Raw genomic sequence first — 70,385 nt, 5'->3', positions numbered from 1 at the left:
TCCACAAATCTTGCAAACATGGAGGCTATGAAAAAGGAGATCACTAGGCTCACACTTCTGTTGAACACCAAGTGTGAGAACAAACCACAAGGTAAAGAAGTTCAGCAAAATAGGCCAAACTACAAGGATGGAAGAAATCCCAAAGTCAAGGATGGACTTGGCCACACAAAAGGAGGAAAGACCAATGGAAGAGACCTGGTGAATGGCATTGAGTGTGTTAAATTCACGAGCAAAGGCAAGGTTGGTGTAGAGCAGCCTGCACAGAAGGGGGTACAAAAGCAGTCCCGAGCCCACTGGCCAGCCAAGGGCGGCAGTGAGGCCCTGAAGGGCGGCAGTGCCGCCCTCCCCAGACAAGGGAAGGCTACCAACCTCAAACTTGAGCCTGTGAAAGCACAAAAGAAGGTATGCCAGCCTCAGGGGGAGTCCCAGCAACCCAGAAAGCAGAACAGGGGGACTCCAAAGAAAAGTTTCTATCAACCAAAGGCAAAGATACAAAGCCCAATTGTGAATACTTCCTTTGTGTTGAAAAATAACAGCAAAGGAGAAGTGATTGCCAAATATGTTGGCAAGGGCAGAAATGTGTATCTTAACACTTCCATTTGGGTTCCTAAAATTTTTGTGACTAACATGCAAGGCCCCAAGAAAGATTGGGGACCTAAACCAAGGAACTAAACTTGTTTTGCAGGCATACTCCTCCGGTGGGTCAAGTTGGGTGCTTGACAGCGGCTGTACAAATCATATGACCGGAGAGAAGAGTATGTTCTCAACGTATTCCCCAACTACAAATTCAAAAGAATCTATCATATTTGGTGATAACTCCAAGGGGGAAGTTGTCGGTCTTGGTAAGGTTGCTATCACAACAAATTCTTCCATTTAAAATGTCTTGCATGTGGATCCGTTGGGATACAACTTGTTATCAGTTTCACAATTGTGTGAGGCTGGTTACAATTGTCTCTTTACGGAGAAAGGTGTGGAAGTCTTTAAGAGGGAGGATTCCTCTATTGTCTTTACGGGTCGCTTGAAGGGCAAGCTTTACCTAGTTGATTTCAACAAAGGTAAGGCCAAGCTTGAGACTTGTTTAATGGCAAAATCTAGCATGGGCTGGTTATGGCATCGCCGTTTAGCACATGTTGGCATGAGGAACTTGGCCAAACTCCAAAAGGACAACCACATCATTGGACTAACAAATGTTGAATTTGAGAAAGACAGGATATGTGGTGCTTGCCAAGCCGGGAAACAAGTAGGTGTACCACACCCACCAAAGAGTATCATGACGACCACTCAACCATTGGAGTTGATACATATGGACCTCTTTGGACCGGTCGCCTACCTAAGCATCGGGGGTAACAAATATGGATTAGTTATTGTTGATGATTATTCTCGCTTCACTTGGGTATTCTTTGTCTTTGAGAAATCTCACGTACAAGAGAAAGTAAAGATCTTTGTGAGAAGAGCACAAAGAGAGTTTGGGCTGCCCATCAAGAAAATAAGAAGTGATAATGGCAGCGAGTTCAAAAACACCCAAGTTGAAGAATTTCTTGATGATGAAGGCATCAAGCATGAGTTTTCAACTCCATACACCCCGCAGCAAAATGGCGTGGTAGAGAGGAAGAATAGAACACTCATTGATATGGCAAGAACAATGCTTGATGAGTATAAGACTTCGGACCTATTTTGGTGCGAAGCAATCAACACCGCTTGCCATGCAATCAACCGCCTCTATCTACACAAGAAACTCAAGAAGACTTCATATGAGCTGCTAACCGGTAACAAACCAAAGGTGTCATACTTTAGAGTGTTTGGGTGCAAGTGTTTCATACTCAATAAAAGGCCCAAAACCTCTAAGTTTGCACCTAAAGTTGATGAAGGCATTCTTCTTGGTTATGGATCAAATGAGCATGCCTACCGCATCTACAACAAAACCTCTGGTAGAGTTGAAGTTGCGGTAGATGTCTCATTTGATGAGTCTAACGGCTCTCAAGTAGAGCATATTGATGAAAGTGTTGCAGGAAAGGAGGATCCACCATGTGAGGCAATCAAGCAATTGGCTCTTGGTGACATAAGGCCACAAGAAGAAAAAGCCACTGCTCAGGAGGATCCCCAAGATGCTGCTGACAAGTCTTCCGCTGATGCACTCGATGCAAATGTGTCAGCCACACCTGCTGCTCAGCAACAGGGCGGCAGTGAGGCTGTCCAGGGCGGCAGTGCCGCCCCTCCCTCAGCAGCAGCAACTTCCTCAACACCTCAAGGGCTGGATCTTGCACCAGTCTTTGAGCTTGAAGCTGATGAAGAGTTAGATGAAGAACAATACGGTGTTGAGCATCCAAGACTATGCCAAACAATTCAAAGAGATCATCCTGCCGACAACATCCTTGGAAGTCTTCGAAAGGGAGTGTTGACACGTTCACATTTAGCAAGTTTCTGTCAACATTTCTCTTTTGTGTCTTCCATTGAACCAGATAAGGTAGAGAAGGCGTTGGCGGATGAGGACTGGGTCTTGGCCATGCAAGAAGAGCTCAACAACTTCGAGAGAAACCAAGTGTGGACTCTCGTTGAAAGGCCAAATACCAATGTGATTGGCACCAAATGGGTCTTTCGCAACAAGCAAGATGAGAATGGCGTGGTGACAAGGAACAAGGCAAGACTGGTGGCTCAAGGTTACACTCAAGTAGAGGGCTTGGACTTCGAGGAGACCTTTGCACCGGTGGCAAGGCTTGAAGCAATTCGAATGCTTTTAGCCTTTGCTGCCCATCACGACTTCAAGTTGTTCCAAATGGATGTCAAGAGTGCATTCCTCAACGGCCCTATACAAGAGTTGGTGTATGTTGAGCAGCCACCAGGTTTTGAAGATCCCAAGTTTCCAAACCATGTCTATAAACTCCAAAAGGCGCTCTATGGGCTTAAGCAAGCACCAAGAGCATGGTATGAATGCCTTAAGGATTTCTTGCTCAAGAAAGGCTTTGAAATAGGCAAAGCTGATTCTACTCTCTTCACTCGTAAAATTGGTAATGATATATTTGTGTGCCAAATATATGTCGATGACATAATATTTGGTAGTACTAATCAAGTGTTTTGCGAGGAATTTAGTAGGATCATGACAAAGAGATTTGAGATGTCCATGATGGGTGAGCTGAAATACTTCCTCGGGTTTCAAATCAAGCAATTGAAGGAAGGGACTTTCATAAGTCAAACCAAGTACACCCTTGATATGCTGAAGTAGTTTGACATGGAGAAAGCGAAGCCTATCAATACTCCCATGCCAACTAATGGACATCTTGATCTTGATGATAAAGGGAAGGCCGTGGACATCAAGGTATACCGCTCCATGATCGGCTCTTTACTTTATCTGTGTGCATCTAGGCCCGATATTATGCTTAGTGTGTGCATGTGTGCTAGATTTCAAGCTAATCCGAAAGAGTGTCACTTAGTGGCTGTTAAGAGAATCTTGAGATATTTAGTACACACTCCTAACCTTGGCTTGTGGTATCGTAAGGGCTCCAAGTTCAATCTACTTGGCTATTCAGATTCTGATTATGCCGGTTGCAAAGTAGATAGAAAAAGCACTTCGGGGACATGTCAATTCCTTGGACGGTCCTTAGTGTCTTGGAGTTCTAAAAAGCAAAATTGTGTAGCCCTTTCCACAGCTGAGGCCGAGTATATTGCAGCCGGTGCATGCTGTGCTCAATTACTTTGGATGAGGCAAACCCTTCGTGATTTCGGATGTCAATTCACCAAAATCCCACTTTTGTGTGACAATGAAAGTGCCATAAAACTTGCAAACAACCCTGTAAGTCACTCAAGAACCAAGCACATAGACGTCCGACATCATTTCTTCAGAGACCACGAAGCCAAAGGAGATATCGAAATTCGCCATGTGAGCACCGAAAAGCAACTAGCCGATATCTTCACTAAGCCTCTAGACGAGACAAGGTTTTGTGCTTTGCGTAGTGAACTGAATATCTTGGATTCTCATAACGTGGTTTGAACTCCAGCACACACCTTGTTTGAAAAACTAGTATGCATAGGAGAAAATACTTGAAAAGATTTAATTATGTCTTTCAAAAACTCTTAAAATTTGTCTCAAATATCATGACTATAGTTTGATTGTTTCCTTGTATCTAGTCATGGTGTTTGCGTTGTATGTGTTCATATCTAATGCAATAGAGAAAAGTTATTTTCTCTTAAATCCCTTTGCTGTCAAGGAGGGCGGCAGTGCCGCCCTAAGCGGTTCAGGCTAAATTGCCTTGGACTGGATCTCTCGGGCCCGCTTCTCTTTTCTTTCTCTGGTCGTGCCCGTGACCTTTCCTTCTCTTCCTCATTGCGCCGCAATCCCCCTCTCGGTCTCTCTCTCTCCCTCACGCAAGGTTCCAAGGAACCTCTTCCCTTCGGCCACCTCTCTGCCGTGAGTAAGAAGGAGAAAGGAGGAGGCCTCCTTGGTCATCTCCAGTGGTGCATTGGGGTGTGCTGCTCCCTCTCCAAGGAGGGACATTCTTCTCTCATCCCCTCAATCCAAGGAAGCAAAGCAAGGTGAAACCCTAACCGATCCCGATCTATGCAATGTCTACATTTTGGGCAAAAGTTTCAGTTTCTAGGGGATGGATGATGAACTAGGAAGAGGTTTAGTGGATGGATTTGAATGGATTTGATTTCTCTCGACGTATTGAAAGATGCCCTCCGGCAGTGCCGGAGCTTAAGGTCGGCAGTGCCGGCCTTGGCAACTGCTTCTCTGCAGTTTCAATGCATTGAAGGGAAAGTAAATCGATTAAAGTTCATAGATTAAATCTATCCTAGTTCGTTTGTTCATCCTCTTTAAGCTCATGCTCATTTAGACTTAGTCTGCTTATGAACTATCTTAGAGATTGTATGATGGACAGTGGTGCATATGTGTGTAAGTTGAATAAGAGATGAAGTGTAGAGTAGGGACTGCAGAAACTCTGTAGGGCGGCAGTGCCGCCCTCAGAGGGCGGCAGTGCCGCCCTCACCTGACCAGCTTGGTTAGGGGGAGTTTCCACAGTCCATATTCTACACATCTCACTTGATCAATTGACTCTACATATGTTCCACTATATGCCAGATGTACAGTTCCTGATTTGGCTCAATTTTGGCATAGATGGACCGAGGAAAGAGGAAAATAACCACCAAGCAACAAGTTCGCAGAGGCAGGGGCAGAGGCAGTAGCTCTGGAGTATTCTTTGGAGATGATAGAGCAGCAAGGCAGCAGTATATTCAGCAAGAAGAAATGTTGCAGCAGGCTGGTTTCACGATCTCTCCCATAGGCTGTCCTAGCACTCCCTTGCACATTATAGAATTTGATGACAGCTATATGAGGGACAGCACTGATGAGTTTGAACTCAAGGCACCAAATGACACAGTGGATCATCCCTTAATCAATTATGCAGCAAGCTGGAAAGCTGTGGAGGAAGCTAGAGAGATGGATCCCTATGCTCACAGCAAGATAAGTGGTGTTGATTATCGTTTCTGGAATGTTTTTCATTCAAATTTCTATGCCACTGCTATTCTACCAGCTAGAAAGGGAAAGATTTGTGAGATGCATTTCATTGATTTTGATGCTATGCAAGCAAAAGAGGAGCCCGACTTTGATGCTGCAATTAAAGTATGTGATAAGTTTGAGCTGTCCACTCTCATGTCCTTTAAATATGACTGGAATAGAGAGATACTTGCTCAATTTCATGCTACCTACTTCTGGAACAGAGACAATGATGAGGTTCATTGGATGACAGATGGTACACATTATAGGATTGATTTCATTACCTTCTGCAGGATATTGGGTTTTGGAAATGACCATAGAACCTACTCTCGAATTCACAATGAGAGAAGGTTTGAGCCACATGAGGTGAGTTTTATGTGGGAGGATCCAACCCAAGTGAACAACAGGAGGACTGGGTTGAAGAGTTTCTATTATGTGATGAACAACCTTATCAAAATGACACTCAACCCAAAAGACAATGCCACTGATCTCAATGGCCATATTACTAATGTGCTGTCCAGATTTCCAGAAGGGGATAAATTTAATATTCCAAGGTTCATATGGGTAGAGCTGGCATATGCTATGGATGATGAGAGGAGGTCACTTCCTTATGCTCCTTATCTGATGTTTATGATTGAGAGAGTGACTGGAGTTAGATATCCTAAGGATTGTAGCCACACGGTGTATAACATCAAGAAAACCAAAGGTGGTAAAACAGCCCCACCTCCTGCAGTAGAGAGCTCATACCATAGTGAGGGAGGCCACAGTGTGCCACAGAGGAGAGATGGAAGGAAGAAGAAGCGCTTTCAGAAGTTGGCAGAATGGGTGAAGGCTATTTTTGGCACTTGCTCTTACATGGCACAAAATCAGTATAATGACAGGATGGAGAGCAGGCATGCAATAAATGCAGCTAGAGAGGTTCAGGGTCTACCTCCTCTTCCACCCGTGGCTCCACCTCCTCAGTTTCCAGATCTTCCTCACCTGTCTGACACGGAGTCTGGTGAAGATCATGGCAGCTATGATGAGCACCAGGGATATGATGATGATCCAGATCTTCAGGAGACACTAGGCAGTGTCTATCGGCAGTTCAGGGATGATGCTAGACAGCGTCGGGCTAGCACTTCAGCGGCTGCTCCTCGACGTTCCACGCGTGCCTCTCGCTTCACAGCTACTACTCATAGGGCTGGTCGTGCTGTGGTTTCCAGTGACGATGATGACGATGATGAGTGAGTTGTTCTCTCTTCTTTCTCTCTTCTTTTCTCTTTTTGGTACTTGATGCCAAAGGGGGAGAAAATTAGAGAAATTAGAGGGGTCAATTCTTTTCGACTGGACTTCGTTACTGCAGCTGCAAATCTTCATGTTCAGATCCGATGAGAGTGTTAGTTGTTAGTTTGTGAGCATGAGTGCTTCTTCAAAAACTATTTTTAAGTTGTAATAATGCTACTTACTTGTCTCTATTTGCTTCGGATGTGAACATGTACTTGTGAACTGCTTGTCAGTCTTAATTATTAGTTTAAATTCTGTTGGTTAACCTGCTTGTGTGGTGTAATGCTTTTCTGAAATTTCTGTCAGCTTGCTGGTGTAGCAAGGGCGGCAGTGGCGCCCTACCAGGGCGGCAGTGAGGCCCTCTACTACAGCAACATGCTGTCCTGCTTGTATAAACTGTCATATGCATACACAGTTATTTTGTGACACAGTTTGTTGCACCCTACAGAGGTCATGGACATAGGGGGAGGTCCTCCATCACTTGCTAAATGTATGAAGCTTGAATTTTATGTCAAGTTTGAGTATTCAAAACTCCAATCATACATTTAGGGGGAGCTCCTATGCCCATGACCATTTAAATCTCAGTTATGATTATTATCTTTTGTAAGCTCTAATTTGGTTGTCATCAATCACCAAAAAGGGGGAGATTGTAAGTGCAATCAAGCCTATTGTGGGTTTTGGCGTTGATGACCACCGAATTAGGTAACTAATGAGTTTTGCTGAGATGACAAGCAGGGAATATAACAAAGAGGTTGTTGAATACCATGGAGGATCCCCCATTTCTAAAGGATGGCTTTCGTAGCTCCAAAGGAGGTTTAATTCATTTTCGGTTTGAATTTGAGTATAGGAAAAGCCGTACTATAAAGAGGGACTCCAAGGTTGTGGATCAAATTGTGAACCAAAGGCTCAAAAGCTCATCAACATCCTCAGACCCAAGCCTAGCCAGCATATCTTTCTCTCTACACTTTGGTGTTTTCAGGCTGGTTCAGGCAAGGGCGGCACTGCCGCCCTCTAAGGGCGGCACTGCCGCCCTACCCTGTGACAGTTAGAGAGCTGGGTATAAATACCCTTCCAGACCGTCTCAAACGGTAACCTGCTCTTCTTCCTCGCTCCCAACCGTTGCAAACAGACCAGAGCACACCTCTCTCTCCCTCCATTGTTGCTCCTCAAGCCCCCAAGCCAATCCTTGATTCTAGCCATCAAAACTTGAGGGAAAAGGCAACAAACTTCGATTGGAGAGCAGATCCATTGATTCCCAGCGTCAAAAGGAGCTTTTGGTTCACGTTTGGCCGGCAGCCTTGAGTTTGTTACTCTTGGAGCTTGCTCCTAGCCGGCTAGGCGTCGCCCTAGAGCTTGCCAACTTGTGTGGCAGCCAAGGGAAGGTTTGTAAGGTTACCCTTGCAGCTAATACATTCTTTACTCTTTGCAAGGGGTAAAATCCTTGCTTTGAGAACGAGGAGAAGGTAAGCCTGTGTGGCTAAGCCGGTCCTAGTGTGGGCACCTCAACAACGTGGAGTAGGCCAAGCCTTGTTGTGGCAACAGCTGAACCACGGTAAAAATCGTGTGTCTTGTGTGCTTTCACTTGTGTATGAGTTTGTGTTAGGATTTGAGGCCGATCTACTTGGTGGGGAGGCTCCAGCACATTCTAGCCACGTACCTGTGCTCTAACATCTTGAAGGAAGCTTGGAAATTTAGTCGATCTAAATTTCCCTGGGTAAACTTTGAATCAATTCAATTAAGCTTCTGTCTGTTTTTCTGTTGAGGCCGTCAGTGCCGCCCTGAGAGGGCCTCACTGCCGCCCTTGCCTGTGTGACTGATAAACTTTGCTGAAAAAGTTTGAACAGGCCTATTCACCCCCCCCCCTCTAGGCCACTTCCTGTACATCCAGAGATTCTACAATAAGTACATCCAAGATACTAGCTAGTATATCTTTATGTTGATGAAACCACCATAAATACCTTATCGTCAATAGGTAGGTTATAACTACTATTAAAAGAATAATTGCCATAAATATGGGCACCCATGTCATCTGGAGATTTATTCGAGTAGCCAGATCCCACCATAAGGGCACTCACAATGCTATAAACCATAGATGGTTTCTATGTCTATTAATTTATGTAGACACTACACATAGAAACTATTTTTTAATGGATAGTTTCTATAGAACAATTTTTTCCTAATCACATGTTCCTCATCTACCTATCGTATCTCTTCATGTCTTGATTCTCATGTAGATCCACATGGTTTCTTGCTATGAAATTACCATTATATTCCCTCCTCATTATCTTCTATTAATTGCGGTATCACATCTTTTTTTTCCTTAGTTGGTATCCTAATTAATCAACATGGATCTATCTTTGAGTTGGTGGCAGTTTGCGACGAGACAATCCAATCGGGGACTAGCGAAGGAGAATGTGGGCCGTGTTGCGTGCAAACTCAGTGGACCAGGTGTTAAAATTTTTTATCTGACAATTAGTGTCCAATCTCTGTATGTAGACGAATCTTTTGAGTCTAATTAGTCCATGATTAGATAATAATTACCAAATACAAACAAAAATACTACATTAGTCAAAACAAAAAATTCAGGAACTAAACAAGGCCTTAGTCTTAGGCAGCAAGTAGCTTTGCTCTGCTTCGATGATATCTGAACGACATTGACCTCAAACTTTTGTGACGTGTTAACAGCACAAGCTGTTCTCAGTTTCTCAGTCCTAATTCTGAGTGTGTATCAGCTATCAGAGACTTTACTTGGTTGGAAAAGTTAAACTTGAGCCGTCCACTTTGAGTTCTGTCACAAAGGCTAAATTTATTTTGAGTCATATATATGCACGGGGTCAAGTAAAAGCATACACAATCGGCAAACCAGAAAGCACTGCTGCTGGATCAGCTGTAATAAGAAGTAGTAGAGAGTACTAGTTTTTCTGCGTAAATAGCGGTGGTGGCATGCAGTAGTTGCTTTGTGGCGCAGCATTTCACGATGCCGGCTCCGGGTGTTGATGGCCGAGGACGCTGCAATGCTTCTTCGGCTTCTCCTCCACAGCAGCTGTGGTGGGTGCTCGTGCTCCTCCCGGTCCCGCCGGCAGCTTCGTCGTGGCGAACAGCAGCAGGTGCGCCGCTCCCAGGAGCCAGAGCATGAGCCCAGCGAGCGCGCACCCGGCGTGGACAGCAGACGGCGGCTTGCCGGTGCCGGTGCCCATGCCGACGGCGGAGGACAGGACCACCGACGCGCCGAGCAGCATGAGTGGCAGGTGATGGTTGGGTGCCCGTCGTGAACCTGCAGCCATGGATCCTGCTGGGATGATGGTTATTATTATTATTATTATTAGTGGAGGGCGTGCTCGTGCTCGTGCTCGTGCTCGTGCTTGTTGATGGTCAAAGTGCATGAGAGTACTAGGACTGATTTTGCCACCTGTTATATATATAGCCAGATGAGTAGGTGGCAACAGACGGCGGATGGATGGAGATGTCATCAAAAGTAAAGAAGAAGAAGAAGAAGAAAAAAAGATGGGGTGGGGGATGGATGGATATGATGGAAGGAATTGATGTGTTTCGTTAACCAACGGTCGGGGAATGAATGTAACCGAATAAGGATCAGATTTGGGACCGATCGAGCGTACCACAACCACCGGAATAATCGTCTTCCTGGCCGCTCCATTGTCTTGGGAACCTGCATGATCCTTCCAAGTAAAGTCTAAAGTACTCCCCATTCATACTTTATTACCATGAGCGTTGATGAGCCGACTATAGGATTGGCGTGATTACCTAAATTTGAAGTATAATAGTGGGAAAATTTGCATTTCATGCTGAATGAGCTGCCACTAAATTTTATTATGAGGCAATCCTCAGTGCAGGTTTTATGGATCAGTTTTCAACACATTCATATTTTGAAAACAATGCAGAAGAGTTTTATCACCATAAAACACTCTCCACTCCCATAAAACTCTTATCATCTCTCTCTTTATTAATACAATGTCATATTAGTATATTTAGTGACTCTAATATTCTTTATTATGTTCTCTCTCCTGCACGGCTGCACCTTCTCTACACGATTCTGTTAACCCGGCTTTGCTGTACTTGACCTACGGCAAGAAGACTCAGGCAGGTTGGTGGATCGAGACTGGAGGAGTGGCCATGCATCCTGGCAGGGACGAAGTTAGCGGTAGGGCCCCCCGTACCGCTGCTGATTCATGGAGCTTCTAATGTTTTTCTTCTAAATTTAGACACAAATTTATAACGTAGAGTGGGTTGAGACCTTTATTTTTAGATATATTTTGTGAATTAATATAAGACTACTTCAAGTTAATATATTTTTTTTATTGTGAAAGGTTATAGTAAAGTTAAGTCGATGTAGCAATTTTTTTCAGCCCCTCCTTCGTCCCTCATCCTGGTCCACCTACGTACGTATCCCAAAAGCAGGGAAGCCAGGTGCCGGGGCTTCCAAAGGTAAAGGTATAAAGAGCCGAATCGAATTTTCGGCGGCGACGACACGCATGAAGTGGCGACGGGAGGTCGGGAGGAGCTTGTGAGGTATCCATGCAACGTGACCAGGAATTTTGGTCTGGTTTAGTTTATAAAAAGTTTTAAGATTTTCCGTCACATCGATCTTTTGAGTCTAGTTAGTTTATGACTGTATAATATTTGTTAAATACAAACGAAAGTGGTACAGCAGTAAAAGTCAAAAAAATGCGGGAACTAAATAAGGCCTATATTGTCATGGCTCATGGTTTAGCTTGCAGTGTCAGTGTCAGGGTGTGGTTCGTTTCTTCACTGGTCAAGCAAGTAGCTAGCAGTACCGTCTCCTCTCTCCTCGACCACTCGTCCATCCCTTTGCACTTTGCAGAGAGTCAAAAGTAGGCCGGCCGTGATGCAAAGTGAAGACTGAAGTGGTTTTTACTGCGAAGCCGCCCAAAAGAACGCATTGCCGGCCATTTCTTTTCAAGGAAACACATTGCCAGTTCGCCGTTCAGCTGTGGCTGTGAGCCTGTGAAGGCAGTCCATTTCCATGCTCATGGTGTTTCAGTCCACCATCATCATTGTCTCCAGGCACAAGGAAAGGACCTGCCTATACAAGTGCTAGATAGCAACTCTAAAATCTTCTTAGGCCAGTCTCAGTAATAGTTTTACCATATATTCTCTCCATATAGGATTTAAAAATCGTTTTGTACAAATAGTAGGGTCCTATACAAGTGCTATTCCACTATTTAGCATCCTGACGAATATAATTATTTATAGACCCAAATAATACTATACAAGACCTAAATAAAAACAACTAAGAACAATACACCACACAAGACGTCCTACTCCGGAGAGGGTATTTTTGTTACTAATAATATTATTTAGGTCTATAAATAATTCTATTCAGGTCGGTGAGTAGTAAAACTTGGTTGCAATAGTTATCAGTGTATTTTTTATTACTAATAGTATTTGATCCATGAGTAGTAAAAATTGGTTGTCTACGTCCGATCTCTAGGCAGGGTATTTTTTTATTACTAAAAGTATCATTTAGATCTATAAATAATTCTGTCCAGACCATGAGTAGTAAAATTGGCAAAAAAAATCACTGTCGTCGAGTCCCCAGGTCAAAGTTTTTTCTAATTAATTTTTATTTGTTTTGAATAATGACTCCTGGCGCGGACCAAGTGCAGTAAAGGGATTTTATAAATGTGTTTCACTTTAGTATCGTAATAATTGAGGAAATACTCAAGTGATAATTTTGATTGATTTTTGCAAACAGAATTAGTGCTTTAAAATGTTGGAATAAAGACGTAAGTAATTAGTTAGATTCGTATAGACATGAACATGATGAGTATTTGAATCCATTTCAACTAGCTTCGACCATAAAAAAATTATTAAAAATTGCATCCATATTCATCAATCTATTACTAGCTAGCTCTTCGTTCTCCTCGCTGAGGGAGTTGCTGGGATCATTCTTGGACAAAATTGTTTGACAAATCATTAAAACTAAACAAAATTAATCTATTGGGAACCATCATACATGGAGCCTGTCGTATACCCAATTTAATTCCTATGGAACTACACGGATAAGAAAAGAATGAAAAAAAAAATCGAAGAAGCTCTCTTCCACAGCTTGTGGTCCGTGCGTCGCCTACGTCCCTCCTCTCGCCTACGTCCCTCCTCGCACACATGCCGGTCGCTGCACAGCCCATGTGATGTGTCGCCGCTACCTGACCTTTGTGACATTGTCACAGCATTGGGATTGAGGAAACCGTAGCCGCTGATCATGGAAGCAACCGTCGGTCGGGGAGGAGGCGCCACTACCGCCGGTGGGGGTGGAGAGGATCGAGCCGCCGTCGTCAGTGAAATCAGGATGGTGAGGGGGCCACCGACTCCATGGCTGGTGGTTGAGGTTTGCAGCTGAGATTGAACATAAAATTTAGATGTTGTTGAACCCTTATTCTCACAACACAATGGCAGAGAAACATTAATTTTCAAAATCATACTTACTCTCATATTTCAGTTATCCTAACCTATCTAGTTATTGAAACCAAACCATAGCTCGTTCGAGACCGCGGATACGGCTATCCAGCTGTAGAGGTTGCATACTTTCGCAACAAGTACGATACCATAAATTATACCATCGTGCAATCACAGATCCATCAAAGTCATTATCCTTTACAGCTAAGTAATGGCGCTCACCATAGGAACACTAAGGCCACATCTCATGATACAACAATAATTTATAGAGCTCTTTACATTTCATATATTTCCTCAATTTCAACATACATCTCTTAGTATCTCATTGCACATCTGCCTCCAGGTGATTGCCACACTAACTAGAGGGATTTAGACTAAGTCTTTCCCATACAAGATGAGTGGTTGTATGATAAATAAGTTAGACAAGATGAATCATCAACTCAGTCCTTAATAGTGGTGGAGCCAAGGGGGGCTGGCAGGGGCCATGGCCCCCCTAACATGTGTCAACAAAATTTTTTACTAGTATAAATTAATGATTTTTATTTATATTAAGAGAGAAATATAACAATATTATCATATATACTTATTAATATCATCTAGACAATAAAATCATGCACCCTCTATTCTAAATTATAAGTCATTCCAAAAAATTTGGAGAGTCAAAGTATCCCAAATTTGACAAAATTTATATGATAAGATAATAATATTTATGATACCAACTAAGTACCATTAGGTTCTTCATTAATTATATTTTTTAGTAGTATATCTATTTGCGACATAAATCTTTATAATTCTTTATATAATTTTGGTCAAACTTGAGATACTTTGATTCTCCAAGATAGTTAGAATGATTTATAATTTGGGATGGAGGAGGTACAAATAATTAGATAATACAATGAAGCACCTTAGAAAAATTAAGACGCAGATGTTAAGGTTTACGAAATTATCTCAACATTAATTAATAAGGGTTTATCGTCTAGCACCAAAATAATAACATATTTGATCCTAAGATACATATAGTGTGAGCACCTATATCAAGTCGATGAATTAAGCTAGATGATCACTATTTGTGCTCAGTTTTGATAAGTTGAATTTTTTGTTGACCCCCTATGCATAATTCCTGGCTCTGCCACTGGTCCTTAATCGAGACAAGACGGATACCCCAAAAGTACAAGCCACAATACTAAGGCATCTCCAAAAAGGATCTCATCCACTCCATCTCCATACTAATCACATCTATAGCTTATTCATTAACCCTTTCGTAATATCTATAATTTATTTTTACCACTCACATAGTTTTACTTTTAAAATTATTGTATTTTAGTATCCGCGATGAGTAACAAGTCCTAAGCTTTCTAAACAATAATATTTTTACCATAGCATAATATTTGTTCCTAGGTTTGAAAAAGACAATTATCAGTTAATATTAATCCAATGATGGTTATCTGAACAGGTTTTAACTAAGCAGCAAAACATACTTCATACATATATCATACATGCAATATTTAAAATGGATTCTATAGGTCGTGTTTAAAAATAGGATCAACATGTATAAATGGGAATAGGTTGGACTTACCTTCGTTCGCGTCCTCGGCAAGCTCATGCTGGCAGTCCAGATCCTTGGTGTCGAACTCGCGGTACTCGTCTCCAACGTTCTCGTTCTCTGGCTCGTTCACTCCGTCGGCTAAAATATGCGACGACTGGCACAGACAATAAGCATAGATAAATATCACATAAATTCAAATAAGCTCTAAAAATCATAAAATTTTTATGGGAGATAGACCATGATTTTAGATAAATTTAGGAAAAGCAATCGTTAGAATCGGAGTTAGTATATGACATCTATAAAATGGTCAGAATTTAATCACATGAAAAAGGTTCATATGTGTTTAAGGGATAGATGTTCACATGAGAGGTTGGCACGTAGTTCATAGTGCAAGTTGTGGAGATATTGCTTACGGCCCATACATGCTTTGGAAGAGAGAAGCTAGCAAGAATCACAAGAACTCTTCTTGTTTCATGCATGCTATACGCCGTGGGTAAGCTTGTAGAGCTCTTGGAAGTGACTCAGCACAGGCAAATGCAAGGAGAGGTACAGAAAAAAGACCATGGAGAGATAGAGGAGAGTAAGGGGATGCTCATGAGCTGCTCACCTCGTCCTGCGATGACAGTCGAGCTTAGCTTGTGCGTACGACCGTATATGGTATACGCGAGGCGAGAGCAAGTGAGCGAGTGAGTGAGATCAGCATGTCGCTCTGGATGCTGAAAGAGAGCATCCAGGTGTGCCTTTTATAGGCTAGAGAAGCGAGGTTGTGCTACCGGTGCTCAGCTTCTTGCCATTAATGGTGTTGCTATAGTGCCATGGCTACACATGATGATGGGACGCTAAACGGTGAATTCTCGGCACGAAAATAGACGGTGACTAATTTGTATGCATAGTTCATGCAAATAGACGGTGGCGTGTAGTGGTATTTGGCTAGCTTGTCTTGCATGCATGTATATATGCATGAGCTATATCCATGTGTGTGGGTGTAGGTGCACTGCTATATTTGCTTGTATGCTTGCTGCTGCTACTAGTACGTGTGTGCGTCTTGTAAGCTGGTGGTACTTGTTGTTATTTGTGCGCGAAAAATATAAATGTTGCCTAGTGTGTGTTGCGTCCTGTTATCTTTTTATACATCAAAAGAGCGGCAAGGAAAAGGTGGAAGGTGGGGGCCGCTGTCGTGGCAGCATGCGAGCCGGCACAATAAGTGAGGGCGGTGAAAGCCCAAGTCTAGTTTTGGTAATTAATGACACTAAGTTGCTAGTGCCTTGTGTTTAAGTAATTTGAGTTAGGCATAGCAACACATGTGATAAAGGTGCAAGGTGGCATGGAAAGGTAGCCACATGATTACAAAGAGATGAAGCATGAAGTGGAGATCATGGTGATAGACAAGGAGTAAAGTGATCAAGGCAAAGGTATAAACATAGGGTTTTGCTTTTGCCGGTCTAAGTTAAGTAGAGAAGTGTTTGGCCGGATTTAGGATAGATAGCCGACTATTAAGAGCGGAAATCACAGTCATCAAGTGCTACTAGGTTCACATCTTGAGCATATGCATTAGGATCTAGTAAAGTTCTAACATAACTCGTTTAATGAAAATGTTTGTGAAATTCTAACACACATGCACAATGATGGTGGTCACTTGGTGGTGTTAGCATAATTGCAAAGGAGGTGGAGTTCCTAGGGTAGAGAGGGGTTAACACACATGCATCCGGCGCTTTTGAGAAAATGAAACATATATTTTCTATTGCGCTGATGGAAAATTTGGAGAAGTCGTGGGAGTGGAATGCTGTCCTCAGAGACATCAGACGCAGCATCACACGCTGCAACGGACACGCTCTCTGAGTCCGGTGAGTGGCACCTACTGGGGTGTAAACACCGGACCCGCGCACAGTAACGTGAGCAAGTCTGGTGCTTTGCGTCCGGTGGTTCACTGTAGAAGCGCTCGCGGCATCGGATGCAGGAGAGCGTCTGGTGGCCCGCGTCCGGTGATCACGCTCACAAAACATCCTCTCTGCGTACGGGTCTGGTGTGCACCGGACGCGTTCGGTGGATACTTAACTGTGTCTGCTGGTTTAAAAGTGACCGTTAGAGATCGATGCGCGAGTTTCAATTTGAGGACACGTGGTTGTCTTTAGAGCACCGGACGCAGGGTTCGAGCGTCTGGTGGCTCCCTGCAGCGCATCCGGTGGCCCCAACTTTTGCCTAGTGTAAGAGCCAACGACTCTATTTATTGAAGGGCTTATAAATAGAAGGTGGCCAGCCTTTGGGGGTTTACTCTTGCACTTTGGCATACTGGAGATATACTTTGAGCTAGAGAACACTCCCTCCACTCATCTCCTTGCTTGATTGCTAATCCTAGTGAGATTGAGTGAGATTCAAGTGCATTGCTTAGTAAGTTGCATCTAGTGGCATTTGATCCTTGAGTTTGCTGCGGATTTCTTGTTACTCTTGGGTGTTTCCCGACACTCTAGATGGCGTGGAGCAACGGAGGTGTTGAGCTCGTGATTGGAGATTGTTTCGAGCCTCACCAAATGATTTGTGAGGGGTTCTTGAGCCTTCTCCGCGGGAGATCACAATTGGCTACTCTAGTGGATTGCTCGTGGCTTGGAGGATCCTCATCTTGTGAGTGGATGTGCGGCACCCGTTGAGGGTTTGGCTTTGGATTGCCAATTAGCTCGTGATCCATCAAGTGGGTGTATCGCCACAACGAGGACTAGCTTGCCAGGAAGCAAGTGAACCTCGGTAAAAAAAATCTTGTGTCATCTCTTGCCGAGGATTCTCTATTGTGATTGTGATTGTGAATGATTGGTTGGATATATCTCTTCTCTACAACGTTTGGTATAACAATCACTCTCCACTTCTTTACTTACTTATTTACCTTGCTAGTTGTTTAGCTTGTATAGCCTTCTCTTGTTGTTGTGGTTTAGTGTTTAGCCTTGTACCAAATTGTTTATGTGGTTTGCATAGCTTAATTAAGCTAGTGCTAGAATTGCATCGCCATTTGTTTTACTAACCAACTTGTCTAGTTGAGTTTGCAGAAAATTTAAATAGGCTATTCACCCATCTCTAGCCATTTGGACCTTTCAGACGGTCCGAGCGCAGGTGTGCTACTGCGGCAATGGTGCTGGGGTCGGCACACGCGCTGTTGCCAGGTATCGGACAAAGCGAGCGAGCGAGAGAGAAAGATATAAGGAGCGGGCATGTGATGTTGATGCCATATAGTTGTGGATATATATTCAAAGATAGATAACTGGAATGACTACCAGATTTCCTATTACACTCGGCAAAAGCTTTGCCGAATGCCACACTCGGCAAAGGGCACTCAGCAAAAATGTTGTCGGCAAAGTCGTCTTTGCCCAGTCCTAGCATTTTTTGCACAAATTTTGCAGTTACACGGCCGATGGGATTCGAACTCGTAACTTCTCTTTTGCGCATCTTTTTTTCTAACCACTGCACCACACCATCACTTATGTTTATATTGCATTTCGGTTCCTCGTATATTATAATAAACTATATATAAATTGATTGCTTGAGGCTCTAAACAATTTCAGATCAAAAAGTAGTCAACTACAAAGTTTCAAAAATTTTAGAGATCTACAATTTTTATTAGGGAGTTTCTCCATCCGAGATCGTTTATAGAATTTGAATTTCAAATTTAAGAAATTAAAATGTAATTTTTGCATGACAAGATGATTTCAAATCAAAAAGTTGTCAACTACAAAGTTTCATAGCTTTTCTAGATCCACAAAGTTTATTTAGAGAGTTTTTCCATCCCAGGTCATTTGAAAAAAAATCAAAATTTCAATTTTTTAAATAAAGACGCAGTTTTGTATGACAAGATGAACTCAAATGAAAAAGTTGATAACTATAAAGTTTTATAGCAGCGCTTTTTGATATTTACAAAGTTTATTTAGGGAGTTTTTACGTTGTTTGAAAAAAAATCAAATTTTCAAATAAATACGTAGATTTGCATGAGAAGATGAACTCAAATGAAAAAGTTGCCAACTACAAAATTTCATAACTTCTCAAGATATCAAAGTTTATTTTAGTTGTTTGGTCATTTATTTATCCGACATGGTGATTCTAATATTTTTCACAAAACTTATATATTTCTCTTGTAGTTTCATAAACTATAAGAGAGATATGTAAAATTTATAAACAAATTTATTTTTACTTTATCAAATGAAGAAATGAGTAAAATAAAGATCGTAGATCTTGAGAAGTTATACAACTTTGTAGTTGAAAGCCTTTTGATTTAAATTAATTTAGGGCTTCAAAATTTGATTTTTGAATTTTTTGGATGTTACAGTAAATAACCAACTTCGTCTTTTACTAGTCTTGCTATTGCAGATTTGTGGTTTACTCACTTCATCATGATGTTTAATTCGATGTGTTCTTGCGATTTTGGTTGTGTTGTGGAGGATGCATGTGTCGCGCACCCAGCAAGTGCAATAGGTTGAGGATACATATGACCTATCGGCATAGTCTGTTGGGGAGGCAGCAACAGCTGTCCTGTTCAGGTAAAGTTGCCCAGCAGGGCATGGGCCCGTATGGCTCATCGTGTCATCGGACCATGTCTCTCCAAGCCATCCAAGCCATCGTGTCTGCTTGATGGCCTAGATACGGTATGTGGGTCAATTTTTGGGTTGGACCAGCCCGAAGAATACGAGGTCCAAAAATTCATCGGGCCAACTCAGAGCTCACTATATTAAAAACACCAGATTTAATACATAATTCAACAAAGCATAAGTAAATCACAGATCTTGATATTTCACAATTCACATAACACAATATACTTCATATATAGATCATATTTCACATGTTAAAAATCACAAGTTTCACAAGTCACAGAACTTGATACTTTAAGTTTCACAAGTTTTCTAATACCGGGTCGACACCGAGCCAGCACGAGCTTGGTTGGGATCCGAGTTGTGTCATGCTTTGGGCTGTGTCTTTGACCCGCGGGCAGCATGCTCAACTTTATGTTCAGGAGGTCAATGTTCTTTGTGTCGATCGGGAGCAACGACTTTATTCATTATTATGTGCAATGTGTCAAGCGTCCAGATGCATTACCTCCCATAGGAGTTCAATCTCTAGGCTCCAGTGCCACACCTGGGTGGCCTCAAATTGGTAGCTATACAAAGGTCTTCGTCGCTGAAGCTTTGGGCTCTATACCCTAAGGTCCCAAAGGCTCTAACACACTGAGATGGTGGTACCTCAGAGGAGGCACCCAAAGAAGAATGAAGGCTTATGTGGGTCAACATTCCCCATCTTGGGGCAGTGGCTTCAAGATACTACGGACAACCGAGGCTTCAAACAAGAACAAAGCCGGAAGCACGAGCTAGCCCATGTCCAAGCCCATGGAGTCCAAGTCGAAAGGTGGTTTGTTGTGTGCACAAACTCGAATGTAGTCCTATATGGATGGTGCCTTTAGATCCAATAATACACTATAGCAAGTAACGGGTAATCTTGATACCCGAAAAGTATGCTTTGGTCTCCGTATAAAAGGGGAGCACTGAGAAAATTACATCTTGAGTTACTATGGTTACATGTTCGAGGAGGTACCACCTCTAGAATCTACCTTTGCAACATTAGCGCCCACCATGCATGCTTGCTCGAAATAAAAACCTATCGTATCACCCAAAAGAAGGAAATCGGCACAGAGAACCACCTTTGTAGCCACTAGAGTGCGTAGCAATACCACTAGCACATACGCTTCACACCCCGCTAAAGGACATGAAGTGCTTGATGAACACCATGATGTCGATCTCGATGTTGAAGCTCCTACCAATGAAAATGCTAATAATGTTGGTAGGGCACCAAAAACCTCTCACGCAAACACAATAACTTTGACAGCTTAAAGATGAACTCCAAAATGGTCCACTAAGAAATAAACTAGCTAGTGGAAGAAGTGGTCGCCAGTGAGCGTGTAGCCCTTGTTAATTCTCTAGGATCAACTAGCAATAGATCTAGGCAGGGATAACCATACTTTGCTGGTAAATAAGGGTATTGAGGGAGAGGGAGAGAGAGAGAGATAGGGAGGTGCATATACCATTGTTGGAGGGAAGGGTTGGTGCAGAGGTGTTGGATCCGGAGGCGAGCCATCACTTCGGTGGTGGATCTGTGCTAGGCAGCGACGGTCGGGGAAGAGGTGAAGGTGACGCGGACGTCAAGGCGTTGCAGTGCAGTGACGACGCTGGAGACTTCCCATTACTGGTTGCGCACCCACTGTAGATCAGATTAGGGTTTGTCGGTGGGGAAATGGTGGCTCAGATCAACCTCGTGAGGAGAGCCATCGGCCCCCACCTCTTTATATAGTGCAGTGTGATAGGGGCCCTCCAGCCATAGATGGGTTGGACGCCCCCGATCAGTGTGCGAGTCAAGGCCTGATTAGGCCTTTGGGCCTAATCGGTGAGAGATCAATCTAACATTCTCCTCCTTGATTTCAACTTTTACTTTAACCTTTAAACTTTGACTTAAACACTTTTCTTTTACTCGTTCCATCACAGACGAGTGTATAGAGCTTGTTTCATCATCACGGTCTTTCGCTGATAGACTTGACAACTATAATACATGTCTCTAATATGAAACAGTAACTTTAACTTTGGTCCATTTACAGTCTAGGAATCAGAGGCTTTCCCTTAAACCCATGCTGGCTACATGTCCTCTGAACATATTAGGTGGTAAGCCTTTCGTAAGCGGATCGGCGAGCATCTTTTCAGTCCTTATATGCTCAAGACTTTGATCCCGGACTTTATCCTTCACAACATAGTACTTTATGTCAATGTGTTTGGCAGCACTACTTGACCTATTATTTGAGCATAATGTACTGCTAGATTATTAGTATCGCAGTATAACTTTAGTGGCTTATCTATGCTGTCGACCACCTTTAAACCGGGTAGAAACTTCTTTAACCAGTTCACCAAATCGCCAAAACAACAACAATTAATTGTAGCCCTAGCGGAGCTAGAGAGCCTAAGAAAGCAAAAACCAGCTAGACACTTACACAATAACTTCACATCATCAACCAAACATCCAATAACCTAACCTGACCGACGTGCAGCTCCAACCTCAGCCCAACACCACTCAACCCATAAACCCTAGCATCACCCTAACCTTTGGCATGATACTCAATTTGTTGAATGGCCCAAGGCCAATTGACCATAAGTTACCTTTGTCTCAAGGCCTCCAAAATACAACGAAAAATAGAGTCACGCCAATTCATGATGAGCTTCAAAGCACAGCTAAGCATCTGGAGACGTCAACTTTAGATTTTTTCGGTTCCAACGGATGGGCTCTCGCAAAGACATGTTGGTTTTGTTTAGAAAAATAACTTTTTGTCCCAGTAGCCTTGTGTGTGGCTGTACATGTTTACAACAAACTTTATCCCTTTGCTAGACGTTGTAATAATTGGTCTGATTCTATCCTTGGATAGATGAAGCCGGATTTTATATCCTTTATCTAAAAAAAGCAATACATTTAGCCAAAGGCAATGAGTCAGTTCTTGCAAAGTCTTTTGGCATATTAGACGAAAGCAATGCCCTTGCTTGGTACTCAATATGTTGAAGCCAAAGATAGTCTACTCTTGGGACTTGGGAGAACATGTCTGAAAGAAACCCCCCCACCCCACCCCACCCCACCCCACACACACTTTGTGACAGAGTAGCTGTCTCTCTCTCTCTCTCTCTCTCTCTAAGTCCATTTCATCTTCCACCTGATACGAAAGGTATAGTGCCAATGCTTCTAGACAATTTGTTGGCAATGCTTCCAGCTGACGATTGAATGGACATGGCATGTGAATGTGAGTCGAATCCTTTCTGTGGATTGCAAATCTGGAAATGGTGTGCTTCTGTCGAGATATTGCATGACTTGCTGCATATTTGGCCTTACGTTTGTGTACGGATGGGAGCACAACAAACCGAGCTTCAGCACTAGGGAGTAGGGACACCTCATCAACATCATCATACTGACACCTGCATCGCCTCCCGACTGAGGCCTTGTTTGGATATTGTCGAATTCACTTCAATCCACATGTGTTGGAGTGGATTTGGGTGGAATTTAGTTCAAGTTCCACTCTAATCCACCCAACACATGTGGATTGATGCGAATCCGATTACATCCAAACAAAGCCTGAAGAGGGTTAGGTTCCTGAAAAGTGAAAACGCCGCCGCCGCCGTCGTCGTGGTAGTACCCCGTAGGGGAGGCCTGCACCGAGTGCAGGTCGTTGATGTCGATGCCGACGTGGTTGGCGTTGATATCTTGGAAGTCGGTGTTATGGGTGGTGTCGAGCTCGACGGCGAAGAGGTGGTTGCTCGCGTTGCCGTTGTTCTGGACGTTGAGGAGGGCCAGTACCCAGCGGGGAGCGCGGCGGCGAAGAAGCTCGTTGCCGTTGCCGCTGCCGCCCGGAGACGTTGCTGAAGAACTGCTGCGGCGTGGGGTAGAAGGCGTGGCCCTAGTGGTTGGTCTTGCTGCTGGTGAGCACCAGGAGCCCGTCGGGCGTCACAGTGGCGTTGCCATCGGTGGTGAGGTTGGTGCAGCCGATGCCCAAGTAGGCGGAACCGGGTTTCGTCGACGCCGGCCACGCACAAGGTGACTGCGATGTCATTAAGGCTCATTAGGAAGAGCAGGCGAAGGAGAAGGAAGACGATGATATGCTTCATGTTCATGGGGTGTGTTTAATCTGTGGCAGGGCAGAGCTTTCTGACATGTTTCTGTTGTGTCAAAAGAAATATCTTGTCACTCAGAACACATGATCAGTCCAGTCAAAATGTCAAAGCAAAGGCCACGCGCTCCACCGGAAAGACCGTCCTAAAATATAGTCTTACTCTCTAAACCATCGTTTAGAGAACTATTTTTGTAAAAATTGTTTTTTATATTTTTTACTCTCCATAGCTTTTCTATCTCCCGTGAGTACTTTAGAGAGTTATTTTTATCTTCTATTTTTAGCTAGCGAAAAATCCGAGATAGAATATAACTATATTTACATAACTATTTAGACAAGCTATTGAAAAGTAACTTTTTATCAAAATCTTTATCATTTAGGAATTGTCGTGTATCCGCGCTGCCGACGATGGCGCGTGGAAGTTGGAACACCTGCTCTTCCAATCCAAATTAATGTACGTCGAGTTTAAAAAAAACCAAAAAAAATGGTACGTCTCAGATCTTTTAGAATTTCATCAAACATATGAATAAAAGTAGTATTATTTTTTATGTGTGGCAAGCATCATTACCTAAATTGTGGAAACACATTTCGAGATAAAACTATTGATGTTATTTTTTATATAACTAGTCAAATTTAAAAGAGTTTGCGAGTACTGCTTTATCACAGCATATTGAACGATGCAGACTTTCAACAGTGTGATTGGCCTACATACTGTACAATTTCTAGATATGGGCCCTAAGCCCTCCCCTCCTGTTTCGGCCTTCCCATCATCTTCCTGCGTAGATTTTTCGTGATGGGAAACGACACACTTCTCATGGCGGATGTGCCAACGGTAGGCTAGTCTCAATCTCAATACATAGTTTCATGACACAGTTACCAAGACTATAAACTAGGTAACCGAGCCACAAGAGTTTTATGGGGATGAAACTCTTCTCTCATCTGATGAAACTCCTTCATACTCCTTCATTTAATGACCCTACGAAGTCAGCAATTTTGCTTACGTGACACCCTATTTAATGTGCATGACACTCCCATAAAACATGTATTGAGACTGGCCAACCAGAACACCCGTCTTCCAAATCATTTCTGTCATGGTGGATGTGCCAATGGTAGGCTTCTTCTTGTCCCTTAATAACTCTCTGCCAAGTGATAGGACTGCACATTTGGATGCTAGGGGTGGGGAAACAGGGAAGATGGCCCCCAACCCAACGGGAATGAATGCCCCAGACTGGGTTGAATATCCGCCGTCCCTGTTTGGGAAACGAAGGGGGTCAAATCCCAAGGAAGTCAGGGAAATTCAGAAATAATAAATAGTACAGACAGAAACACATTGCAATATCAGTAAAAGGAAATCCAAGAATATGTCTGGTAGCACATTATTTGGTCACATTTTAAAACAAAAACATCTCAATGGCTCAAACGCAAACAAATCAAACACCAATGCCGCTGCTAACCGGTCATCGACTTTGCATACATAACTTCAGACCCAACACTCGTACCTGGCATGAAAACAGATGTCCCTATGTTGTGATCAGGTGGAGAAGACCGACTCCACACACCACCATTGTGACAAACTCCAGATAAACCATTGCAAAACTGAGATATAACACAAGTTACTCGAAGCAAACTGAAAAATGCTGCCCATTATTCCAGTCGTAACAAGTTGTCAGGTTCATCGAAAATTCCTAGTTCTGTAGCCAAGTTAGCCACTATCATGCAAAATAATAATATGTATAGACAGATGGCATTGGCATTCTACAGTTTGATTAGTTCATGAGCAAATGTTCCAGAAAAATTACACATGAACCAGCTATCATTTCACGAAATAGTAATGTTTCAGAATGGATTATCAGGTCCAGGAAAATTACACACGGACCGACCCTATAACACTATGCGTCTCAAACACTTAGTTTCAGCCCTTTAAAACAAATCAAGTAAAGAAATAAACCACATCTAATATCAGGGTCATGCATGTTGTTCCTAGTGCTAAATTGAAAAACAAGACAGTGAAGATCTAAATATAGATAGTCAGGAAAAAAAGAAAGATCTAAATATAGATATAAGGGCTCCAACACATTTCTTCCCTCTCAGAAACCTAGACAGGGACAATATGACGCTCATCGATCATATAATTATCAATTATCATAGTGCATAAGGTTTTGGGCATAGTTGAAGTCAAATCTAGCAGGGCTCCAACACATTTCTTCCCTCTCAGAAACCTAGACAGGGACAATATGACGCTCATCGATCATATAATTATCAATTATCATAGTGCATAAGGTTTTGGGCATAGTTGAAGTCAAATCTAGCAATTAAGTTCATAGTTTTCAAATGCATATGCTTCACCCTGAAAATGATTTTTTTGGGATTAGCATTATGCAATATTATAATGAAACCCTTCAAAATGAGAGAAAGTGCACAGTACCTGACCAGCTTCAATGCCTGTTTGAAATTTCCTTGCATAAACAACAGTAGTTGTAATATAGAAGCATAGTAGTTAGAAGGTAGCCTAACTTTTGATGCTCAAAAATACAGGAAACTATTTTGACATACCTTCATCAAGATTGCTAACTTTACCTAACTACTGACTGATAGACAAACTGACTACCTGAAGAATAGCTGAAAGAAGTGACAAGCTGACTTGGTCCTAACTAGGCTAACTACTGACTGACTGACTAAACACGCAATATTACACTAACAATATGGATTGACATTGTGCTCAATAACAATATGTGCAAGTAGATGCTCTATGCCCCTTCGATGGGTAGTGAGAAATATTGCCTCCAGATATAAACAGGGATTATGTTACTTGCATCAACATTATGTCTTACCACAAGGCCAAAAAGGGATAAGTCTAGTATCATACCACTATTTGTTATTTCCCAACAAAGGTGCAGCAGAAACATGAACTGTGGCACCAAGAAAAAGCCATATGTTCAAATATTTATGGACAAGCATGCCTCATTTTATAATAACAAAAGATGCTGGCAAAATGGGGACATCAAATACTAGCATGGATTTACAATAAACCGATCCATAATCTTCAATATCTATACAAAGTTCAGTTCCATAAACTAGGAGAATGATTCATTGATTCCTATGAGGTACATTAGACATGATCTAATTTGAGTCTCAACCTACAAAGTCAACCTCCACTCAAGAGATTTCCTGTGTACACACTGACTGAATCAAGAAGTCCCATATAAACTCTTGCAAAATTATCTGTTCCTGGGTCTTGAATGAACAGTTGCCCCCTTGTTCCTACATAAACGACCAATCTCCCATCATCTAGCAGCAACAATGGTTTGAAGGACTCATCTACTAGTACCGGCCGTGAGATTGTTGGCCCAGTCAGGATGTGGTACTCTTTCACCCAGTGCCCACTCTCAGAGTCCACTAGAAACCAAAGGTCCAAGGTAAAAGGCTGGTGACGGCGATCTGCAAGAACCAGAGAGCCTTTTAGCTCAGCCAAAGTAAGGTGATGCCTCATGTAACTTGAGGCAGATCCAACCTTGCTACTTATGGGGCCTCGGAGATCTCTCCTCCACTCCTCTCTCCCAAGGTCAAACGACACAATATAGTCCGCACGAATCCCATAACGGGCACCATCATATGCTCTGCTCGTCAAGAAATACACCACCCCATCAACTACAACACCACTGCACTCATCAACAAAGAGGCCAGGGCTCTGCTGCCCTCTCCACCGTGCATGTGCGTCGCCACCGTTGATGGTAAACACCTCAAAGAGCTGGTGACCGCCTTTGGCAAAGCCAAGCCTGTTGAACATCCTAAGCACCTTGTAGTCTCCCGTGGAGGAGACCCGCCCAAGAGCAAAGAAGGTGTAAGGGTCACGCAAGTTGACCCGATTCACATGCTCCGCCGCGGGGCTCTCCGGCAGGGCCTGGACAGCTCCGGTAGCCGGATTGAGCACATGGCATCTGTTCCAGTCAGTAGTCAGACAGGCACGGTCCAGGCGCGTGCATTGCAGCCGGTGGTAAGGGCCACCAGCTGCGCCGGCGATCCGCTTCACCACGTTACCTGACAGATCTACTATGTAGATGCTGTGCGTCTTGTCGTCCCGGAATTGGGCGAGGAAGAGGGGGCCCGGATGGCGCGCCGCGTGCTCCGTGATGAAGACCGGATCGGAGATGAGCGAGTGCCATGAGCGGCAGACGGTGCGGAGGCGGCAGATGTCCCTGGCCGGGAAGCGCAGCAGGACGTTAAACAGCACGTCCATGGGGAGCCTGTCGGAGCTGGCGGCCTCTCGCGCGCGCCTGCCCCGGGTGATGGGCGGGGAGTACGGCCTCGGCGACGCCATCGCCGAGGCACATCCGCAGATCTGCTAAACAAGCACACGGCTTCATGAGTAAGGAATCAAGATCGACGCTAGCGCGGTGAGCAAAGCGAGAAGCTTACTCAGATCAGTCGATTGGAGCAGCGGGTGCACCGGTGGAGAGATGCAAGGCGACGCAAGGCGCAGGGCGCAGGGCGGCAGCGGGCGGCGGGCGGCGAGCGGCGGAGGGGAACGGGATTCAGCTAGTGGAGAAATGCTGGCAGGGTGAAAAGGAATTTTTCCTTTCCTCTCCTAAATATTTTTTTAATAATATAAAGTCACGCAAAGGATATATCTAAAATATCATCCTCTACTGTAAATTATAAATAGTTTTGGATTTTGTAGCTATAATAGCTTTTTTTATGTATCTAGATAAAAAAATTATGTTAAAAGAATTTATAATTTAGAATCATGAAATACTGTACTCCAAATTCTATCTCAACGTACAAGATATGTGTAATTTCACTCGGCCTCATCTCCCACTAACTATCTGTATCTGTATTAGTTATATTATTCCACTAGTTTTCAGTCCCTTAATATAATCTAGCCATGTCATCTCCACTCAACGCAATTGCTACTTTTAATATTAATATAGCTAATCCTCGCTACAAAGTTTTATCTTAGCATACAAGATATATACATCATATAAAACTAACCATCAACATTAGTTATCATATTGGAAAAAGTCTACATCACCCCTGAACTATGGGTGCTGTCTACTTTACCCCGAACTATGAAACAGTCTAATTTATTTCCTGAACTATCTAAAACCGTTCAAATCACTCTCCACGGGCGGCTTTTCATGGCGGTTTTGCTACCATGGTTTTGCTACAGTAACTGCGGTTTTGCCTTTTTCTTTTTTTCTATTTGTTTTTATATAATTTTTAAAAAATCATAATAAATCATAGAAAAATCATAAAATAGAAAATCTAATTTTGTTGGACTCCGCATGAGTAGATCTACGAAATGAATATATAAGAGTAAAATACACTGGCGGCCCTTTAACTTATAAGCATGTGCCACTTTGGTCTATGAACTTGCAAACCCGAAAAAATGACTCCTGAACTTGTCCGCCTGTGCCACTTTGGTCCATGAACTTGCAAACGCGAAAAAGTGCCCCCTAAACTTGTCGACCTGTGCCACATTGGTCCATGAACATGCAAATACGAAAATAACACCAGCTGCATGGCACTGTTCTGCCACGTGGCCGCCTCTAGTAGGCCATGCATGGCACCCAGCTGATGTCAACACCATAAACAGTGCTATGCATGGCCTACCAGAGGCGGCCACGTGGCAGAACAGTGCCATGCAGCTGGTGTTATTTTCGTATTTGCATGTTCATGGACCAAGGTGGCACAGGTCGACAAGTTTAGGGGGCACTTTTTCGCGTTTGCAAGTTCATGGACCAAAGTGGCACAGACGGACAAGTTCAGGGGTCACTTTTTCGGATTTGCAAGTTCATGGACCAAAATAGCACAGGCTGACAAGTTAAAGGGCCGCCAGTGTATTTTACTCTTATATATTCATTTCGTAGATCTACTCATGCGGAGTCCAACAAAATAGATTTTCTATTTTATGATTTTTCTATGATTTACTATAATTTTTCAAAGATTATATGAAAACAAATAGAAAAAAGAAAAAGTCAAAACCACGATTACCTGTAGCAAATCTATGGAACTGTAGCAAAACTGCCATCAAAAACCACTCGAGGGTTGATTTGAACGGTTTTGGATAGTTTAGGGGGTAAATTAGACTGTTTTATAGTTCGGGGGGTAAAGTAGACACCATCAAATTAGACTGTTTTGAGACATCAGCTCTACGTTTCTTTAGATCCAGTGGATGGTTATCAACTAGGTTTATTGGTACTTCATAGTCAAAACTTTTCTTCACGTTTGTTTTTTCTTACTAGTTTGGGTCCTTTGCCAGTAGATTGACTAATTTGTATAATAAATAGTTTGATTCTATCTTATGATAGATGAAGTCAGATATAAACTATCTGTTATCTAAAAATATAGAAGGCATTTACAGAAGGCTATTCGTTTTACCAATACATACATCTATCCTATAATAATTTTATCTAATTCTATTAATTACCCGTTTGTCAAAGAACCAAAAAGAGAGGCTTTGTTTAGCTCACCCAAAAAACCAAAAACTTTTCAAGATTTTTCCGTCACATCGAAGTTTACGACATATGCATAGAGCATTAAATATAGATAAAAACAAAAACTAATTGTACAGTTTAACTATAAATCGTGAGACGAATCTTTTAAGTCTAATTATTCTATAATTAGATAATATTCATCAAATAAAAACAAAGCGCTATAATGTCAAAATCAAAAAATATTTTGGATCTAAACAAGGCCGATGGTGCTCGAGAAACACATTGAAAAGACAGCAAATGAAATAGACACATATACAAACAACCTCGCCATACAAAAGTTCAAAGACCCGATTGCTGCGCACCTATTCATAAACTAAGGCCTGTAAATGTTTACATGTGAAATCTTTTTGAATTTCGCTACTGTAGTACTTTCATTTGTTTATGGCAAATATTATCCAATCATGGATTAACTAGGATCAAAAAATTCATCTCGTGATTTACAGATAAACTGTGTAATTAGTTTTTGTTTTTGTCTATATTTAATGCTTCATGCATGTGCCGTAAGATTCGATATGACGGGAAATCTTGAAAACTATTTGGTTTTTGGGTGAACTCGGCCTTGTCTAGTTCCCCAAAAGTTTTGTAAAATTTTTTAGATTCGCGTCATATCGAATCTTACGGTATATGTATGGAGCATTAAATACAGATAAAATAAATAACTAATTGCACAGTTTGCCTGTAATTTGTGAGACGAATCTTTTAAGTCTAGGTAGTTCATGACTGGACAATATTTATCAAATACAAACGAAAGTGCTACAGTGTCCATTTTGCAAACAAATTTTAGTTCGTGAAACTTTTAGCTTTGACTATTATAGTACTTTATTTGTATTTGACAATTATTGTCCAATCTCGGACTAACTATACTCAAAAGATTTGTCTCGCAAATCACAAATAATTTGTGCAATTAGTTTTTGTTTTCGTCTATATTTAATGCTCTATGAATACGTCCAAAGATTCGATGTGACAAAAAATCTTGAAATTTTTTAAACTAAACCAGGCCTAATAAGAAAGGTAGGACACAGGAAAGAAAAGAGAGTTTCCAATACAAATACAGAAGGGAGAGCATAAAAAATGGTTATGTTGATTTGAAAATAGGTTAAAATTTTGATATATAAAACTATCATCTAACTTTAGAAGTGAGATATTGAAAGTAGGTGAAGAAAGAAGACAATTATTTCCCCTACTTCTTTTAGCGACTTGGGCCTTGTTTAGTTCCAAAAAATTTTGTAAAATTTTTCAGATTCTCCGTCACATCAAATCTTTAGACGCATGCATGAAGTATTAAATATAGACAAAAATAAAAACTAATTGCACAGTTTGGTCGAAATTAACAAGACAAATCTTTTGAGTCTAGTTAGTACATGATTGGATAATATTTATCAAATACAAACGAAAGTAGTACTATTCTTATTTTGAAAATTTATTGATTTACCAACTGGTTTTCTAGGAACTACCGGAAATATTTTTGAGGAACTACCAGAAATGTTTTTAGTGCTTGTTTGGAATTATTTAACCCAAGAATTTTTTTTATAAACCCATGGTGTTTAACATTAATTATTATACTAATGAAATTTATGAACACTTTGAGCCAATGTTCAGTTTAATGGCGCCGTATTCTTTCAGTTAAAAAAAAGATTTTTTTTATTTAAAAAAAGACGGGGCTTTCAAAAGGCGGCGCCCTCTTCTCCTGCCGCCTCCATCACGCCGATGGAACAGGAGCTGCTGCAGATCCTTCGCGGCCTCAAGTCCCCGCGCCACCTGCTGCAGACCCACGCCCAGCTCCTCGCCCGCGGCCTCTGCGCGAGCCCGCGCCTCCTCCCGGCCCTCGTCTCCGCCGCGTTCTCCGTCGCCTCCTCGTCCCCGCGCCATGCCGCCGCCGCGGCGATCCTCCGCGCCGCCGGCGCCGGCGCCTCCACCGTAGCGCACAACATCTTCATCGAGCGCCTCGTCGGGCGCGGCGGCGGCGGCGGCCGTGGCTGCTCCGCGGCGGACGCGTTCGCGGCCTACACCGCGATGCGTGCCGCAGGGGTGTCCCCCAACGGGTTCACCTTCACCTTCCTGCTTCGCGCGTGCGAATCACTGAGGCGGCTGCCGCTGTGCCGGTGCGTCCACGGACAGATCGTGAGGTGTGGGTTCGGCTCCGACGTTGTCGTGCAGAACGCTCTCCTGAACGTGTATTACAAGTGCGGTGACCCGGGTGACGTTGGGGTCGCTCGCAAGGTGTTTGATGGAATGGCTGATAGGGACGTGGTTTCATGGAACTCCATAGTTGGTGTGTACATGTCGAGCGGAGACACAACAGGTGCCATGGAGTTGTTTGAGGCGATCCCGGAGAGGAATGTTGTCTCCTGGAACACTATTGTCGCTGCATTCACGAGGGCAGGGGACATGGTGTCGGCACACGCTGTGTTTGATAGGATGCCGATCAGGGATGCCATTTCTTGGAATCTCATGATTTCAGGGTATGCAGGAAGTGGCAATGTTGAGTCTGCGCGAACACTTTTTGATCTAATGGATCGGAAGGATGTGGTTTCGTGGACAGCTATGGTCTCTGCCTATGCAAAGATTGGGGATCTAGATTCAGCTAGAGTTCTGTTTGATCAGATGCCTGATAAGAACTTGGTTTCATGGAATGCAATGATAACAGGGTACAACCACAACTCGAGGTATGATGAGGCACTTCGCACATTTCAGCAGATGATGCTTGAGGGAAGATTCATGCCTGATGAAGCAACATTAGTAAGTGTCGTGTCAGCCTGCGCTCAGCTGGGCAGTGTTGAATACTGCAACTGGATCAGTTCTTACATTAGTAAAAGCAACACTCATATAACTGTTGCATTAGGAAATGCTCTCATAGACATGTTTGCAAAATGTGGAGATGTAGGAAGAGCACGGTTAGCTTTTGATAAAATGAAAACAAGATGTGTCATTACATGGACAACAATGATTTCTGGTTTTGCTTATAATGGACAGTTTAGAGAAGCCCTGTTGATCTACAGTGATATATGCAGAGAAGGAGTCACACTGGATGATACAATCTTTATTGCTGCACTTGCTGCTTGTGCTCATGGAGGTTTGTTGCAAGAAGGTTGGAGCATCTTTAAGCAAATGGTTGAGCACTATGGGATTGTGCCAAGAATGGAGCATTATGGATGCATAGTGGATCTACTTGGTCGGGCTGGTAAGTTACAGGAGGCAGTTCGATTTATTGAAAGCATGCCTCTTAAGCCTGCGGTTGTCATTTGGGTTACTTTGCTTAGTTCTTGCATTACACATGGTGATGCAGAGTTGACAGAGTATGTCAGTGCAAGAGTAGTTGAAATAGAACCTTTTAATTCTAGTTATCAAGTGTTGGTTTCCAATTGTAGTGCCCTAGAGGGAAGGTGGGGCAGTGTGATGGATGCACGCAAAACATTGCGTGACAGGGGAGTTGAGAAAACACCTGGTAGTAGCTTGATTCAGGTAGGAAATGAGGTACATGAGTTTTTGGCTAAAGACACAAGGCACAAGAAAAGGAAAGAGGTATATGAAACTTTGGATGGTTTAATAGCCCTCATCAGACATACAGAGCATACCCCTTGGATAAGTTATTGCAGCACACTTGAGTTCTTTGAGTAGTTGCAACCTTACTAAGTGAACAATAAGTTCCAGTTAAATCAACAATTTTAATGGCATCCATAGCCATTAAGGGACAACTCTAGGATAGGTTGAGTTATTCACTATCTTGCCAGGTTGGTTGTGTGCTGTGCACTTGGCATGTGAATGAAAGCTGATTCAGCTGTCACCTATTATGATGTAGAATATCATGGAACTGGGGGGCATCAAATGAATTGCAGTTGCAGTATGTTGGCCAGTATTTCCATTTTGAATAGAAAATGGACTGTGTTTTATTTAAGATTGATGAGGCCACCATTGACACAAGCTGTGTTTTGTTTAAGATTGATGAGGCCACCATTGACACAAGCTGACCATGTGCCAATCTTTAGGAGGAAGAACCTACTTTGCATCTCAGATGTTTCATTGAAGTAAGTTACCGACGTAAAATAGTCTTCTTTATTACAAATTCATGTATGTAGTAGAAACCCAGTTTCAAGTTTTCTAATTACCAACAGAAAAGTTGTTGAGGATCATTTTCCGCTACCTGGCTCATTGCATCTTGTTGAATCTCCTATTCTCATTCCATCAAATTGATGAGATGTCTTGCTATCAACATCTTAATACATTTCAAAACAGAGCAAAAAATGCTCAAACATAACCATTCAAAGAGTTTACTGATGATATAATTTTAGTTCATTTAGGCCTTGTTTAGTTCCAAAATTTTTTGCAAAATCAGCACTGTAGCACTTTCGTTTGTATTTGACAAATATTGTCTAATCATGGACTAATTAGACTCAAAAGATTCGTCTCGTCAATTTCGACCAAACTGTGTAATTAGTTTTTATTTACGTCTATATTAATACTTCATGCATGCGTCTAAACATTCGATTGACGGGGAATCTGAAAAATTTTGCAAAATTTTTTGGAACTAAACAAGGCCTTAGTGCTAACACAAGTTACCATCTTCACATTCAAATGGAGTTCTATCGTGCTGCTTCTACACCTGCATTACTATGTAGAGTAAAACTATCTTATCATGTTAGGTATATTCACATGGTTTTCATCTCAGGGTTTACAACGCCTTAAGGGTAGCTGTCGGTGGTTGGGCCTTGATAATTTGCTTCTTTTTTACTCCCAGTTCTTTCTTATTTGATGTCCTGAAAATATCAATATTGATTATATGCGAATGATGTGGTTATGTTTGTCTTCAGGAATGCTTCAAAAGTTTAGATCTATTAGCATATAGTAATATAGTGATCAAAGAAAGTAGTCAAACTGATGTCTCAAAAAACAATAAAAAAACCACAAGATAACAACAAGGTCAAATAGTAAATCAGAAATGTAAAAGCCTTGTTGGGAGGAAGTCCTGGGTGGCGGCGGCTAGGGTTTAGGGGAGGAAGAGGAAGCGACATAGGGGGAGAAGTGGAGGAGGCGGCGCAACAGAGATAGAGGGAGAGGGAAAGGGATAGGGAAGCCCTTAGGGCTACTTTGGAAGCAAGTGGAGCCTAGCCCAGGGAAGGAAATGACCTGGGAGGATTTTAATGGCAATTCGTTTCCCTGGGCAGCCTTCCCTAGCAGGGTGAATTCTCTATCGTTATTTGGCAACAAGGGCAGAAATCTCAGGTAACTAGCGACGCACCCGTTAGAGTTGGAGGAGGCGTCGCGATTCGCGGCAGGGAAGCGCGCCCGGCCACTTGCATCGTGGATTGCTCCCCCTGGAAAAACGCGAGGAACGGGGCCGTATTCCACGTCTCTACGATCTTCCAAGTGCAACAAAAAATTTCCCCATGAGAGATCCGCCCGCGGGTTTCTCGCCCTGAAAAATTGTAGGGATCCCGGCGGGGAATTCTGCTGCCAGAGTAGCCTTAGGTTGTTCTTTCTTGATCCCAATGATTACATAACCCCTCTATTTATAGTTGTGGGGAGACTTGTATCTAAGTAATCTAATGAGGGAAGTCCTTATAGATATGGACTCCTTCCTATCTTAGCTAATCTTATTCCTATTAGGGGTCTTCTGGGTACCGATAGTGGATTGGCGGGAATCTGCCCTTGCTCCTGCGTGCCTCCCCTAGGTGGCGCTGCTCCTGTTGCCGTCGGCAACGGCTTTCCTGGCGCTGCTGCTGTTGGCGCCTGAGCTGTGGGCCTAGGGCCCTCTTCTGCCGTATGACATCACTCCCCTCTTCTCCGACTAGCGTGTCCTCGCGCTGAATCACTGTCCAGTCGCTGACCGACGCCTTAGGTGATGTGGCGTCCCCGTGTGCAATGCAAGTTGGAAGGTGGCCCAGGGTGTTGTTGAAGTCGTTGGTGGTCACGCGGTAGTCTGTGGAAGCAGTAGCTATAGAAGCTGAAATAGCCAGAGATGTAGTACTCGTCGGTTCCCGTGCCATCGAGTGGTTCGTGGATGGAGCGAGCTGCGTAGATGGCGACACTTGGAAGCGTTGATGGAAAGTGTAGTGTCTGCATCTTCCGTGGGGGTAACTGCGAATGACCTGGTCGGCATCAACTTGTGCCTGGATGCGGCATCATAATTGAACGGCGATGATGGTCTATGGTGTCATGGTGAAGTGTTGTAGTGTGCCAAAGAGGAAATTACCGGTGTCCAAATTGGTCTGAGAGATCAGCGGGGTACTGTTGGTGGGCTCCCAACCGATGTGGACGTCCTTGATGGAGAGGAACTGCTGGCCGTTGTTGTCGAAGAAGACGACCGTGGCCGATGGGAGTATGCATTGGGGCCAAGCCTCGAGGAGTAGCACACTCGAGGGGAAGCTTGCATTGTTGGTGAAGATGTCGCTGTGTGGAGATCGATGGCCAGGAGATGCGGACCTGTAGTCCTGAGCATCTCGAGCAAGTCCTGTAACAAAGGTGAAGTTACCGGAACATAGTATCGTTTGTTGTAGCGAACGATGCCATGTTGGAGGGACCAAGCCGGTGCAGCCGCCTGGACTTCAATTGTGGTGGAGATGATCTGGAGTTCGCGCTCATCTAAAGTAGCGAGGCGAAGTTGAGCGAGAATCTCCGGATCCAACTCGATGCGGGCAGCCACTCTGGTGCTAGTGTCAGGTGATGGAGGACTCATAGGTGTGTCTGTTGATGTTGCGGGTGAAGGGGAAGATCGATGTAGTGGTTCTTTTGCCGACCTAGGATTGGGGTTGCTGATGTTGTCGCGTGGCGTGTTGTTGGGGTGAGTGCTGCCCTCGTAGGTGGATCTCCCCGTCTTGGCGGGCACCGGCGTCGGCATCTCCAAGGTACGGGCGAGAGAGACGGTCGTCTCCATCAAGCGGGGGTGGTAATGTACCACCACCTCTCGAAGCGCGTGTTGAAGACTGTTGATGAAGAGGCTGACTTGGTGTTGTCCACTGGTGATGTCGATGCGTAGAGCGTAGGCGGTGAAGTCGTTGATGTAGTCGCTCAAGGAGCTGATATGTTGAGGTGGTGCGAGGTCGTTGGTGATGTTGCGTCGGGGCTGAAGTTGCGGATGATGCTCTCGGTGAAGTACGCCCACTCGGTCATGGGTGTATCTCTCGTTGCGCTCATGTACCACCGATGTGCTTCCTCTGTCAGATGAAAGGCCGCATACTAGGTTTGTTGTGCTTTCGGCAGACCGTATAGGTTGGAGATTTGCTGCGCGAGAGCTAGGGCCTTGGGTCCGTTGAGCCGTCGTACGCTGGGGTGGTGAGCATGGTCTTGAACGGGTGCTGATGAGGCTGTGTGAAGGGTCGAGATGGCGGACTAGAGGGGGGGTGAATAGTCCTTTCTAAAACTTATTGCGTCGGCTAACCGAAACAAATGCGGAATTAAAACTATCGGTCTAGCCAAGACTAGACCCCTCTATCTAAGTTCTCTAGCACCTTGAAAAGATCCTAAACAAGCAAACAAGGTGCTACCTTAGCAAGAGCTCACCTAAACAATTCTAGAAGCAAGGTCACACAAACCTATGCAACTAGTATTATGCAAACCGGGGGAGCTCCTACACAAACTAGTAAGCAAAAGCACAAAGCTCCTAAGCTCACTAGCAAGCTCAATAACAAGGCAACTAATGCCAAATTAGAGAGCGCAAGTTACTTAGCTACCCAAAACTAAGCAATGTGACTAACAAGGTTACACAAACCAAATTAGTCCCGCAAGGGAACTACTTCTAGCTACACAAGCAAGAAGGTAACTAGCAAGCTACACAAGCTAACTAATTACAAGAGCAACTACACAAGCACAAGTATATGAATGTAAGAACAAGCTTGTGTTAGGGACTTGCAAACCAACGGGAAGAACAATGTTGACACGATGATTTTCTCCCGAGGTTCACTTGGTTGTCACCAAGCTACGTCCCCGTTGAGACAAGCTCCAAGGTTGCCGCCGGTCCTCTTGCTAGTGGTGACCCGCAAGTCACACTCTCCCACGTGGAGTGCTTACCACAAGCTCTAGCACTTGACCCGGCCGGACCACTTGTCGCTCTTCACGTCTCGCTCAACTAGAGTTGCTCTTCGCGATCCCCGCGGGGTGAGCACCATACCCCTCACAATCTCTTCTCCGGAGCACCGCACAATCTCCTTGCGTGCTTCGACGGAGTCACAAGCCACCAAGCCGTCTAGGAGGTGGCAACCTCCAAGAGTAACAAGCACCACCGGCTTGCAACACGAATACCTAGTGCCACTCGATGTAGTCTCTCAATGCAACGCACTAGAATCGCTCACTCACACAATCGGATGATCACTATTAAGCATATGTGAGTTAGAGGCTTTACTAGCACTCCCCAAGCATGGACACTAAGTCCCAAGGGTGCTCAGCGCCAGCCAAGGCCGGTCACCACTTCTATTTATAGCCCCAAGGGCTAAACTAGCCGTTGCCCCTTCACTGGGCAAAACACGTGGGCACCGAACGCTCACAGGGAGCCACCGGGCGCTCAACACCCAGCGTCCGGTGCTCAGCTAACCGCCACGTGTCACTAGCCGTTTGAAGTCGACCGTTGCCGCCAACGGCTACTGCGCACGCGCGCCTGCACAGCACCACCGGACGCTCAACTAGTCCACACCGGACGCGTCCGGTGCACACCGGACCCGTGCGCAGAGAGCTCCGCAAACTCGCACGGTCACCGGACGCGAGCCACCGGACGCACCCTGAGCGTCCGGTGCTCACCGGACTCAAGCGCAGAGAGGTTCGTCAAACCGTCCGCATACCGGACGCTGAGCACCGGACTCACTCCGGTGCGTCCGGTGCACTCTGCTACACTCGACAGCACACCGGACGCTAAAGGCCAGCGTCCGGTGCCTCCGCGCAGAGCGTCCGGTGCACTCCCGTGACTTCTCCAAATTTCCCACCGGCGCAATAGAAAATATGCACTTAATTTTCTCAAAAGCGCCGAATCCCGCCGAAACCCACACCTCTCTCAACCCTAGGAACACCACCTCCTTTGTAAAGTGTGCCAACACCAACAAGTGTACACCACCAAGTGCAAGTGTGTTAGCATTTTCACAAACATTTTCTCAAAGGAGTTAGCCTCTCAACTTGCCATGCCACTCGATCCTAACACGTATGCAAAGTTAGATCGCTCAAGTGGCACTAGACGACCGATATGCAAATAAGTTTGCCCCTCTTGATAGTACGGCCATCTATCCTATATCCGGTCATAAACTTCTCTACACACCTATGACCGGTGAAATGGAAATGCCCTAGGTTAAACCTTTGCCTTGCGCTTTCCATTCCATCTCCTCCAATGTTGATGCAACACATGCACCAACCAATCACCAAATGATATGATCCACTTCATATCATCACGTGACCGTATTGGTTCATCGATCTTGACCTCACTTGCTCTTCACCATTGCCTCGGTCCATCGGCGCCAAGTCTTGCTCAAGCTTCACCGTCACACGCGGTCCCTCGTTTCAAGCCTCCGACTTGCCCTTCACTCTTGCAACCGGTCCATCAAGCCAAGCCTCATCTTGATCTTCTCCACCTTGGTCACATGACTCCATGTCATGTCTCATATGCAATGAGCTCCTCCATCATCACATCATCACCTGTGGACCAATCTCCTGTGTATCTCACATAAACACTATTAGTCCACCTAAGTTGTCACTCAATTACCAAAACCAAACAAGGACCTTTCACTGTGGTGCCGGCCTTGTTGGCGTAGTCTGTAGTAGTGACGTTCCAGGCGCATCAACCCTTTGTGTCGGCAGCCAGGTGGCCGGCTGCTGCTGTGGTGGTGCCTTGGTTTGCGGGGCGGCTGTCGGGCTGACTAGGAGCCAGCTAGCCGGGCCGTTTGCCGGCGGTTGATGCCGAACTGCTGGTGGGGTTGCCGAAGGAGTCACGACTGGTGGTGCTCTTGGTGGAAGCTTCTGTTGGTGGTTGTCTGGTGCTTGGACTGTAGTCGACCTGATGATCGGAGACCCTTCCAGTGGTGGAAAGAGTGGCGACATTGGTGGCTGCGGTGACGGAGGTGCTTCTGACGGCAAGGTGTCGGAGACTGCTAGGATGATCTCTGGCACACTCGAGGATTGGGGCTTGTCCATCTTGCGCTTGAGATATGATCTGTCGGTGGCGATCATGACTCGCTTGATTTCCGCGGCGAGGTTGTCGATGGCAGCTTCCCGGTCCAATCTGGCCTAGTGCCCTAGATGCCGGTGATGGCGGCGTCACCATGGATGTGTGCATGCTCGATATCGTGCAGGCATTTGTTGAGGTTGACGAGCTGGCGATGCATCTCCTTGAAGTTGTTGCGGAGATCTGCGGTGAGGTTCTCAATCAGCTGCTGCATGGTGGTGGTGGTGGTGGAGTCCATGGATCGTCTGGTCTTCGGATACCAGTGTAAGAGCCCTGTTGGGAGGGAGCCTTGGGTGGCGGCGGCTAGGGTTTAGGGGAGGAAGAGGAGGCGGTGCAGGGGAAAATGGGAGGAGGCAGCGCAATAGAGATAGAGGGAGAGGGAAGCCCTTAGGCTATTCTTTCTTGATCCCAGTGATTACATAGGCCCTCTATTTATACTCGTGGGAAGACTTGCATACTAAGTAATCTAATGAGGGAAGTCCTTATAGATATGGACTCCTTCCTATTTTAGCTAATCTTATTCCTATTAGGGATCTTCCAGGTACGAATAGTGGATTGGCGGGAATCCGTCCTTGCTCCTGTGCGCCTCCCCTAGATGGCTCTGCTGCTGCTGTTGGCGCCTGGCCCATGTGGGCCTAGGGCCCTCTTCTGCCGTGTGACAAGAAAGTATTTTGTGAACTTGAATTTATCCCTCTAGTGAAAATTCATTTTAAGAGTAAATGGCTGGTCCAGTGTTGAATCTTCATTTTGGACGTAGGCTCCCCTGTCTTTCCTTTTTTTTTGTGACCAAACTTTGATACATCAACCTCAACTCATTGTTTGTTATGCTGCTGTGGTTCCAGAAGGTTCAGAGTGCTTTGGTATCACAGTTTTTTTTAATCTTTAGAGGAAAGGAAACCATCGATACTGGATCATCCTGTTTCCTCGCTAGCTTTCTGACTCTCCAGCTTTTTTTCATTTTGTTCCTCTGTTGCCTCAAATTTTTATATTGCATACTCCAGTACAACTGGTTATGCTTGAATTTGTTCCACAGTAGTACCATATTACATTTACATTTATTTTGAGTACTTCTTTTGAGCAAGGCATTCATTGGATCTTCCTTTTTGTGCAGGCTGGGGAATTGGGTCTCTCAGGAGTCATGTTTGCAGTTTGATATATTTAATATACTTTCATCACAAAATTGTCTCAACTTTGATAGAATTGACTCTCGTATGCTGCAGCTGTTGAGGATATCTTATTTTGGTGAAGTTGAACGAGTTTGTTTGCCATGTGCTAATCTTTCAAGTCTGTAGGATTGACCGGAACAAACTTATAAATCCTCCATGTGCCCAGTTCTTCAGTTGACATGCTAGATTTCTGAATGCAGTTGCTATCTTATGGTCCCATAAATAATGGTACTCTCTGTCACATATGCTGGAACCTGCAAGCATCACATCATGTCCAACCACCCAAGAGTACTACAGTGCTGGGTGCTGCTCAACTAATTGCGGTGGTACTTCTTGTGTTTCTCTTGTGCACCAAGCTTGGACCATGCATGGACAGCCTTTAGAGCAAATGGAGGTGACCGCAAGAGGTAATCTAATCTTATTTTGTCCATAGCTGCAGAAATGGTTAGTTGTAACCTGTTTCATTTACTCTGAGTGATCTGCCAAATGGAGAGAACTGCCTCGGTGCATAGTTGATGGCGTGACGCCCTAAGTGTGAGGAAAGTGTGAATTGATGTCTCCAAATTTTGGTTAGACAAGCTTCACCTCTTGCTGGCATGGTTGAGTTGCCTACCTGCCTGGACTAGAGGCATCAATGAGTGTGTCAACTGTCAACTCTGCCATGTGAATTCCTCTGTTTCCTGACCAGTCCTTGGACCCAGAAGGACATTGGCTCTTCAATTATCTTAATGAATTCTGATTACATTTCGGTTCATTGCAATTATCCCTTTGTTTCACAAAGCTGGAGCAGCGCACTGAAGCCATGAATGTGGGTTGTTGTCTAGCGAAGGCAATGGTTGGCTGACTTTCATCTCAGGTATATTCACATGCTAAGTAAATTTACATGGTTTTCTTCTTAGGATTTACTAGGAATTTGCATTTTGTTGTCAGTATTGCTCCAGTTTTGTATTGGTTTCACATTGTATGTGTTGTTTCTAGTTCTGCGCCTTAAGGACAGCTGTCGGTGGTTGGGCCTTGATAATTTGCTCTCTTTTTTTACTCTCAGTTCCTTATTTGATGTCCTATAATACTTGGTGTCGAACTTTATAAAGTTTGACCATTGATAGGTCTGAAAATATCAATATTGATTATATGAGAATGATAGGGCTTATGGTTAGGTTTGTCTTCAAGAATGCTTTCAAAAGTCTAGATTTGTTAGCATATATAATAATATAGTGATCAAAAGGAAGTAGTCAAAGTGATGTCTCAAAAAAAACCACAAGATGGCGATGAAGGTCAAATAAGAAACTAGAAAGTATTTTATGAACTTGAATTTCTCCCTCTAGTGAAATGCATTTTAAGAGTAAAAGGTTGGTCTAGTGTTGAATCTTCATTTTGGCGTAGGCTTCCCTGTCTTTTCTATTTTTTGTTACCAAAGTTTGATACATCAACCTCAACTCAGTGTTTCTATGCTGCTGTGGTTCCAGAAGGTTCAGAGTACGTGCTTTGGTATCACAGCTTTTTTTTCTTTAGAGGAAAGGAAACCATCCATATCCATACGGGATCATCCTGTTTCGTCACTTTCTGACTCTCCAGCCTTTTTTCATTTTGCTCCTTGTTGCCTCAAATTTTTACATCGTATACTCCAGTACAACTGGTTTGCTTGAATTTGCTCCACAATAATACCATATTACATTTACATGTACTTGAGTACTTTTGAGCAAGGCATCCATTGGATCCTCCTTTTTGTGCAGGCTGGGGAATTGCATTGGTCTCTCAGGACTCGTGTTTGCAATTTGATATATTTAACATACTTCCCTCACAAAATTGTAGCAACTTTGAGAGAATTGACTCCCTGATGCTGCAGCTGTTGAGCATATCTTATTTTGGTGAAGTTGAACGAGTTCGTTTGCAATGTGCTTTGACCTTTCAAGTCTGTAAAATTTTCCAGAACTAACTTATATTATAGATCCTCCATGTGCCCAGTTGTTCAGTTGGCATGTTAGATTTGTGAATCCAGTTGCTATCTTCTGGTCCCATAAATAATGGTACTCTCGTCACACATGCTGGAACCCGGAAGCATCACATCATGTCCAACCACCCAAGGGTACTACAGTGCTGGGTGCTGCTCCACTAATTGCGGTGGTACTTCTTGTGTTTCTCATGTGCACCAAGCTTGGACCATGCATGGACAGCCTAAGCAAATGGCGTGACCACAAGAGGTAATCTTATAGTCCATAGCTGCAGAAATGGTTAATTGGGAACTGTTTCGTTTACTCTGAGTGATCTGCAGGCATTTCTCCCTTGGTGCATAGTTGATCGCTCGACGCCCTAAATGGGAGGAAAGTGTGATTGATGTCTCCAAATTTTGGTAAGATAGTAACAAGCTTGGCCTCTTGTTGGCTTGGTTGAGTTGCCTACCTGCCTGGACCTGAGGCTTCAACGAGTGTGTCCCTTAAAAAAAACAGTGTGTCAACTTTTCCTCTGTTTCCTGACCAGTCCTTGGACCCAGAAGGACATTGGCTCTTCAATTATCTTAATGAATTTACTATTATGCAATTATCCCCTTGTTTCACAAAGCTGGAGCAGCCGCACTGAAGCCGTGAATGTGGGTGGTGGTTGTCTAGCGAAGGCATAATGGTTGGCTGAATTTCTGTAGTGTTGGGCCGTTCAGTAATCATGATGCCAGTGAGGCATTGCCGCATTGGAGATGCCTGGGAAAAAAAAAACTGGATTCAACAACGAATTAGAATGAATGTGCCTGTGCATGGTTAAGTTCTATAAAATACAAAATTCATGGATTTTTCTCATATTCCAGAAACCCATGTCAGAATGTCAGATGAGACCAAATAGGCAGCTACGACACTGTCAACCAAATACTATAATCCCAGTGTTGACAAAGATGGCCAATGTGTGAGGGATATTCATACGATTAATTCATCTGATGTCACTTTAATTAATAATACATTCTGTGTGTGTCAGTGTGTGACCACATCCGGGTCCCCTGCATTGGTCACATGCTTTGCCAGTTTTTGTTAGCTGTCTACTTTTGTTGGAAACCAGTCTACCTTGTTCTTTTTCTTGTGGAGAGACGGAGCGTTGTGCACTTTACCTACATTAGTCACATGTTTCTTCCTTTCTTGTCAATTGATGAACACTGTTTTGCAAATAAAATAGAGTTAATCTTCTATTACAATTATAAGGTCTCCGACTAAAAATGTTTCACATAGTCTTACGATCGAACAACAGAAAACTAACAAGATTGGAAGGTTGATGGAGCTGTGGCATCTTGGTCCAGTGTGGGACCAATTGCCATCTAGCTTAGCCATTTTTGCCTTTGATTTGATGAAACAGCACGAGAGGCCAATACTATATTTTTATTTTATTTTATGTATAAAATACGTACAGAGAGTTAAGACGGACTGTATACGATCTTAGGCCTTGTTAGGATTACGATATTTTTTTTGGTTTTGATGACGGTAGCACTTTTATTTGTATTCGATAATTATTATTCAACTATTAACTAGGCTCAAAAGATTATAGGTAAATTATGCAATTAATTTTTTTTATTTATATTTAGTGCTCCATGTATATGTCGCAATATTCAATGTGATGGGTAATTTTGAATTTTTTTTGGAACTAAGGCCTTGTTTAGATCTACAAAGTTTTTAGATTTTGATACTGCAACACTTTCGTTTTTATTTGATAAACTTGTTCAATCATGGAGTAACTAGGCTTAAAACATTCGTCTCGCGATTTACAGACAAACTGTGCAACTAGTTTTTGTTTTTATCTATATTTAATATTTTATGCATGTGCTGCAAGATTTGATGTAGTGGGAAAATCTTGAAAAGTATTTGGTTTTTTGGGGTGAGCTAGGCCTAAGTACCCAAAAAATTTCAAGAATCTCAATCACATCAAATCTTACAGCACATGCATGAAATATCAAATATAGAGAAAAACAAAATCTAATTACAAAATTTACCTATAATTTGCGAAACGAATATATTAAACCTAGTTAGTTTATAATTGAACAATATTTATTAAATATAAACGAAAGTGTCACAATACCTTGCCAACTGAACAAGGCCTTAAAGCATCTCCAAGAGACTTTCTAAATCTCACTCTCTAAATCATCATTTAGAGAGTCATTTGCATAAAAATCGTTTTCTATATCTTTTCACTCTCCAACAGTTTTGCTAAATCTCTTGCGCACTCTAGAGAGTCATTCTTATTTTCTATATTTAGCTAGCGAAAATTTCAAAATAGACAATGGCTATATTTGGATGACTATTTAAAGAAGTTGTTGAAGAGTAATTTTTTTTCAAAATCTCTATTCCTAGTATTTAAAAAAAATATAGAGAATCTTTTGGAGATGCTCGACCTGCAAACATCAAAGAGAAGTTGCAACAATCTGGAGCGCCCATCATCATCGCAACCAACGGATAGCTCTGCTCTGCCCCCAGCCAATCCATAGCACTCCTACAGTCCACACGTCGCGTTGCTTTGTTTCCACGTGCGCCGATGACGCGTGTCACGCCACCGGACGGCCGGCCCCACGCCTCAAGTCCGCTTCGGCTCCGCAGAAGATCCCAACCGTCGTCTCCGTCCGGTCCGGTGTCTCGCCCGCGTCCGCGCCCACGCGCGCGCGCGTCACGGGGTATCCGAGGCAGGGCGTCGCTCATCGGTCGCCGCGCCACTGGACCCTCGGTGGACCCCAGCCGCAGTCCGTCCGGCGTCCATGCACCGTGTCCACGGAGCCCCACCGTGGCGCCAGACTGGCACAACTGCCAGTACAGACACAAGAGTGGAGAGAGTGCTTTCACTGGACTGCAAAGCTCGCTACTGCCTGCCTGCCGCCACTCCTCGAACCCCTCGCCCCGTGCCGTGCCCCTCCTCCCAATGGCCGCCGCCGCCTCCTCCTCCGCCCCATCCCCATCCCAACCCTAGCGCCGCGTCCCACCTCCACCAGCAGCTCGCTCGGCTCCAGAATCAGATCCCGCGCCACACCACACCGCACCACATGGCGGCGGCGGACGCGGCGCAGCAGGGCCCGCGCGGCCACCGGAGGCGCGGCGGGGGCGGGGGCGCAACGCGCGTGCGCCCGCGCGCCTGGTGCTGCTCCTTCGGCGGCGCGCCCGACAGCCCCGACCTGCGCCCGCTCCCGTCCTCGGCCGCGTCCCCGGCGCCGGCGGCGGCGGCGGCGGGGACGGGGGCGGGGAGGAAGCTGCCGCCCAAGTCGCCGTCGTCGGCGGCGGCGTCATTCTACGGCTCGCCGACCTCGTCCAGGCTGGCGGGGCTCGGCGGCCTCATCGACCCGCGCCGCATCCTCTCGCCCGGCCGCGTCTCCCCCATCGACCCCGACGCCGGCGCGTTCCCGCCACCGCCACTCCAGCTCCCGCTCCCTCCTCCTCCTGTTCCGCCGGCTTCCTCCGTTGAGGATTCGGCAGTTCTGCACCCCGTGGAGCAGCCGGCGGCGGTGCTGCTGGCGTCGGCGGCATTGCCATCGGCCACGGTGGCGCCGGCGCCGCCGCCGGTGGTGGCCGTGCGGGCGGAAGCGGACGCGGCGGGTGGCGTGCTGGATCTGAGGCTCTTCCTGCGGGGGAGGGACGGGAGGTGCGTCCTCATGGAGCTCGACTCCAGGGTGCTGTGCGGCTGCAGCGACTTCTTCGCCGCCATGGCCCCGCGCGAGGACGCTGCTGCTGGCGCCGGCGCTGGAGGGAAGAGGATCGAGGTGGACGGGGTGGAGAATTTGGATGCTTTCAGGGCCGCGGTCGAGCTCATGTACGACCCTCATCCAGTGCGGTGTCTTGCGGCTGCCGGCGTGTCGAGGGCCATAGATGTGCTTGAGGTGAGGAAGATGAAATTGCAAGCCTCTCTTATTTGTTCTCAACGCTTCTTGTTGGTATGGCACCAGTGAGTGAGACAGTGTCGGATACTCTGATTCAGTACTGACCACTCTTTTTTTTTCACTGTCTATCAGTGGGCAATTAAGCGGGGTTGCCAGCAAAATGTTTGTCCCTTCATGGTATTTATATTTGATTGTGGTTTTCTTAATGGCACATTGCCTGGTTTTAAGAATGGTGTGCAGTAGTCTTACTACTATATGTCCCCAGGCGCATAGTCATACCGTTGACAGCTGCAAGTGTTGTTACTTTGTTGGTATAGATAAAGTATTCTAGGACAACATATCTAACACAGGCTATAGGCATCGTATTTGGTGTTTATCTAGTAATGCTTTCATCAAAATCAGTGACTCCATGCTTTTCTATTCAATTTACACTTTATTTTGGCATGTAAATCATGCAGTGTTAATTGCTCCCTCCATTGAAAAATGATTATTTTTAGTTTAAGTGTATGCAATCAAAGTTTTAAAACTGACCACCAATGTACATGAGAGTATATTGATTTATCCCATGAAAATGTTACAAGTAGATTTGTGATGAAAAACACTGTCAAATTACAATTTTCAATGACTTTCCTGAAGACACAAACGCCTAGAAAAAGCAATGGCTCAAGCCATGTATTTGATAGCATGTCCTTTTCCAAAGAAGAGGCAGAAGTTATTCACTACAGATGTAATTTCTTTTCCAACATTACTACTATGGAATGTGGATAAGGTAGTACGAGTATCACTTGAGAATCTAGGCACAAGTGTCGCAACAACAACATATATGTTCTGGGGGCTCAGCATGAGCTTCTCTAAGTAGCCATTATCGTTTCCAATATTCGTGTAACACCTTTCTAAGGTTAATAGCTTCTAAGTAGCCGTTGTTGTTGCATTGCTATTTCTCTACTATGTAGAACCACCATAATTTCACTCCTAACTCAGTGTTTACTGCTCTGTCAATTTTATCTGGTTGTCTGTTTAATTGTGATTAGTCAGGCTAATTCGTCCTAAAACTTTGACTAGGCACTGCAACTCGATTAGAGCAATAAGAATTCTAGTCCTATGATTAGTTGATGGACAAATATTTGGACATTGTAAGCTGGGCTGCAGGCTGGTCACCGGGTCACTTGGATTTCTTTATTTCAGCCAAATAGGGTTTCTCTCACATGCACAACTTCACAGCAGAGTGGAGGCTGATTCCTTCCCATATCCATGTCATAGTCACCAGCTGCAAGGCAGCTCGTGTGTCTGGGAAAAACAGAACTGCAGCACTTTTGGCTGCTACTGCATTGTTCTCTGCCTGCCGTGACCTCCTCCAAGCTGCTGCTGCCTCTCTCCTTTGCATCCGCTGGTCAGCGGATCTCGCGGCACACAGGAGCAGCCACCTCAGGCAGATCAAGAACTGTCCGGGTGCAGAAGCTGCTGCCGCCGTCGGGTCACTGCTCCAACAGTCCAGCTCCAAGGGATTACGAAGATGAGCTTATCATCATTTTTCACAAGAATCTGCTGCTCTAGTGCTTTTATACTCCTGCTTCTTGATTTATATATATACTTCATAGTATATATGCCATAGAATATACTGGACAACCATATGGTTGACTAGGCTCAACTAGTCGGGCTGGTTTGGCTGATTGCAATTAGTCTCCCGGTCAGTCCCCTGGCAACTAGGATTGACTAGATGACCAGATAACATTATCTCTGTATTAGATATATTTGGTAGTTGGATGAGTTAAATTGGCCACTGTTGCTAATATGTACTCCCTCCGTCCCAAAAAGAGTGTCGTTTTAGGTTTTCGTGCCACAAGTTTGACTCGATTTGTAGAAAATATGTGCAATATTTATATCTCTAAATAAATTTGTTAAAAAACTAGACTTAAAGATCTTTCCAATGATATTAATTATGTATTATAAATATTAATATTTTTTACTATATATTTAACTAAAGTTATTTCTCGGGAAGCGAAAACGACACTTATTTTGGGACGGAGGGAGTACCAAATATCTAATTAAAGTATTCTGAACTTCTATTCCAGGAATAGAATGGACTAATTTCATACATGTCTTTCTGATAAATTAACACTTAATCTGATACAATCGATAAATATTTAACACTTAATCTGATACAATCGATAAATATTTACTTTTTGCAAAATGTGTAGAGTGAGTTTTGTGGACATGCTACATGTTAGTATGACGGCAATGCTTCTTTCACAAGTCATATGTTCTTTTTGTTTCCCAAACTAATTCGTATATTGAAGTAGTGAATTTGATTAGACTGTAGAGTATTTTGAATAACAATAATTAATATCCAGCGATAGTTTTCTAAATTTACAACTGGTACTTCTCATGTCAGAAAGTTTGCAAATACAAGTACCTTTCCTTTTCTATTAACTTCTTTCATCAGGCTACTTAAATGTTGATTGCACTTAACTTTACTAAACGATGCTTTGCTTTGAAATGTAGGTATGTTCCTCTATCATGTTCAACAAGGGAATCAAATCATGTTTGACATACATAGAAGCTGTTCCCTGGAATGAGAATGAGGAGGAGAAGCTGAAGAATCTCTTTGCAAGATTCACTTTTGATGAAGCAATATCCCAGGATATACTGGCTAGATTGAGGCCACACAACTGGAATAGCTCAGATGACCTCACTGTACAGCTTATTCAATCTGTCACTAGCAGCACCAGTACTGCAGCCAGAAAAGACATGCAATCTTTGGTAAATGGTCTTCTAAGCAAAAGTTCAGTCTATCAAAAGGACTCGTCAGGGCTAAACAAGGAGAGCCTGTACCAGATCTGTTATTCATGTCTGGAGTCACTGGTTGATCTCTTTGAAGAGGCCAGAGAACCAACAGATTATACAGGTCAGGCTGTGGCAGTTAGGGGGAGTAAACCACTGATTGAGCGAGTCTCTAGGCAAGCAGAGAACCTCAATTGGCTCTTGGAGATTCTAGTAAACAATGACATTGCAGAAGAATTTGTAGAACTGTGGGCGAAGCAAGACATGCTCATTAGGATGCACGAGCAAGCATCAGCGATGGTCAGGTATGAGCTAAGCCGAATATCAGCTGGTGTGTTCATTGCACTTGGTAAAGGAAAAGTGCAGTGTCGTGGTGACGTGCGAAGCCTCCTCTTTCGTGGGTGGTTCAGCACAATGCTGTTGGATTTTGGCTGGCTTCAGCGCTGCCCCAAAGGTCTAGACCTAAGATCCCTGGAGGAGAATTTAGGGCGGGGCCTTTTAACCCTCCCTCTCAGGCAGCAGCAATGTTTGTTCGAGGAATGGTTCCAGTTCTACGCGACCAAAGGAGCTGAATGTCCAAACCTTATTAGAGCATTCCAGGTATGGTGGAGAAGGTCTTTCATTAGATCATTGGTAGAACCTCAGAGCTAAGGTTTTTCTTGATGTACTAGTATGTGTTGTGTGTATGATTTGTAAAATTGGAACTGTTGTGATGACCCGTAGAGTTAAATGGTTTTTCTTTTGTAGTTTAGCTCTTCCCATTGTATGTGAATAGCTGGGTGAATTTGTTTGAGGATAGCTGTGATGTGTGGTTTATCGGAGATGCCATGGTTCTTAAATTAATATATGTAACTCCATCCGGTCTTATGTCGAACATTTGTATTAACTTTTTGTAGCATGACAGTCAGTTGTGTCTGGGGATTTAGCCTAGGGCTTTGGTCGATGAATGAAAGCAAGGGTAAATGAGTACCCATATATATTGCAACTAGCACAAGAAATGCGAAGAATAAAAAAATAAATACGAAATACGTGGTAAAGTGATCTTTATATTGAGTTTTCCAGCACAGGAATGTTCGTTTTTTCAGTTTAAAGTGATTATAGGGAGGCAAAGCGAACGAGACTTCAACCTTGGCGTCCCATTTAACAAGGGTTGGTTTGGTTAGAGAGTGAGTTTAGTTTTGTCTCTGATTTTGAGAATTCAAAGGTTTGATAGAGAACGAGTTAGGTTAGGGGTTAGAGAGCGAGGTAGGATGTAGGATAGAATAGTTTTATCTCTGATTTTGAGAATTAGGCTCCGTTTGGTTGCCTTATGTAAAGTTTAACTTCCGTCACATTGAATGTTTGTACATATGTGTGGAGTACTAAATATAGACTATTTATGAAATTAAAAACAAAGTTAGAGAGTAGTTTGCAAGATGAATCTTTTAAGTCTAATTAGTCCGTGATTAGACACTAATTGACAAATAAGACGAAAATGCTACAGTACTTGTTAAAAACACTCCCTAAAAGGTTTGGTTAGAGGACAAGTTAGAATAAAATGGTTTCATCTCTGATTTCAAAAATCAAAAGGTTATATGTTTAGTGGCTTGTTTGTTGCAAAATGAAATGGTTCATTTTCTTGTTTGGTTGGAGGAATGCGGGTAGATAGGGCAGTAGCTCTGTTAACTATCGTCATAGTGGGGCCTCGCTCGTCAGTCAGACAATCTTTCCTGTTTCTCTCTCTTGGTGTAGTGCACGCGCTGCTGGTCGCCATGCCTGCTCCTCCTGACCACGCGCGTGAGCACGGAGCACCCACACCAACAAGATTTCTCTTAAGAGCCCTCAAATCTGAGAGGGTCGTCAAATCTCCGTGGCCCATCTAAAAAACAGGCCTTCTTGAAGTCCATTTGCAAAAAGCAAAAAAATCTCCATGTCTGGTTCATAAAAAAAAAATACTCTCTTCATCCTAAGTCATTCTAAGTATATCAAGTTTAACCAAAATTTAAAAAAATCACAAAGATTTAAAACATCAAATAGATAATACTATGAAAATATAATTAATGAAGAATCTAGTGATACTTAGTTGATATCATAAATATTATTATCTTATCCTATAAATTTAGTCAGACTTAATATACTTTAACTCTCTAAGATTTTTAGAATGACTTATAATTTGGAAGAAAGTAGATTGCAGCTGCTATTATTGTAAATTTGAAATATAAAGCAAAAGTTTCATTCTCAATGTACCACATTTTCTACAACTATGTAATCATCTATTATGGCCAAGGTACTGGCACCATGATTAATGGGCTGATAGCCCAACCCAGTTATCTTTATTAGCTCAGTTATCTTTGTATTTGTAATTTATAGGTGGAATAGAAGGGGTATAAATATCTGTAAACTCTAATGATACAATTAAGCAAGAGCAATCATATTTGCTCGGCTTCCTTTAGGGAGCCGGGAGACCCCAACCCTTTGCCCTAGTTGCCTCTCCTCTGTCTCTCTCACGAGCAGCAACACCCATGGCTCCTGTTCATCGTGGTCGCGGGTACAAGTCGTAACCCCCGATCTTCCACCCTTACAATCTCTATCGAGTCTCCGATAGGATCCACAATCCTATCATCATCATTCAAAAAAATATACTATTCTAATATAAGGTCTCATTTCAAATGACTACAGCTCCTTGCAAGAACCCAGGCAAGAAAATAGCTCCAAGCAAGGAGCCTAGAAGAGCTATGGCGTCCTATTTTGTATAGAGGAGCTAGCTAGAGCTGAAGAAAGTAGTTTATCTCCACTTCTCACAAACCTAAAACGAATTATTACAAAACTGCCACTGAAGTTATTTTTGCTAAACGTTTTTTAAAACAGCTTGAGCTTCACTCCATCAGAAAAGCTGCTCCACATGCATAAAGGGTACAACAATGTGGACCGGTTGATGTATCAACAACGTGGACTCAGGCCTTGTTTAGTTCACCCAAAAAAACAAAAAGTTTTCAAAATTCTCCGTCATATCGAATTTTGCGGCATATGCATGAAACATTAAATATAGACAAAAACAAAAACTAATTACACAGTTTGCTTGTAAATCGCGGAACGAATCTTTTGACCCTAGTCAGTTTATGATTGAATAATATTTGTCATAAACAAACGAAAGTGCTACAGTAGCAAAATCTAAAAAATTTTCACATCTAAACAAGGCCTGAGTTGTGGTCTCCTAGTGATTTATAACACAGTCCTTTTAGGTGCATGTTCCATTGAGGAAAATGTTCCCCAAATAAATGGAAGATGTTGTGTATGGATATGTAAAAGATCAAGGGGAATTTGATTTTTGTGTGTGCAAGTCACGCAGACTGCCATTGGATGATTGAGAAATCAAAATAAGAGAAGGCTCATAATTGTTTTTTTAAACAAACCAGCAGGAGAGCTGCCCGTTAGAAGGAATGCCCTAACAGGCACTATACAACCATAAGAAAGAAAACAAGCACAAGCACAACCACAGACACAAACACAAAAAGCGCTAAAGAGGAAAAAAATACCTCCCCTAGGAGGTGCCGATCAAAATTGCGAATGGCGGTGGCTCACAATATTAGCTAGCTAGCTATGATCCACACTCTCACCTCTTCCTTCATTTTCTAAAGCACCGCAAAGTTTGTGCATTCTGCATGTTGGAAAATTCTTGCATTTCTTTTCTTCCAAATCTCCCAACAAACTAGGATGATAATTGAGCGGAGGCGCCCTCTTCTGCTTGCACTTATAATTATTTTTTCTCGATATTAATTACTAACTCACTAGTAATTTGTGCTAATTGAAGGAGTATATTTGCAATGCTTCATTGGCACAAATCACCAGGGCGATTAAGTACTCCCTCCATTTTTTAAGTGCCATATTTGGTTTGTCCTAAATCAAACATGCGTATCTTTGAGCATTGACTTTTAAAAAATTATATAGTTTCATGTAATAAGATTTATTTTTGTAGATTTATTATGAGAAATACTATCATACTATATAATTTGTATATTATGAAACTATAAGAATTTTTGAAAATATTGGTCAAAGATTGCAATCTTTGACTTAGGATAAACCAAATGTGACACTTCAAAAAAAACGGAGGTAGTATCACAAAGTCTATTTATTTGGGTCTTATTCATATAATTTTTTTTAACAATGACTCTAAATTTTAGTTATCTTCTCCTAAACCCTTGTAGTTTGTGAGAGATGTAACAACTAACAAAACATTATATTACACTCTAGTTACCAGCCTGGATGCACACTACACTTTCATCCTTGCAGGGCCGTGCCGGCGGGCGTGCAAGCTGTACAAGCGTACAGGCTCCAAATTCCAAGAGGCCCCAAAAATTATGACCCATTAAACCCTGCCAACTTCCAGATTACTACTTCTGACGCTGTGTCTCTTCCTATATCGTGCTACCTTAATCCATCTACGTTGATCTGTCTCCTGGCTCTCCCATATAGTCCCGTCCTGGCTTCCCCGTGTCTCCGTCTTCATGATCAAGCAAGCCGGCGAATGGCATCCATCTACAGCAATCCGTCTCCCTGGCTCACGCATGCTGCTGGCTTCCCTGTCTTTCCATCTCCGTGATCAAGCAAGCTGCAAGCCGGGGCTGGAGGCTAGCATCCAGGTAGGTGTAGGTCACCAGATATAAATTCCTGTGAACTCGTGGAAAGTACGTAATTATCTAATTGACTAGTTATCTTATATTTATCGATGCAATATTTATTTATGTTAATGAATAATTACTCACTGCTACAAGTAGATGCAGAACTGTTGTATTGTGCAAAACGCTCGATGGTGCTTACACTCAAATCTGATAAAAAACACAAGTACTACTCACAAGTGAACAAGTTTTTTTTTTTATTTCAATTCTGTTAAATAACTTAAAGAACACTAAGAGAATGACATTGTGTTCAAATAAAAATTGTGCAACCACAGAATAAATAGGTATGATTTTTTTATTTATGACATTTCTATGTATGCATATATCATTTTATTGTTTAAGGCCAGTAAGGCCTCTTTTAGAGTTGGAACACGGCCTCAAATTTTGATGGCACAGCCCTGATCCTTGATGAGACCGTTCAGAGTTGAGCCTATCATGGAGTTCGTAAAAAATAACTATGCATGATCAATATCAAATTAACACTTAGATGGTGATAGGCGACAAACATCACCCTCTTTGGTCGACTCTCTTTATAACTTGCTATTGAATTCAATGGTGGCAAGACAGACAGCACAAAAGTTCTGAACTTGTTCAAATTTGCAAATAAGCTTTGCTTAACAAAGGCTCAAGCTGTACTCAAAAGGAGCATCAAGGGAAAGGAATCAGCAAGCTCATTAGCTCCTCTTTGAGCATAAAGGCAATACCAGTGAAAGTGTCCGGGAGCCCAGTGCTGGTCTTGACTCTTGAGTACACTGTAGCTCTCCGGTCTCCAGAGAATGTTTGTGAAGTGCTGTTAGGCCAAGTTACGTGTGTCCATGATTGATCCTTGTAGCTTGTCAGATCCACACACAACCCATAGCGTCAGCAAGTCATCAGACAGCCACTTCCATCGCTCTCTGTCTTGCTGGAGGGTTATTTCCCTTGTGTTCTGAGCACGTCTAGTAGCTTCACTTCTTACCATACCAGCTGTTTGGATTTCTGTGGTTGCCTTTTCCACACAAACATGAGCAGTGCCATGTCTGGATTTCAAGGACATTTGATACATCTTGGATTCAGAATTCTGGTGGAGGTACTCCATGGCCCTCAGCAACAACTTATCACCCAATTCTTGTAGGTCTGCATTCACGTGTATTTTTCCCTGTTTCTTTCCATCAATCACCTCCAGAGCATAGCTCTGAACTGTAGGCTCTATGTCCTCAGCAGATTCATGGGGTACCAACAAAACTCCTAGCTTAAGAACAGGTAATTCTGAATTTTGAGAACGACGACGTCCTCCATGTACAGCAGTAAAACCTATACTTTTCTGTGCCATGATCAGATAGTGGGACATGCCACTTCAGATACATGTTAATAACCTCCTCTGGAAATAATTTCGACAGCAGCCTTGACGATGATGCCATTGACCCAAAACTCACTTTCGCTGTAAGGCGAATCACAAAAAAAATCGTGGGTAGGCAACTGAATGAGCCCTCTCCTGATACCTTCTACAGTAAACTTGAAGTGAGGTGAAATAGCCTGCACACACTTCGTTATGACATCAAATATGTCAGTGCTTTCAGAGAGACGCAGCATGCATGCTATGTAGAAACCCTTTTCAGGCTCACTGAAATCTTGGCAAGAAAACCCCACCTTTGCCTCTACACCACGCTCTGCATAGCTCATGGGTCGTATGTTCAGTCGGTAAAACTTGTCTTCCTGAGATGCATGATACCTTATGGACTTCCCTGTAAAAAGCTGTCTGATGACAGGGTCTAAGAACGTGTACCTCCGCAGCGCTCCACCAAACTGGATGGTCTTTAAGAATTCATTTGCGCCGTTTGCAAACCTCTCAAATTTTTGGACGTTTGCAAAGCTACTGCTTCACTGGTCGTTACCATTACTTACTGGTTCCAGTGAAAGATGATATTAATGACTTGGTAGCATGAGCAATCCGTTTGGGTAATGAGGACTGGCTCACCTGCTGCCTCATCTGTTCCTCTTCAATGGCTTGCTGCTTGCATCTTATTAGCAAGGTTTCGTCACACTCCTGAGCAGCACGCTTGAGTCTCCTCTGCCACTGTAGCAATTGCCAATCTGAGCGCTGCCTCCATCCTGATGTGTGCCATCTCCAACCTTTCTATGTTTTATTTTTGCTCAGCCTTCTCTTCATCCTTGTCAGTATGACTTGACATGATTCTCTTCACTTTTTCCCCCACGATGGGAGAACTCAACACGACACCATCTCTGCGTTGATCCCTCCATAACCCACTGAAAGCTGCACAGGGATGAAGAGATTAACATGCATGAATTGAAGAGGTAGTCTATATGTAAGCTAGAAATAAAGATAAATGAAGTACCCTCTTGATGTGGGTGCCAAAACGATGCAGCTGAAGATTTAGTTGGAGTGCAGGATCATGCTCATTAGCAATTATATAGCTAGCTTTACATATAACTTGATGTCGTGAAATTAATAAAGAGGCGGCTTACGACCAGGGGAGGCAGATGGGATCTCAGTGAAAAAAGATGCGTCGGTGGCCATCTTTCATGAGCAGGATTTTCTGAGCTTGTTCTCCTTTCTCTGTATTTGCCTGTTGTCATCAAGCTCCACCACAAAACAGAAATGAAACTTTGACTAATCAATTATTATATAATAACTAGTAAAGAAGGGCTTGGCTTATTGGGCTCAAACAGTTAGTGCCCCTTGAATATTCGACAGACTAGACAAATTTTATTCAAACCTGACAGTTACTATTAGTTGACCAGCAGATGAAGGAATGGGAGGGTGGAAAATATACCTGTACTTGTGAATAATTATTAACACAATTGGGCAAGTAGCATATGAGTTGACTATGGTGCTAAATATCACCCAGGCATTTGCGCTCTTTTTTTCTAACACAAAGAAATCCTTTAATCTCCATCCCACTTGCTTGTAGTTTTCACAAAAAAGTCTCTCTTGGATAATTGCTGTCTGGAAAAGCAAAAACAAGAAATGTGGAGAGGCTTCGATCGATCAGTGATACTAGTCTCGGCCTCCTACGGAAATGTGCAGCTCTGATAAGGGCCATAAAAATACACAAAGCCCAGATCAAAGTGCATTCACCGTTCACCCTCATGGCAATATTTCTTTTAGGATAAAAGTCATTTTTATCTGCCGGAAATATCTCCTGAGTCATGTTTCTTTATTGAATCGAAAGTGACTTTGGTTCTCCTTCAATTGTTAAATCATGCAAATTACTATGTTAACCCATCCAAATGTGGCCCCTGGTGTGGTGTCAACCTATATCTATATCTTTTATAAAGCTAATTTCCACTACAAATCTATGTTAACCCATCCAAATCTCAGTACAAGCCTGTGTTGACGTGGGGTTATGTTTTGTCCGATAGTTATGGAAAGTCTAGTGTCTTGTACTGCAGTTTAGGACTGGAAGTCGTAATAGGTAATAGTTGAGAAGTGACAAATAGATGGTCCTGCTGCTACAGGAAGAGTACCCTTGTCGAACATGCTTGTATAGAGTCTGTTCGTTTGAGCTTATCACAGCTATTCAATAGTGTTTTTCTCTCACAATAAATTAGTGAACAATATTTTTAGTCATAGCTTTTCTACCAAGCAAACAGGCTCTGCACCATGTATGTTCCTTTGTCGCCACTAGAAGCATATCGATATCACATTTGAATAATGAGTAAGATAGAATATGGATTACATCAATATGGATGCTCATAGCACATGGCTAGATAACATGTGACCTTCTACAATAGATTACTTTAGATTACTTGGGCCATCTTAAATATATGGAGAATTTTGTCCTCTTATTTATTCTAAGTACATCTGATAAACAAGATAGAATATGGATTACATCAATATGGATACTTATAGCACATGGCAAGATAACTTGTATGTGAGACCTGCTATACAAGGCTGTAGAAAGTGTCTGGGGTTGATTTGTACATATATAGAAGCAAATACACAATAGGTTACTTGGGCCATGGACCTTATGGGCAAAATACATAGAGCTATATAAGTACACAATACTATACTATGTATTACTACATTCTACAAGACTTGTCTTACAAGTATCACACAGCAAACTATATATTTATCATGTTCCACCATAAAGATCATGCATGGTTTAATAGAATTAGAAGAGTGCGATGTCTTACTACCATGTGACTCCATACACCTGCCCGAATACATTAATTTCTACACACCTTTGATAGCATTTTCTGAAGCTTACATGAATACATGTAGCCAGCTTCTAAGCTAGTGTCGTTGTGGCCACGATTGCGCGTTGTAGCTTGTCAGATGAACGCACAACCCACAACTTTAGCAGGTCCTGAGACACCTGCTTCCATTGTTTTATGTCTTGCTGTAGAGTTGCCATTCTGTTCTGTGCATGTCTAGTGGCTTCCTGTTGAACCATAACGGCTGTTTGAACTTTTACGCTTGATTTCTCCAAGCAAATGTGAGCAGTACCATGTCTAGACTTCAAAGACATTTGGTATGTCTCGGATTCAGAATTCTGATGGAGGTACTCTATGGCCTTGGGCAGTAATTCGTCACCCAAGTCCCGTAGGTGTGCATTGGTGTGTATCACTCCTTGTTCCTTACCATCAATCACCTCTAAAGCATAGCTCTCAGCTGCAGGCTCTGTGTCCTCCGGAGACTTCAGAGTAGGAATATCTGAAGTCTGAGAACTGCTTTGTCCATGTACAACAGTTGAGCTCTTATTGTTTGTGCCCTGATCAGGCAACGGTATGTGCCACTTCAAAAGCAAGTTGATAACCTCCTCTGGAAATACACTAGACAACTGCCATGGATTGGCCATTGTGTTGCTGGTGCTAGAGGAAGAGATCTGATGTTGCCCATTTTCATTAAAATTGCAACAGAGTGGATTTGGACGGTGCCATTCTGTCAGACAGTTGTGGACTTTGACCCAAACCTCACTTTGGCCATAAGGGGAATCCCAGGTAAAATCCTGTGTAGGCAGTTGAATGAGCCCTCTTGAAAGTCCTTCAGCAACAAACTTGAAGTGAGGTGCGACTGGTCTGACGCACTAGATTATGACATCAAATATTGTCGACGAAAGCTGGTCGGCAGTCTACCTTGGGGTATACCCACGGTAGTAGTTTATCGGTAGACGGTGCGCAAACTACGAACTCGATGGTGACGCAAGACACGGACAAGCTTTTTATCCAGGTTCGGCCGCCGAGTTGGCGTAATACCTACGTCCTGCGTCTGGTTGTATTGATTTGTGTTGAGAGAATATGATGTGATGTGTCCTCTAGGGGACCCCTGCCCCTCCTTATATATCCTGAAGGGACAGAGTTACAAGCAAAGTATCCTATTTGGTACAATATCTTGTAGTCTTGCGGTGCACGCCGACCAGTCGCGCGCCGCACGTCTTCATCCTGTGGGCCGAGCCACCTCTGATGGTGCGGCCCATATAGGCCCATGAGGGTATAGGGGTTTATACCCCCACAGCTAGTCCCCGAGCACCATGTATTGTGATGTAACACGCCGTCTTGAGCTTTTTCGATCAGTGAGGCTTGACGTCTTCAATAAGTAGGAAAGTCGCCCAAACAGTTGCAACGGTATTTTGACCAACTCAAAAGACAGTTGATCAACATTGACATCGAAGAAGCAGGTTGTTCGAAGAATGCATGGTGCTCTTAATCAAAAAAGATTTCTTTCCTGGTGAAGTGTGCCCACTTTACTTTTCTGAAAAGTATAGCCTTTCAAAAAGCAAGCACATTCACCGCAAGGTGAAGTGTGCCCACTTAGTCCCCGAGCCTGGTAGTAGGTGACGTAGGCACGTGGTGCCAGGGTCAAAAGAAAAGTCCTCAAAGAAATTCTGAAACTGAGATGCATCGCCAGATGCATCGTACCGATGTAGTCCCCGAGCTTGCTGGAAGGCGAAGTATGAGCCTTGTAGCAAGGTCTAAAAAATTGAATTTATCAGTCCCCGAGCATATCGTGCTCGTCTGCAATTGAATAGACTAATCGACCAGTCTCAAAGCATATAACGCTCGGTGGTCGGTACAGTCCCCGAATTCTCAAATTGGTGGGCTGGTCGACCAGTCCCCGAGCGTATAGTGCTCGGTGGTCGGTGCAGTCCCCAAGTTCATAAATTGGTGGGCTGGTCGACCAGTCCCCGAGCGTATGGTGCTCGGTGGTCGGTGCAGTCCCCAAGTTCATAAATTGGTGAGCTGGTCGACCAGTCCCCGAGCGTATAGTGCTCGGTGGTCGGCACAGTCCCCGAGCACGGCGTAGGGACTGGTGGACAAGTCCCCGAGCGTGGTTGGGAACGTAAACGTGCTCGGTGGTCGGCACAGTCTTCGAGCACAGCATAGAGAGTAGTCGACAAGTCCCCGAGCGTGGTTGGGAACGTAAACGTGCTCGGTGGTCGGAGCAGTCCCCGGGCACAGCGTAGGGAATAGTCGACGAGTCCCCGAGCGTAGCTTGTCGACTGGGCCAAACCCCTGAAAAATAAATATAAAGAATAGGTAGTACATGATGTATAAATAAACTTTAGATAAAAATCAGTACTGAGATAAGTTTTAGATTTTTTGTTATAAAATTAGCACAAGTAGTTAATTCATCCTAGAGCTTATACCAGCTCTGGTCTAGCCAACAATCAGCATGAGGTGCGGAACCTAGACACGCGTGGGATTGCCAGCCTCGCCAGAGAGCTACTGCCGACCACCCGGAACGCAGAGGGCGGATCTCGTGCACGTGTAGGGAGGAGTCGGAGACAGTACCGGCTCTGGAAAGCTCGTGTAGGAGAAAAAACTAGTGTGGCTAAACAAAAAGTTGTTTTTGAAGGATAATAAAAAATATTATGCCAAAAATAAATAAGATATTAGAAGTGTACTTATCTTTGGACGAAAGTCTGGTCGGTGACGACAAAATTGTCTGGCCCTCGAGCTTTTGGACTTGTTGTCGTGACGGTGGTCGCGGTTGTCGTAGCGCCGTTCTTCGCGGCGATTATTATTGCGACTCGTGGTCAGAGCAAGTAGGCCAAACAACTTGGTTGATAGCCTGAGCAGGTCGGTGTCGTCGATCTGCCTCCCTTTGTAGCAGAGAAGCAGCGACGCGTTGTCGGCGTGGTCGGAAACGTTGCTGGTGTGGTCGAAGTCGTAGCCAGCGTGGTTGGAGCTGCAGCCGACGTCGGTGAAGACACTACTAGAAATGTGTTAATCAATGACGAATACCTAATGACGCTAACTATTTTCGTCATAGAACTAGTTTATTCTATGACGAAATTAGTAGCTTCGTCATGTTTGATAAGGGACGGAGCTTTGGTACGAAGAACAGTGACGGAAAATAGAATCAACGTCACTAAACAGTGAAACTAAATCGTCATAGATGGTCTGGCCAGTGTACCGGAGGGGTTGGGGTCCGACCAGTGGGCCCCATGTTCATGACATGGTGCCATGGTCCCACCTGTGGCACTATGGTCCCACCAGAAGGTCCCACCGTAGTGACGTGGCACATGGTCCTACCGGTGGGTCCAGCAGTCCTGACATGGGCCCCACTCCGTTGACATGGCGACTGCGTCCCACCGGCGTGGTCCTGCTAGCGGGTCCCACGTCGCTGACGTGGCCATGCGGGGCCGAAGCTGCTGCGAGGGCTCTCTAATTTTTATTTGGCAAAAAAACTTGCTCCCTGGGAGCTTCGAACCGGCGACTTGCTGCTGCAGGAAGAGGCAGGTTACCACTAGACCACTCAGTCGGTTGTGTTGTAGTATATTTTTTTGTTTTATTTGTTTAGTTATCGAACCCACGAGTTGGGCTGTGACGTCAAGGCAGGCCCAACAACGAGACGACGCAGAAGACAGACGCGAGGACGCGAGGTGTAGAGAACCCTCGCGCGAGGGCGATCGTGGCGGCCGGCTACGTAGCAGCCTTGCATCGCCTGATGATCGACGTCGTGCCTCCGCGGTGATTGACGCGTCCCCAGGTCCTCGTGGATCGACGCCGTGCATCCAAGCTAGCTGATCGGCGGCGAGTCTTCCAGGTGATCGACGTGCGTCCCCAGGTGATCCTCTTGCCCTTCTTTTTTTTTCTTTTTCTTTTCTCCTCGTTTTTGTTATTATTATTATTCAGATTTAGCAGCATTAGTTTCATGAGTGCGTGATCTGACCTGAGTTTAGTACTATTTGGCAAATGTATGTACTGTTTTTTTTGGACTTTGTCCGTTCTAAATAAGCAGTTCAAATCTGCATAATCATTAAAATTATTTGACTAAATAGTGAATATATATCTATCTAATTGACTAAAAGTAAATAGTGAACATATATGTATGTAATCATTAAAATTAATTGACTAAATAGTGAATCTTTCCTTCTTCGTATGACATCTTAAAGTGAATGTGGTTGTAGCTGATATTAGAATTTATTAGCTTCTCAAACTTGCTGATAGTAATTGTTAGAAAAAAGAACAGTATACATACCCCATTTACCTTTTGTACATGCATGTATATAGGAAGAACCATTTATATTTTTTGTTGTTTCGTAAATGGCTAAATTTATGCCGAGTAGAAGCTTTCATTTATTTATCATTTTTTACATGTATGCATGTCTTTGATGTGCGTTTGAATATTTTTTAAATTTATTACTGTAATTTACGGACTGCGTACAACATTTATTCTATTATCAGAACAGATGGATAGAAGCTGGATTTTTGGAGCACCATTCACACCTACATATGTGAAAGGAGTTGAAGAGTTCATGAAATTTGTGAGCGAAAGATATTCCAAAGACAGCCAGATACTTTGCCCATGTACGCGATGTCTTAATCAAAAATTGTGGTCTCAGCCTGATGTAAGCGACCATCTACACATTTATGGAATGTCAGCTACATATACCAGGTGGATTGAGCATGGGGAGTCGGCAGATGTTGAAGTAGTTGAAAATTTGGACCAGCAGGAGGTCGAAGGAAGGGATTATGACTTTGGGATAAATGTGGATATGGCCGATGATGACTATGATGAGGATCACGGAGTACCAGAGATGATAGGAGAGTTGTATTCTTTTGCAGAGGCTCAGGGAGAACAACCAAGGTTTGCTAGAGTCCTTGAAGATGCGAAGAAGTCTCTTAGCCCGGGATCTAGGCATTCTAAATTCTCTTTTCTGGTGAGGATGCTGTATATCAAGTCTCGTTATCGAATTGGCAATGGAGCATTTTCCGTAATCATGAAGCTGTTGTCAGAAGGATACCCTCAGAGTGATTTGCCAAAATCATATGATGAGGCGAAGAAATATCTTAAAGAGTTGGGCCTTGGATTTCAAAACATTGACGTGTGCGAGAATAATTGTGTGTTGTTTCGGAAGGAGTATGAAAAGGAGGATGTGTGCCCAGTATGCAAGGCGTCTAGATGGAAAGATGGAACTGGGGCGAAGCGGATTCCACACAAGGTGTTGAGGTATTTTCCACTTTTGCCAAGGTTGCAAAGAATTTTTGCTTCAAAGAGAACTTCTAAAGAAACACAATGGCACAAGAATATGAGGAAGCCAGTGGACAATGTAATGAGCCATCCAGCTGATGGGGAAGCATGGAAGCACTTTGACAGGAGGTATCCCACATTTGCATTTGATCCGAGGAACCTCCGACTTGCCTTAGCTACCGATGGATTCAATCCATTTGGCAACATGAGTACGCAGTACAGTATGTGGCCAGTGCTTCTGACTCCACTGAATCTCCCACCATGGGAGTGTGTGAATCCAGCAAACTGCTTTATGTGTTTACTCATCCCAGGTCCAAAATCCCCAGGAAAGGATTTTGATTTGTTCCTTCAGCCCCTTATTGAGGACTTGCTTGAGCTATGGAAGGGCGTCAGTACCTTTGATGCATGTACTGGCCGGAAGTTTGACCTTCGTGCTGCCGTTCTGTGGTGTATACATGATTTTCCAGCGTTGAGCACGTTATCAGGGCGAACAACAAAGGGGTATTATGCATGTATTTATTGTGACAAGGATCCGTTGTCTCGGGCTATTAGGAATAAGCTATGTTACATTGGACATCGTCGTTTCCTTCCAAAGGAACATAAATGGAGGAAAAGCTTAGCTTTCGATGGTAAGCATGAAAAAAAAGATCAGCCAGGCAAGTTCACTTCAGAGGAGGTCATAGAGGAGCTGGAGAAGGTAAAAGACGTCAGACCAGGGAAGCATCCTGAAATTACTGGAAATAAAAGGAAGCGCAATGAGGGTCCTAAGATCTACAGCCGCAAAGTTGGGTTGTGGAGGTTGCCATACTGGAAACATTTGTTATTGCCACATAATCTCGATGTGATGCACATAGAGAAAAACATTTGTGAAAATATTCTTGGCACATTACTCAATGTACCGGGCAAGAGCAAGGATACAACAAATGCTAGGTTGGATTTGTATGATATGAAGATAAGGCCAGAATTGCACTTACAGCAGCGTGGCAACTCAGTTGTTGCTCCACATGCTCCGTATGTATTGGGGAAGGAACAGAAAAAAGAGTTCTGTAAATTTCTCCGAGGTATCAAGTTTCCTGATGGATACGCAGCTAACCTAGCAAATAAACTTCTCCGAGGTATCAAATTTTGTGTATTACTACTTGTCAAAGCACTTAGAATCTTAGATCAGTTCTTACTCATAGACTACATACATCAATTCTGTATAGTAGTACTTGTGAAAGACTTAGATCAATCTTATGGAATTATATCATTTTCACAAATAAACTCACTGGTTTTACTAAAGGAGTTGTCTGTGCAATTTCTAGTTTGTTGTTGCCCTCTTTTTGTATTAACTAAACTATCAAATATGGAAAATCTTCTGTCAATGCAACATTAGGTTTCTTATTTCAAAATACATCTTTTCTGATATCTCCTTGTCAAATTAATGCAATAACTATATCCTACTAATTCGTCCTTGTTCTTTCAGGAAAACATGGAAGCGCTGAGGACACAGCCTGCTGCTGAAGGAGAGCCTACAGTTTCAAGTGTGCAGGTTGTGTCTCAGGTGCTGTCCCAGAACAGCTCCAATATTTTCCTCAAGAGTGTTGGCATCAAACCAGTGGCTGCCTCCAAATCTTCACCAACAAGTGAAAGAGCGCTTCGCGAAGAACTAGCAGCTCAAGCTACGGCTGCTGTACAAGGCGAACTTGATGAACTCAAGAAAAGAAGTGAAGAAGCTGAGGAAAAGCTTGCGAGGACACAACAGGAGTTGGAGGAGTACAAGAAGATTACAGAGATCAACAACAAGGCCATTGATGAGAACAATGCACTTCTCAAGCGTCTGTTGACCATCAACGGTGGTTCCTCGACATGAGCATCACTCTAAGATACTGATATGTGCATCTTGATTTTGTGTGCCGTTAACGCACCTAGTACCTATTGCTCACTGCTGGTGTTGTTTGTGTGCAAGGACTTGTGTTGGTGGTCGTGGCACACTTCTTTTTATTTCATGTGATGTGAACATGATGAAACTAGTAGATGTGATGTCAAGTTAGTTATATGTGACCAGACTAGTACTGTTCACTAAGTTGAATGGCACCTGCAAGCATTTGGTCATTTCAATATTATGTGCATTTTGTAATGAAGCAGCATGCGCACCCGCGCAGAATTTTTATAAATATATGACGATTTTCAAATTGTTCCAGTGACGATTTTATAATTACTACTGTGACGAAAATAAATCCAATCATATCATGCCACGTGGACCACTCACATCAGCCCACCGGAGCAGCCATGTCACTAGCCACGCCAGCAACCACGTGGCGAGCCACGTCATCAGTCACGTGGCGTGCCACATCATCTGCCACGTGACGATCCACGTCACTTGCCACGTGTCAGCGACAAGTCAACTGCCACGTGGGCGTGCCACGTCAGCTGTCAACATGGCAAACGGTGTCCCAACGGCTGACAAACGGCAAGTATTGACAAAACGACGGGTATAGCAATGACGAAAACAAATCGTCATATATTAGAAACATATCTATGACGGCAGTCGTTTCGTCATAGAAGGGGTGCAAATCAGTGACGAAAATCGACATTTCGTCACGGTGCACATAATGTGACGCCAATTCAATGACGAACACGATTTCGTCACAACGTCGTCACAAAAAAATTCATGTGACGAATGTGGGGTCTTCAGTGACAAAAGGGGATCGTCATTGGTAAACGCATCCGTAGTAGTGAGAAGTGATCGGCACAGATTGGATCTACGCCTGCTTCGCGGTCGTGGTGGTGAAGCTGTTGAAGCTGACGGTGAACGTGAAGCCGCCCGCCATGGCCACGAAGTTTGGGATGATGGCCATCTTGTTCGTCTAGGAGAGCTGTACGCACACCCCCTACCTGGCGCGCCACTGTCGACGAAAGCTGGTCGGCAGTCTACCTTGGGGTATACCCACGGTAGTAGTTTATCGGTAGACGGTGCGCAAACTACGAACTCGATGGTGACGCAAGACACGGACAAGCTTTTTATCCAGGTTCGGCCGCCGAGTTGGCGTAATACCTACGTCCTGCGTCTGGTTGTATTGATTTGTGTTGAGAGAATATGATGTGATGTGTCCTCTAGGGGACCCCTGCCCCTCCTTATATATGCTGAAGGGACAGAGTTACAAGCAAAGTATCCTATTTGGTACAATATCTTGTAGTCTTGCGGTGCACGCCGACCAGTCGCGCGCCGCACGTCTTCATCCTGTGGGCCGAGCCACCTCTGATGGTGCGGCCCATATAGGCCCATGGGTATAGGGGTTTATACCCCCACAAATATGTCCGTGCTTTCAGAGAGACGCAGCATGCATGCTACATAGAAACCCTTTGTAGCATCCTTGAAATCTTGGCAGGCAAAACCCAACAATGCCTCTACACCACGCTCTGCGCAGCTAAAAGGTTGTATGTTCAGGTAGTAAAGCTTGTCGTCCTGAATTGCTTGATATTTTACAGACTTTCCTGTAAGAAGGTGTCTGATGAGAGGGTTGAAGAACGTATACCTTCGTGGGGTTCCACCAAACTCGAGTCTTTAAAAAATCATTTGCACCATTAGCATACCTCTCAAATCTTAGAACATTAGCAGAGCTGCTGCTTGACTCATCATTAGTTCCAATGAAAGAAGATATTAGTGACTTGGTAGCATGGGCAACCCGTTTGGGAAATGAGGACTGCCTCATCCTCTGCCTTGTCTCATCCTCTTCTAGGGCACGCTGCTTGCACTTTAGCAGGGTATCATCACATTCCTGAGCAGCACGCTTAAGTTTGCTCCGCCACCTTAGCAGTGGCACCTCGGTGATCTGCCATCTGTCGGATACTTGGAGCACAGCCTCCATTTTGATGTGTGCCATCTCCAACCTTTCTATGTTTTCTTTTTGCTTGGACTTCTCTTCATCCTTGCCAGTAATGCTTGACATGATTCTATTCACTGTCTCTCCAACAATGGCAGAGCTCACCATCTCTGCCATGATTGGTCAATACTTTAACCTACAGAAATCTGCACAGGTAACATATATATTAGCATGTACGAAACAAAAGGGAAAGATGTGTATACAAAGAGTAGCGAAGTACATACTAGTTTCTTAGTGTTGCTGAAAAAAAGGCAGGTGAAGACTCAGTTGGAGTGCAGGATGATTCTAATTAGCAATGATATATAGCTTGCTTTATAGGAGTAAATAACGAGATGTCTTGCAATTAAGATGAGGCTTGACAATTCAATGGAAGTGAGCATAGCACGGAAGTCTGGTTGATTTTATTGACAAAATTAGTGGCAGGGGACCCTGCTTCTTAAGATTTCTGAAGAAATAGCTTATTTTACACACCAGAAAAATGTTAGAAAAAGTATAATTTTTGTTAACATTACTAATATATGTTTATCATCAAGCACTGCCATCTAATGGAAATTTGACTTTGCTGGTGTGTCATCTAACAAGTGCTAGTAGTAAACAAGGACATGGCCACAATCAGTTCAGCCCCCTTTGAATATTTGACGTTCGGGAATATTTTTATTAGACATAAAAGCTACTACAATATGCTATTAGATGATTGAAGTACAACACTGACAGATCACAGATATCCCCAAGGCCTCAGCATTTGCACTTAATAAGTTTCCATGTCCAATAAATCCACCCCTTCCACTATTGTCGCATCTAGTTCTCTTGTACTGATTGCTGTGTGGATGACAAGTACTCAGGGGCTTGACTGATTGGTTCAATCAGTTCAGCTCCCTTTGAATATTTTGACATCCTGGAGAGGATTTATGTTGAGACATGGAGTGTAGAACGATAAGTTATTAAGACAAGGCTTAACAATTCAATGGAAAATGAGGATAGCACGGCAGCGTGATAGATTGCATTGACAAAATTAGTGGTAGAGGCCCCCTGTGTCTTCAGATTTATTGAGAAAATAGCTTATTTACACATAAGGAAAAAAAAAGCATAGCATGATTTCTGTTAGATTTACTAATCTATATGTTTATCAACATGCTCCACCACAAAATGGAAAGTTGACTTCACTGTTCACTAGTAAGCAAGGACTAGACTTATTGGCTCAATCAGTTCAGCTCCCTTGGAATATTTGACATCCTGTAGAGTGGAGAGGATTTTGATTGGGACATGAGAACTACCACAGCTGACTATCAGATGAACAAAATGCAACGCTGACAGATAGGTGTACTGTACCATCCCTCAATTATTGTTGCATCTACCAAAGCCAACGAAATCCCATCTATTCATTACTGTAGCAACTACTGCTCCTGCACTACCAATTCTACTGGCTACTGTAGCATCTCTCACTCTTTTGGTGCTAATTCTAGCGGTTACTGTATCGACCAGTACTCTTGCATTAGTATTCCTATCGTTTACTGTATCATCTAGTACTGTTGCACTACGAATTCTATCAATTACCTTTCAGTGATAGAGAGTTCGTCCGAAACTAATTAAACGTAAGAGAGACACGGCACATCATCATGGAGTTGAACTGTAGGCCGGGTCCAGCGCCGGCCCTGAGGGCGGGCGGACGGGGCGGCCGCCCTGGGCCTCCAATCCTATGGGGCCCTATCGGAGGTATACCATTATATGTATGCAGGCGTTGCATCTTGCTACAGCAGGATTAACAAATGCAGCTCACTTTATACTAGCGCGTATATTGTGCCAAATTATCTATCACACATGAGTATATGCATGTACTTGTATGTATTTACTTCTCGGTTCTCACAATACTTCGTTCCTGAGCTGTCTGGTGGGCCCCTTATGGCTCCAGCATATAATAGTTTAGGTTTAGTTATACATATTATGCTTTATTTGCTCAAGAAAAATATGTATATTATTCTTAGTACATTACGCTGCTAACTTGCTTTCTTCATCTTCTATTAAGTAAGACATGAAAGCTTGAGCAATTTGCTAGATTTCTTCACTATCTTACCTCTTCCAAGCGCATATGAATATGACAAGGCTTAACCTACTTCTTTATTTCTTAGTTTTAATATTTTGTATAAAATATCTCCAAAGTTTTTATATGCATGGTACCTAAGCATTTATCTTTAACACTCTCTATATTAATTTAGTTCATTCACTTTGTACCATTTTCCCATTTTCAAATGGTAGAGACTTAAAACTTTGTCCCTCTATCTTTTTCTTTAAAAAAGGTGTTTCATCCATGCGTATATTTGGGGCCTCTAAATCTTGGCTTCGCCCTGGGCCCCTAAAACCTCAGGGCCGGCACTGGGCCGGGAAGGAAGAAAGGAATCAACCAACCAAATGCAGATGCAGACATGTTGCTGGCCGCCGGCTATGGATTTCCATGCTGTCGCCTTTGGCGGCGGCGAGATGTTTCGATGTTTGATGGATATGGCTGGAGCAGCGAATCAGCGACGGCGTGCTTGCCGCAGTTCCTCTGTTCAGACTGCCGACCAAGCTCCGGACGGGCGGTGGACTTTGCTATCCATCTCTGCGGCGGCGAGGTCAAGCGTGGCGGGATGCCGCCCTGGTACGGAA

The 70,385-nt window shown here is 43.6% G+C and overlaps 3 protein-coding genes and 1 pseudogene across 5 annotated transcripts; 2 read left to right on the top strand and 2 right to left on the bottom strand.

Moving 5' to 3' along the window:
• Nucleotides 26,244-27,968, bottom strand: LOC8084568 (putative F-box protein At5g44220). Of its 3 annotated transcripts, XM_021452086.1 has the most exons (3): nt 27,811-27,968; nt 27,433-27,733; nt 26,244-27,332 (listed from the first exon to the last, which is right to left on the bottom strand). In XM_021452086.1, exons 2-3 carry the CDS (start codon nt 27,710-27,712, stop codon nt 27,262-27,264), a joined length of 351 nt encoding a protein of 116 aa, XP_021307761.1. In that variant the 5' UTR covers nt 27,713-27,733; nt 27,811-27,968; the 3' UTR covers nt 26,244-27,261. The 3 variants fall into 3 exon arrangements, with proteins under 3 accessions (XP_021307761.1, XP_021307759.1, XP_002459663.2); XM_021452084.1 differs by having other exon boundaries at nt 26,244-27,736; nt 27,811-27,966; XM_002459618.2 differs by having other exon boundaries at nt 26,244-27,733; nt 27,811-27,966.
• Nucleotides 31,579-44,292, top strand: LOC8084567 (pentatricopeptide repeat-containing protein At3g29230). The gene is made up of 4 exons (XM_021452290.1): nt 31,579-33,913; nt 41,135-42,045; nt 42,923-43,390; nt 43,462-44,292. The coding sequence occupies exon 1, from the start codon at nt 31,596-31,598 to the stop codon at nt 33,504-33,506; it is 1,911 nt and encodes a 636-aa protein (XP_021307965.1). The 5' UTR covers nt 31,579-31,595; the 3' UTR covers nt 33,507-33,913; nt 41,135-42,045; nt 42,923-43,390; nt 43,462-44,292.
• Nucleotides 45,895-50,716, top strand: LOC8054458 (BTB/POZ domain-containing protein At2g13690). The gene is made up of 2 exons (XM_002461747.2): nt 45,895-47,019; nt 49,522-50,716. The coding sequence occupies exons 1-2, from the start codon at nt 45,910-45,912 to the stop codon at nt 50,449-50,451; spliced, it is 2,040 nt and encodes a 679-aa protein (XP_002461792.2). The 5' UTR covers nt 45,895-45,909; the 3' UTR covers nt 50,452-50,716.
• LOC110432611 lies at nt 55,032-68,670 on the bottom strand (annotated as a pseudogene).

Source organism: Sorghum bicolor, chromosome 2, assembly GCF_000003195.3.
Source record: "Sorghum bicolor cultivar BTx623 chromosome 2, Sorghum_bicolor_NCBIv3, whole genome shotgun sequence".
NCBI classification, from domain to species: Eukaryota; Viridiplantae; Streptophyta; class Magnoliopsida; order Poales; family Poaceae; genus Sorghum; species Sorghum bicolor.
The sequence above is the reverse complement of the archived record's forward strand: the minus strand, read 5'-3'. Positions and strand labels throughout refer to the sequence as shown.

What these genes read in the sequence shown, in the direction of transcription:
- LOC8084568 (XM_021452084.1), bottom strand. Translation starts at nt 27,712, where the DNA reads ATGGCGTCGCCGAGGCCGTACTCCCCGCCCATCACCCGGGGCAGGCGC.
- LOC8054458 (XM_002461747.2), top strand. Translation starts at nt 45,910, where the DNA reads ATGCACCGTGTCCACGGAGCCCCACCGTGGCGCCAGACTGGCACAACT. An exon ending in GGGCCATAGATGTGCTTGAG is followed by an intron (nt 47,020 to 49,521) that starts GTGAGGAAGATG and finishes TTTGAAATGTAG; the next exon opens with GTATGTTCCTCTATCATGTT.
- LOC8084567 (XM_021452290.1), top strand. Translation starts at nt 31,596, where the DNA reads ATGGAACAGGAGCTGCTGCAGATCCTTCGCGGCCTCAAGTCCCCGCGC.